Source organism: Esox lucius, chromosome 10 (genome assembly GCF_011004845.1).
Source record: "Esox lucius isolate fEsoLuc1 chromosome 10, fEsoLuc1.pri, whole genome shotgun sequence".
Taxonomy (NCBI): Eukaryota; Metazoa; Chordata; class Actinopteri; order Esociformes; family Esocidae; genus Esox; species Esox lucius.
In genome coordinates, this window is record NC_047578.1 from 226,001 (window position 1) to 298,089 (window position 72,089).

At 41.7% G+C, this 72,089-nt stretch overlaps 4 protein-coding genes across 13 annotated transcripts in view; 1 reads left to right on the plus strand and 3 right to left on the minus strand.

Moving 5' to 3' along the window:
• The window catches only part of rnmt (RNA (guanine-7-) methyltransferase), a 16,675-nt gene extending 15,559 nt beyond the window's left edge, over positions 1 to 1,116 (minus strand). The window contains exons 1-3 of one of the 6 annotated variants that reach the window (XM_010904448.4): positions 978 to 1,116; positions 314 to 511; positions 71 to 197 (exon numbers count right to left, since the gene is read on the minus strand). In XM_010904448.4, coding sequence (XP_010902750.2) covers positions 71 to 197; positions 314 to 490 — 304 coding nt within the window. In that variant the 5' untranslated portion in view covers positions 491 to 511; positions 978 to 1,116. Of the gene's footprint in view, positions 1 to 70; positions 198 to 313; positions 512 to 788 lie in introns of all 6 variants that reach the window. The other 5 variants (XM_010904444.4, XM_010904445.4, XM_010904447.3 and 2 more) reach the window with 5 other exon arrangements.
• fam210aa (family with sequence similarity 210 member Aa) lies at positions 459 to 6,493 on the plus strand. Of its 2 annotated transcripts, none has more exons than XM_020050433.2 (4): positions 459 to 535; positions 3,911 to 4,258; positions 5,453 to 5,564; positions 5,777 to 6,493. In XM_020050433.2, the coding sequence occupies exons 2-4, from the start codon at positions 3,936 to 3,938 to the stop codon at positions 6,074 to 6,076; spliced, it is 735 nt and encodes a 244-aa protein (XP_019905992.1). In that variant the 5' UTR covers positions 459 to 535; positions 3,911 to 3,935; the 3' UTR covers positions 6,077 to 6,493. The 2 variants fall into 2 exon arrangements, with proteins under 2 accessions (XP_019905992.1, XP_010902752.1); XM_010904450.3 differs by lacking the exon at positions 459 to 535 and adding an exon at positions 2,787 to 2,910.
• An 11,319-nt stretch (positions 6,494 to 17,812) lies between these two features.
• Positions 17,813 to 57,957, minus strand: ldlrad4a (low density lipoprotein receptor class A domain containing 4a). Of its 2 annotated transcripts, none has more exons than XM_013135424.4 (4): positions 57,556 to 57,957; positions 28,443 to 28,609; positions 20,939 to 20,992; positions 17,813 to 20,812 (listed from the first exon to the last, which is right to left on the minus strand). In XM_013135424.4, exons 1-4 carry the CDS (start codon positions 57,653 to 57,655, stop codon positions 20,198 to 20,200), a joined length of 936 nt encoding a protein of 311 aa, XP_012990878.1. In that variant the 5' UTR covers positions 57,656 to 57,957; the 3' UTR covers positions 17,813 to 20,197. The 2 variants fall into 2 exon arrangements, with proteins under 2 accessions (XP_012990878.1, XP_010902754.1); XM_010904452.5 differs by lacking the exon at positions 57,556 to 57,957 and adding an exon at positions 34,892 to 35,076.
• A 10,548-nt stretch (positions 57,958 to 68,505) lies between these two features.
• Positions 68,506 to 72,089, minus strand: part of seh1l (SEH1-like (S. cerevisiae)) — an 11,930-nt gene continuing 8,346 nt past the window's right edge. For 2 of the 3 annotated variants that reach the window (XM_029122740.2, XM_029122739.2), the window contains exons 8-10: positions 71,885 to 72,042; positions 71,504 to 71,621; positions 68,506 to 71,164 (exon numbers count right to left, since the gene is read on the minus strand). In XM_029122740.2, coding sequence (XP_028978573.2) covers positions 71,149 to 71,164; positions 71,504 to 71,621; positions 71,885 to 72,042 — 292 coding nt within the window. In that variant the 3' untranslated portion in view covers positions 68,506 to 71,148. Of the gene's footprint in view, positions 71,165 to 71,482; positions 71,622 to 71,884; positions 72,043 to 72,089 lie in introns of all 3 variants that reach the window. The other variant, XM_029122741.2, reaches the window with a different exon arrangement.

Here is a 72,089-nt window from a genome sequence, read left to right on the forward strand (position 1 = left end):
AAACATTATCATTGCTCTGAGGGATCCACTGCAGCTATCAGATACGTATTTATGTAGATTAAAATCCCACCTATTAGAACACTTTTCAGCCAGTTGTTGAAGTTTCTCATGTAGAATATTCTGCTTTGACTTCTGGCTGCGAGGCCTGTCTCCTGGAGACTGTTGTAGTGAGTGGCCACCTTTTCTCCGTGACCACGCTGTTACATAGAAGGAAGAGGTGATGGGAGGTTTTATGAATTACTATAAATGTCATTATCATTACGCAAAGTTTGATTTGTATACATTTCTCATTTATACTCCATCCATTCCATACCAGTTTCTTGGATGGAGAACAGTCTTCCTCCTCCTCATGCTTCCTTTTAGTGGTAGCCTTCTGTCCTACACTGCTAGAGCCACCCTCTCTGGCTCCTTCTCTGAATTCCCTAGATGGCAGTTGTCCATTCCCCCCCTCTGCCTCGGACAGATCCACAACCTGGTCAATCTCGGCCATCTCTGCTGTTTAGTAATTCACCTTTTCAAAAGAAAAACAATTAACGTGAGTACATTTAATGTATATAATCAAAAGCAGTATTATAAACTTAAGCAGCAGATTTCTGAGTGTGAAATGTATTGTTTTAACTGGGTTTCAAGACAGTTACTGTAGCAAGCTAATCGTTAAAGCGATTTGAGCCTTTTCTCTCATGAGACGGGGAAATGCTGGGGAAAAAGTTTTCCGTGTGCTTAGTTAGTAGCTATAAAGTAAACCTAAATATTTCACATTGCACGTTCCTGGCCATGGTTTAGCTTACATGTACTACCTCATTAAGTTGCATAGCTATCACATGGACAAACGAAACGCACACATCATACAAGTTAGCATACAGTTAGCTAGCACGGTGGAACGCTTCAATGGAAATTGTTTCGGATGGTGACAATCGTATGTATAGACCAAACTACACTGCAGACTAATGAACAGCATTAACTATATAAACATTCACATAACAACAGACGTCCCACCGACGAACTGGTTCCCACTTTTCTTCTTGTACTTTTTTCCCCCTTCTGCTTCTTCTTCCATAATATTATGTCGGCGTAAAGTCGTTTTATTGTACATGCCGCCACCTACTGTACCGGAATATTTAGTGTTTTACCAACCAGGCGTAGTCGAGCAAACACAACCCCTTATGTCGATTTTCGGCCTTTAAATCTGAAAATATCCCTGCTGGAAATTCTACACTGTTCCGACACTAAAGAAGATCTAAATATTTCCAAATGATGTGCTAAGAGACCAATATGCAATATTGTTCTAGCCCAGCAATGACACCTCACTGACGGTCTACGAAAGTAATTTAATGAGTTTAATCATTGCAGGACAACAGGTTTTGTAATTTGTCTGAAATGCAGGTTAATCATACGTCTTCTGCACACTTAATTCAATAACTAGATAACAATTAACATTTCACAAAAATAAAATACCTTGAGTTTTATCATTTTTATTATATTCCAATTCAATAAAATGAAAAAGCTGTGAGCAACATTAACTGTTCATTGTTAATAGCATAACTGACGAGACAAATTATATACATTTATGTAACATTTCCTACCTTAGTACAACTTGCTTGGCAAAAAACAAAACTTAACATTGAATAGATCATGCAGTGTGTTTTTATGGTATTTCTAACAATTTTCAGTCTGCCTTTTCAGAACCAGTGAACTATTGGCACCAAGTTATAGATGCAGCATTAATGTGCTTGTCTTTAAAACACCAAACTTTCTGAAATTTAACCACCTTAATTTACTGTAGTTGCCCTCTATCATCATGTCCTGTAACCCTTCTAGGCTCTACCACCTTCCAGGATTTTATTTATTCACCAAATAGCTGGAACTGTTAAAAAATCCAAACAATAGAGTGTTTCACAGCTTTGCTTGAACATAAAAAATGCTCCTAATTCAGAACTTGCTGTTTTTCTCCATCAGAAAAACAGCATATATTCTTTATTACATCATATCTGCTGATCTTCCCGGCTGTGGTCCACCCCTCTGCATTCTACAAATTCTGGCCTTTTAGCCAATCCTGTAAACATCATTAAAGTACAAAAAATATTTTAGCCTGGTTTTGTGAACATACTACTGGAATTAGCTCTGAATAATAACTTCAATGTAAATTTTACAAGTTAATACTAACTTATCATTCAGCACTGAACAGATAAAAGGAGGTCTTCAACACAAAGTAAATATAGCTTTTAATCATATGGAGGCTGATTAGATTGAAAACAATACAAATAAAGTGACATTTCAGAAGTAAATTCTAGGCTACCTTATAATGCTGAATTTGATGTTTCTAATGTGTTAATTCCGGTTAATCTCTAGCAGAAGACACCTCCCATGTTGGGTTCCATTAGAGAGCCCAGTTTGGCTAATTAAGTAAAATGAGTTGTGCCTGTATTGAAATTTAACAGACATTGGAATGGAATGTCTGCCATACATGTAGAGATGCAGATTTAAGAATAATTAGAAGTGGTCTCTTAATTTATTGATTGATTGATTTTTAGAATTTGCATAAACATGACAACATAGATTCACAAAATCAGGCAATAGAACAAGAGCTAGGTACCACGTCAAAAAAAAAACAACATACACAATAAGTAGATTAAAATGAATAAATAGCATATTATAATATTTTATAGAGGTGATACTTATTAATTATTTTTAGAGAGTCAATTAAAACGAGAACTCGATTGTGGAGGGGATAAACCTTGGGGCAGTTTTGACAAATTTACATTTTCGTCTACACTACATTCCCACGACTCCTGGGGATTACATGACGTAATATTTATGCGACATTGTAGGATATTCAGCTGAATGACAGAAGGGACATACATGTAAACTTTAACTGGCCTTAAATTACGAAATACCATGTCGGATTGTCAAGTACGTTCCTTTGAATATATTATACATTTGGATTACATTTTGTGTCGTTATTTACTTTGTCCGATGTATATAGCGTTAAAATAACAACTATCCGTCTAACGATAACTGACTAACTAGCAATGGTGTTTGTGTTATGTTTCTAACGTTAAACACTGACCAACTAATTTGAAAATGCTTAACTATTCGTAATCTTATTTCACGACTAATTCATTTTTTACTTTTATCTTGTGTTGCAACCGGTGCACTTTAGTTAAATACCTAGCTAGCCGAGTGTGATGGTTGTGGACCTAACGCTTTTCATCAACTAGGTCAGCTGTACTGATCCGGTATTTAATTAGGGTAACTCCAGTACTGCAGTGATTGTAATATTGTATATTAGTGTGTTTTGCAGCAAATTTTACAGCAATTGCATTGGGACATCAATCATGTAGTGATTACTGCAATAATTTGTGATCACATTTCTATCCTTTCCGACATACGGACAGTGGCTCTTGGGAAACTCTACGATTACGGAATAGTTTTATAGCTGTAAGGGTACACTACGGATTTTAAAATGTCCATAGTCTGTAATGCAGTCTCTGCAGCGAGACGAAAGTCCATTATTAGGCGACCAGTCAACTGTCAATCAAATAATATCGAGCTGAATTAGCGCAGCCTACCTGCCAGCTTCCTTGGTGCGGACCACTCTCTTCTAAAAAAAAGTAGACTATGATTTATTTTTTACAATCAAATACATATTGCTACCATATTAACCAAACGGAATAAAATAAAACATAGCACATCAATCCACAAGGTTTATAGTTGTCAGGGAAACAATACTGAACATTCTATGCCTGAGCAGAAATCTTGTCTAAAAGGGTACAGCCACCTCAGATGCATGGCAGCTACTTCTGATTTGCCACTTTTTTAAATTGTCTAAAAGGTACAGTAACTGTAGCTGCGTTGTATGTCTGAAAAAGTCTCTAATAGTCTGTGTTTGGTTTGTGTTATTATGCTGAAGTGGGAGGACTAGAATCAGGAACAAGATGCAGCATCTGTTTAACCAGAGAACCCTGCGGCAGGCTGATGCCCTGCGCTCCATGCTCTTGGGTCCAAGCCTCAGCCCGCGCTGGGTCAGTACCTCAGGAGCATTGTGGACCGCAGCTCCACATAAGCCAACTGGTGAGGGCCAGAACCAGAGCCCGGCTGACCCAGGCCAGGGGGACCCTGCTGATATCCTGGGGGACCGGTCTGTTGGCCTGGTTCAGAGGTTCCGCAGGACCCTGAAGCAATACGGGAAGGTCATGATCCCTGTCCACCTGCTCACCTCCTCCATGTGGTTTGGAACCTTCTACTATGCTGCCATGAAGTAAGTTTAGAACTTCTACTGCACTGTTATGCAGTAAGTTTAGAACTTCTACTGCACTGTTATGCAGTAAGTTTAGAACTTCTACTGAATTGTTATGCAATAAGTTTAGAACTTCTACTGCACTGTTATGCAGTAAGTTTAGAAACTTCTACTCTACTGTTATGTAGTAAGTTTAGAATCTTCTACTCTACTGTTATGCAGTAAGTTTAGAAACTTCTACTCTACTGTTATGCAGTAAGTTTAGAAACTTCTACTCTACTGTTATGCAGTAAGTTTTGAAGCTTCTACTGAACTCCTATGCTGTTAGTTTAGAGCATTCTATGACACTTCCATGCAATACGATTAGAACATTCTATGCTGCCATGCAGAATGTTTAGAACCTTTCACTATACTAACATTCTGTAAGTTTAGAACCTTTCACTATACTAACATTCTGTAAGTGTAGAACCTTTCACTATACTAACATTCTGTAAGTGTAGTACCTTTCTCTATGCCAACATTCTGTCAGTTTTAAAACTTTTGCTTTGCTAACATTCTGTTAGTTTAGTACCTTTTACTATGCTAACAATCTATCTGCTTAGTGCCCTTTATTATGCCATTATGCCATGCAGCACATTTGGAATGTTTACACAGACAGCTTAATTCTGATCTTTTTGTCAATTAGAGTGCAACTTATCTGGTCAAAGTTTCAATAAATGATATCAAAATATGGCTGCCTTTGCAAAGCAAAGGCTTTTTGCATTAATATTCATTGGATTTCCTTCCCACCCTGTCCAGTCATCCTGAGACACTACCTGACAGAGACACTAATTATTTAGATGTACAGTATTCTGTTTAGTCTGATGTAGTAGTACAGTATTCTGTTTAGTCTGATGTAGTAGTACAGTATTCTGTTTAGTCTGATGTAGTAGTACAGTATTCTGTTTAGTCTGATGTAGTAGTACAGTATTCTGTTTAGTCTGATGTAGTAGTACAGTATTCTGTTTAGTCTCATTTAGCAGTACAGTCTTCTGGTTTGTCTCATTCTGAGCTACAGTATTCTGGCTTGTCTCATTTAGTAGTACAGTATTCTGATTAAACAAATTAATCAACAGTGATGAGTTTACTGCTTCATGCTCAGATTAAGATGATGTTCATTATTGTCTTTCCGGACAGACGTAGGCAATGAACCAAAGTCTTTATCCATACTTTAAGGGGTGTAAATGTGGTTCCGTTTCTGGAGTACGTTGGCTTCCCAGAGAAGCTTGTGAAGCTGCTGGAGAATTCCCAGAGTGGATATGCTCTGACTGCTTATGCCATGTACAAGGTATGGATGCACAGTATTTAATTTCACTATTGCATATTTGTTCTTTGGTTGATTGGCAATCGGTAGCAATTCTAGCAAGCATTTTTGTATTGAAAACAAAGCCATAAAATCAAACCTGCTATGAGCTAAGTCATCACAGTTTTTCACATTTTACTGACCTGGGTAACCGTAATCACCTAGGTAACCCTAATCAAATCATTTTGTATTATCAGATCGCCACCCCAGCCAGGTACACAGTGACATTAGGGGGAACTTCCCTGTCAATCAGGTACCTCCGTAAACACGGTCACATGGCCACCCCGCCTCCTGTCAAAGAGTACCTACAGGACAAGATGGAGGAGACCAGGGAACGCCTCTCTGAGAAGATGGAAGAAACAAAGGACAGGCTCTCTGAGAAGATGGAGGAGACCAGAGATCGTCTGTCAGGGAGGATGGGGGAAAACAAGGACAAGTTGGCAGAGAAACTGCAAGAGACCAAAGACAAAGTTTATTTTAGAAAGAAGAAGGAATAGAAAAGTTAACTTCTGGATTGGATTTAAAAGTACATGTATTGTATATGGTCATATTACATTTATTTAATATACTGTATATAGTAGGTTCATATTTGCACTCCCTTAAAGGAGATGGCTGGACACATTTCATGTCTCTGACCACTTTCCTGTAATGTTAAAACATGGCTCCCTCCACAGCTAATAGTTTGCTGCTGGCCTGTTGAAATAATGGCTACATTAGATTTAGAGATGAGGAAAAAAAATTATTATTAAGACATCATTATTTTTGATGGGCAATGTTTATGATGAAAGGTTAATTGTTGGTGATAATGGTTTGGCTCTGTGAGGTTCCACAAAAATTGAAAACCAAATTTTTTTCAAGGACCAATCAGATGCTCTGTTGTCATTACCTTTATTTAATAAAGAATGAAAACTGTTTAATGGGTATGCCTGTTTACATTATGCCACATCAAAAACAGGCAAACCTGTCCTTGAGCAAAACTTCCCGTAATGCTTTAAATTCAAGTATAGACAGTAGATTTTTTTTTAAAGTATAAATTAAAATAGAAGTGTTATTTGTGTACACTGAATGTGCAAGTTTATCATTGGTTATGGTTGTGGTAGAAAGACTTCATTTATTTTATTTTGCTTGTAATAAAACACTAAAATACTTGTGTTGTATGGATGTTACATTGTGAACAGAAGGTCTTTTATTTGGTCCTACCAAGCAGTCCCAGTAAGCTGGCAGGTGTGTTCATGTCATTTCTGTGTTGTGCTGTTGGGATGTCCAGCTATTTATGTTTTTGGTCATCAACTTCCATCAGGAACCAACATAATGATATTTTATCATTTTAAATATGGGATTTAGAAATGACCCGGCCCCGGATAAGCGCCCCGCCCCGGATAAGCGGAAGACGATGGATGGATGGATGGATTTAGAAATGGGATTATGTTTGTAATATCTATATTTTATAAAAAATGTAATGCCATGGTTTTTCATTCATTCCTCTTCTTCCGCTTCATCCGGGGCCAGGTCGCGGGGGGAGCAGTCTAAGCAGAGATGCCCAGACTTCCCTCTCCCCAGACACTTCCTCCAGCTCTTCCGGGGGGGACACCGAGGCGTTCCCATGCCAGCCGGGAGACATAGTCCCTCCAGCTTGTCCTAGGTCTTCCCCAGGGTCTCCTCCCGGTGGGACAGGACCGGAACACCTTCCCAGGAAGGCGTTCCGGAGGACCCAAAGCTCATGACCATAGGTGAGAGTAGGAACGTAGATTGACTGGTAAATCGAGAGCTTCGCCTTGCGGCTCAGCTCTTTCTTCACCACGACAGACCGATACATCAACTGCATTACTGCAGAAGCTGCACCGATCCGTCTGTCAATCTCCCGTTCCATCCTTCCCTCACTCGTGAACAAGACCCCTAGATACTTAAACACCTCCACTTGAGGCAGGCACTCTCCACCAACCTGCCTCGGATTTGGAGGTACTGATTTTCATCCCCACCGCTTCACACTCGGCTGCAAACCGTCCCAGTGCATGCTGAAGGTCCTGGTTTGAAGGGGCCAACACGACAACATCATCTGCAAAGAGCAGAGATGAAATTGTGTGGTCCCCAAACCTGACACCCTCCGGCCCCTGGCTGCGCCTAGAAATTCTGTCCATAAAAATTACGAACAGAAACGGTGACAAAGGGCAGCCCTGCCGGAGTCCAACATGCACTGGGAACATATCTGACTTACTGCCAGCAATGCGGACCAAGCTCCTGCTTCGGTTGTACAGGGACCTGACAGCCCTTAGCAAAGGACCCAGGACCCCATATTCCCCAAGCACCCTCCACAAGATGCCGCGAGGGACACAGTCGAATGCCTTCTCCAAATCCACAAAACACATGTGGATTGGTTGGGCAAACTCCCATGAACCCTCCAACACCCCGTAGAGGGTATAGAGCTGGTCCAGTGTTCCACGGCCCGGACAAAAACCACACTGTTCCTCCTGAATCCGAAGTTCTACTATCGGCCGTATTCTCCTCTCCAGAACCCTGGCATAGACTTTCCCGGGGAGGCTGAGAAGTGCGATCCCCCTATAGTTGGAACACACCCTCCGCTTCTTAAAAAGAGGGACCACCACCCTGGTCTGCCATCCCAAAGGCACTGTCCCCGACAACCACGCAATGTTGCACAGGCGTGTCAACCAAGACAGCCCCACAACATCCAGAGACTTGAGGTACTCAGGGCGGATCTCATCCACCCCCGGTGCCTTGCCACCGAGGAGTTTCTTGACCACCTCAGTGACTTCAGCCCGGGTGATGGACGAGTCCACCTCTGAGCCCTCATCCTCTGCTTCCTCAATGGAAGACGTGACGGCGGGATTGAGTTGATCCTCGAAGTACTCCTTCCACCGCCCGACGACATCCCCAGTTGAGGTCAACAGCTGCCCACCTCTACTGTAAACAGCGTTGGTAGGGCACTGTTTCCCTCTCCTGATGTGCCGGACGGTTTGCCAGAATCTCTTCGAGGCCAGCCGATAGTCCTTCTCCATGGCCTCACCGAACTCCTCCCAGGCCCGAGTTTTTGCCTCCACAACCACCCGGGCAGCAGTCCGCTTGGCCTGTCGGTACCCGTCAGCCGCCTCAGGAGTCCCACAAGCCAACCAGGCCTGATAGGACTCCTTCTTCAGCTTGAAGGCATCCCTTACTTCCGGTGTCCACCACCGGGTTCGGGGATTGCCGCCTCGACAGGCACCGGAGACCTTACGGCCACAGCTCCGAGCAGCCGCTTCGACAATGGCGGTGGAGAACATGGTCCACTCGGACTCAATATCTCCAGCCTCCCTCGAGATCCAGTCGAAGCTCTACCGGAGGTGGGAGTTAAAGATCTCTCTGACAGGAGACTCGGCCAGACGTTCCCAGCAGACCCTTACAGGCCTGCCGAGTCTGTCCAGCTTCCTCCCCCGCCATCGGATCCAACTCACCACCAGGTGGTGATCAGTTGACAGCTCTTCCCCTCTCTTCACCCGAGTGTCCAAGAAATACGGCCGCAGGTCAGATGAAACGACAACAAAGTCGATCATCGACCTGCGGCCTAGGGTGTCCTGGTGCCATGTGCACTGATGGACACCCTTATGCTTGAACATGTTGTTCGTTATGGACAAACTGTGACTAGCACAGAAGTCCAATAACTGAACACCACTCGGGTTCAGATCAGGGGGGCCGTTCCTCCCAATCACACCCCTCCAGGTGTCACTGTCGTTGCCCACGTATGCGTTGAAGTCCCCCAGAAGAACGATAGAGTCCCCAGTCAGAGCACTTTCCAGCACCCCTCCCAGATCAAAATCAATCAAAATGTATTTATAAAGCGCTTTTTACAACAGCAGTTGTCACAAAGTGCTTTACAGAGACACCCGGCCTTAAACCCCAAGGAGCAAACAACAGTAGTGTTGAATTTCAGTGGCTAGGAAAAACTCCCTAAGAAGGTCGAATTTTAGGAAGAAACCTAGAGAGGACCCAGGCTCAGAGGGGTGACCAGTCCTCTTCTGGCTGTGCCGGGTGAAATATTAAGAGTCCAATTGGAATAATAAATAAATTTCTCTTGGCTAAATCCAGAGTATATTTTGATTTTAGACTAGGTCAGAAGTATGACCAGGTGGACAAGGACAGGAACAGCAACGGTCCCCCCAAACCAGGTAATCCGCAGGTGTGGACCAGGACATCATCTCCTTCTAAAATTTAAAATTGGAGGAAACTGAGAAAAGTTAGTAGTACATCCCTCATGTCCCCCAGCACAATAATATAGCAGCGTAACACCTTGGAAACTGAGACGGGGGGGTCCGGTGACACTGTGGCCCTACCCGGGGGAGGCCCCGGACAGGGCCCAACAGGCAGGAAATCAATCCAACCACATTGCCAGGCATCAACCAAAGGGACACCCATCAACCGCAACCCCCCTGAATGAGGGCCGAGTATTGCTAGCAGCGTACAGCCCAACTGCACAAATGCGCAATAGAGAGTCAACAACAAGCCAGTGACTCTTCCCCCGAAGGGCATTGGAGGGAGGGCATCCCAGTGGTGACGAGAGCCCACCTGGCAAGACAGCAAGGGTGGACAGTATCAAGCCTACTGGTCACCTTCACGCCCCCGGGCCAGGCTACACCTAATTATAAACCGTGCTGTAGAGATGAGTTTTTAGTAGACACTTGAAAGTTTGCACTGAGTTTGCATTTCTAACCTTAATTGGCAGATCATTCCACAGGAGTGGAGCTCTATGAGAAAAGGCCCTGCCGCCAACTGTTTGTTTAGAAATTCTAGGTACAATTAAAAGGCCTGCATCTTGCGATCTAAGGTTACGTGTAGGTATGTATGGCTGGATCATGTCAGCAAGGTAAGTAGGAGCAAGTCCATGTATTGATTTATAGGTTAAGAGTAAAACCTTAAAATCAGCCCTAACCCTAACAGGCAGCCAATGTAAGGATGCCAGGACAGGAGTAATGTGTTCACATTTTTTTGTTCTAGTTAGGATTCTAGCAGCTGTGTGCAGCACTAATTGAAGTTTATTTATTCATTTGTCTGGATAACCAGAGAGAAGAGCATTGCAGTAATCTAATCTAGAAGTAACGAAAGCATGGATTAATTTTTCTGCATCAGTTTTGATAGAAAGTTTCTAATTTTTGCGATGTTTCGAAGATGAAAATAAGCAACTCTTGAGACATATTTTATATGTTCTTCAAAGGAGAGTTCAGGGTCAAGGGTAACGCCAAGGTTTTTTACAGTTTTTTGGGATACGACCATGCAGCCGTCGAGGTTCACAGTGAGATCTGCTAACAACGCTCTGTTTTTTGGGTCCTAAAAGGAGCATTTCTGTTTTATTTGAGTTTAAGAGCAAGAAATTCTCTGTCATCCACTTCCTAATATCTGAAACACATGCTTCCAAAATAGCTAATTTAGGGGCTTCTCCATGCTTCATTGAAATATATAACTGTGTGTCATCAGCATAACAGTGAAAGTTAATATTGTGATTTCGGATTACATCGCCCAGAGGGAGAATGTATAGTGAGAAAAGTAATGGGCCCAGAACCGAGCCTTGAGGAACTCCAAAGCATACCTTTGACTTGTCAGAGGATATGCCATCCACACTAACGAACTGATATCTTTCAGATAAATAAGATTTAAACCAGGCTAGAACATGTCCACGTAGCCCAATATGGGTTTCCAGTCTCTCTAAGAGAAGGGAGTGATCAATAGTGTCAAAAGCAGCACTAAGATCAAGAAGCAACAGGACGGATGCGGAACCTTTGTCTGAGGCCATTAGAAGGTCATTTGTTACCTTCACGAGTGCAGTCTCAGTACTATGATGGGATCTAAAACCAGACTGGAATATTTCATAAATGTTTTTTGTCTTTAGGAAGGCATTCAGTTGTTGGGAAACACATTTTTCTAAGATTTTTGAGAGGAACGGGAGGTTCGATATTGGCCTATAATTGTTTAATATGTCGGGATCTAGATTAGATTTTTTTTTAGAAGAGGCTTAATTTCCGCAATTTTTAGTGAGTTTGGTACGCATCCGGAGGAAAGGGAGCAATTTATTATGTTCAGCATTGGCTGACCTAGCACAGGAAATAACTCCTTAAGTAATTTTGTAGGAATCGGGTCTAGCTGAGAGTTTGTGGGTTTAGAACTCATTACAAATTTTGTAAATGTGTCGAGCGATACGGTATCAAAAAACTCAAGTGTCCCCATTGACACCTGATCAGGGAGGCTCCGGAAATTTTCCGGACAACCGAGATTTTTAGGACCATAACTATTTAAGGATTCAGTTATTTGTTTTCTAATGGTGACGATCTTTTCATCAAAGTAGTTCATGTATTCATTAAAACTAAAGTGAAGACCCACTTCACTTGCTAAGCTTTGCTTTTTTGTTAACTTTGCTAACCAAAATATATTTGCATGATGTGTTGTTTTATAAAGTAAATATTTTGGGATTAAATTACATTGTCCATATGCACAATCAGTTTAATCTTCTCAAGCAAATGCTCTACTTCAATGGCCAGTGGCATGCTGGGGAACTGTGCTCTTCACAGATGAATCCTGATTTGAGTTGTACCAGGCAGTAAACTCAGGAAAAACTTTAAAATCATTGTTTTAATATTTTTTCTTGTCCAATTGCTTAGTTGTCTACAAGTCATCTTAGCTCATAGCTATTATATTACATTGTAAAGCAATAAAATGCACTCCAAATTTACAAATCTGTCAGTAGGTGAATGGGCATTGTTGTCTAGATCAATCTACAGTGAGGGGAAAAAAGTATTTGATCCCCTACTTATTTTGTACATTTGCCCACTGACAAAGACATGATCAGTCTATAATTTTAATGGTAGATTTATTTGAACAGGAAGAGAGAGAATAACAAAATAATCCAGAAAAACACATCAAAAATGTTATAAATTGATATGCATTTTAATGTGTGAAATAAGTATATCTGCAAAACATGACTTAGTACATGTTGGCAATCACAGGGGTCAAATGTTTCTTGTAGTTGGCCACCAGGCTTGCACACATCTCAGGAGGGATTTTGTCCCTCTCCTTTTTGCAGATCTTCTCTAACTCATTAAGGGTTAGGTTAGGGTTGAAGCTAGGTGGAAGCATTATGGTGTGAGAATAATTTTCAACAGCAGGGTGGAAGCATCATGCTGTAAGAATGCTTCTCAACCAGAGGATGGAAGCATCATGCTGTGAGAATGCTTTTCATCATCAGGGTGGAAGCATCATGCTGTGAGAATGCTTCTCAACAGCAAGGTCGAAGCATTATGCTGTGAAAATGCTTTTCAACAGCAGGGTGGAAGCATCATGCTGTGAGAATGCTTTTCAACAGCAGGGTGGAAGCATCATGCTGTGAGAATGCTTTTCATCAGCAGGGTGGGCATCCTGTTAAAACTGAGAGCATAGATTATGCAAAAACAGAGAAGTAGTGCAAGAGAACCTGCCTATTAAAAACTTAAACTTGGGAAGAAATTCTTCTTTCGGCATAAGGTCAATGTCTATTTCATCCCACGAATAAGGTCAAAGTCCAAATCTCAAATCCATTGAGAACCTAAACAACCGGTAGCAAATCTGTCAAGTACAATTGGCTGAAAGGCTCGTATATACTTACCCTGAAATACTATCTAAGGTTATTTTTCATACAAATACTTCCCATCTTGCAATCAGTAATATTTTGAGCTTCAGAGTAAAAAATAAATAATGAAAGACCAAAATAAATGTACCATTTGTAATGCCGTAATATGAGAGAATTGGTACTGTAAATGTTACACATTTAATGTCATTTTAGTTGTAACAACTTACTGTATACCATAATAATGTGTAGTTTTGGTGGTGCTGAGTTAGCCAGATTACATTGATCAGAAGAACATAACAGATGGAGGCTGGGGTGGTCAGCGGTCGACTTCACTTCTAGTGTTATAAAGGTTCAGAGCTGACAAAGCATGATGGGATTGAATCCTGGCCCTAGCAACCCACAGCCCACAAACAATGCATTTATGTTTTTCAATTGACCATAGCCAGAGAGAAACAAGGAACATGTATGAATGACAGCATTGGCACTTAAAGCAAACATTATCTTATTTATAATAATTTATATATTTATATTTTTCTGTAAAGTATTGCAGTAACGAACCTCAGGCTAAACACCTATGACATCACATTTGTTTTAATAAAAAATGGCATTGTTTCATCTCGGTGGTTTCATCTAATTTCTGATTAACCCTAACCTTCCACTACATCCCTGATTAACACCAACCCACCACTACATCCCTGATTAACCCTAACCTTCCACTACATCCCTGATTAACACCAACCCACCACTACATCCCTGATTAACACTAACCTTCCACTACATCCCTGATTAACACCAACCCACCACTACATCCCTGATTAACACTAACCCACCACTACATCCCTGATTAACACTAACCTTCCACTACATCCCTGATTAACACTAACCTTCCACTACATCCCTGATTAACACTAACCTTCCACTACATCCCTGATTAACACCAACCCACCACTACATCCCTGATTAACACCAACCCACCACTACATCCCTGATTAACACTAACCTTCCACTACATCCCTGATTAACACTAACCCTCCACTACATCTCTGATTAACACTAACCCTCCACTACTTCTCTGATTAACACTAACCTTCCACTACATCCCTGATTAACACTAACCCTCCACCACATCTCTGATTAACACTAACCCTCCACCACATCTCTGATTAACACTAACCTTCCACTACATCCCTGATTAACACTAACCCTCCACTATATCACAAGTGAATGCTAACCCTCCACTACATCACAAAGCTCTTCACAGGATAAAACATAAAATAGTGACCAAGTGTTCCCTGTGGTACAGCAGGCCGGACTGAGTGTATGTGTACAGATGAGTTGTATGTATGAGTGTATAAATGTGTGTATGAGTGTATTAATATGAACATGTAAGTGTATATGTGTGTGAATGTTTAGTAAGGATGTGTGGGTGTATATAGACTGTGTGTACATGGGGAGTCTACACTCACCTAAAGGATTATTAGGAACACCTGTTCAATTTCTCATTAATGCAATTATCTAATCAACCAATCACATGGCAGTTGCTTCAATGCATTTAGGGGTGTGGTCCTGGTCAAGGCAATCTCCTGAACTCCAAACTGAATGTCAGAATGGGAAAGAAAGGTGATTCAAGCAATTTAGAGCGTGGCATGGTTGTTGGTGCCAGACAGGCCGGTCTGAGTATTTCACAATCTTCTCAGTCTAGGGTTTACAAAGAATGGTGTGAAAAGGGAAAAACATCCAGTATGCGGCAGTCCTGTGGGCGAAAATGCCTTGTTGATGCTAGAGGTCAGAGGAGAATGGGCCGACTGATTCAAGCTGATAGAAGAGCAAATTTGACTGAAATAACCACTCGTTACAACCGAGGTATGGAGCAAAGCCTTTGTGAAGCCACAACACGCACAACCTTGAGGCGGATGGGCTACAACAGCAGAAGACCCCACCAGGTACCACTCATCTCCACTACAAATAGGAAAAAGAGGCTACAATTGGAACGAGCTCACCAAAATTGGACAGTTGAAGACTGGAAGAATGTTGCCTGGTCTGATGAGTCTCGATTTCTGTTGAGACATTCAGATGGTACAGTCAGAATTTGGCGTAAACAGAATGAGAACATGGATCCGTCATGCCTTGTTACCACTGTGCAGGCTGTTGGTGGTGGTGTAATGGTGTGGGGGATGTTTTCTTGGCACACTTTAGGTCCCTTAGTGCCAATTGGGCATCGTTTAAATGCCACGGCCTACCTGAGCATTGTTTCTGAACATGTCCATCCCTTTATGACCACCATGTACCCATCCTCTGATGGCTACTTCCAGCAGGATAATGCACCATGTCACAAAGCTCGAATCATTTCAAATTGGTTTCTTGAACATGACAATGAGTTCACTGTACTGAAATGGCCCCCACAGTCACCAGATCTCAACCCAATAGAGCACCTTTGGGATGTGGTGGAACGGGAGCTTCGTGCCCTGGATGTGCATCCCACAAATCTCCATCAACTGCGAGATGCTATCCTATCACTATGGGCCAACATTTCTAAAGAATGCTTTCAGCACCTTGTTGAATCAATGCCACGTAGAATTTAGGCAGTTCTGAAGGCAAAAGGGGGTCAAACACAGTATTAGTATGGTGTTCCTAATAATCCTTTAGGTGAGTGTAGAACATCCCTCTAGTGTTATCACTGCAGTATTGAACATCCCTCTAGTATTATTACTGCAGTATAAAACATCCGTCTAATATTACCAGTGCAGTATAGAACATCCCTATAGTAGTATCACTGCAGTATAGAACATCCCTCTAGTGTTATCACTGCAGTATAGAACATCCCTCTAGTATTATTACTGCAGTATAGAACATCCCTCTAGTATTATCACTGCAGTATAGAACATCCCTCTAGTATTATTACTGCAGTATAGAACATCACTCTAGTGTTATCACTGCAGTATAGAACATCCCTCTAGTATTATTACTGCAGTATAGAACATCCCTCTAGTAGTATCACTGCAGTATAGAACATCCCTCTAGTAGTATCACTGCAGTATAGAACATCCCTCAAGTATTATCACTGCAGTATAGAACATCCCTCTAGTGTTATCACTGCAGTATAGAACATCCCTCTAGTATTATTACTGCAGTATAGAACATCCCTCTAGTATTATCACTGCAGTATAGAACATCCCTCTAGTATTATTACTGCAGTATAGAACATCACTCTAGTGTTATCACTGCAGTATAGAACATCCCTCTAGTATTATTACTGCAGTATAGAACATCCCTCTAGTAGTATCACTGCAGTATAGAACATCCCTCTAGTAGTATCACTGCAGTATAGAACATCCCTCAAGTATTATCACTGCAGTATAGAACATCCCTCTAATATTACCACTGCAGTATAAAACATCCCTCTAATATTACCAGTGCAGTATAGAACATCCCTCTAGTATAATCACTGTAGCGTAGAACATCCATCTAGTATTAGCACTGCAGTATAGAACATCCCTATAGTGTTATCACTGCAGTATAGAACATCCCTCTAGTGTTATCACTGCAGTATAGAACATCCCTCTAGTATTATTACTGCAGTATAGAACATCCCTCTAGTATTATCACTGCAGTATAGAACATCCCTCTAGTATTATTACTGCAGTATAGAACATCACTCTAGTGTTATCACTGCAGTATAGAACATCCCTCTAGTATTATTACTGCAGTATAGAACATCCCTCTAGTAGTATCACTGCAGTATAGAACATCCCTCTAGTAGTATCACTGCAGTATAGAACATCCCTCAAGTATTATCACTGCAGTATAGAACATCCCTCTAATATTACCACTGCAGTATAAAACATCCCTCTAATATTACCAGTGCAGTATAGAACATCCCTCTAGTATAATCACTGTAGCGTAGAACATCCATCTAGTATTAGCACTGCAGTATAGAACATCCCTATAGTGTTATCACTGCAGTATAGAACATCCCTCTAGTATTATCACTGCAGTATAGAACATCCCTCTAGTATTATCACTGCAGTATAGAACATCCCTCTAATAGTACCACTGCAGTATAAAACATCCCTCTAATATTACCAGTGCAGTATAGAAGATCCCTCTAGTATAATCACTGTAGTGTAGAACATCCATCTAGTATTAGCACTGCAGTATAGAACATCCCTATAGTGTTATCACTGCAGTATAGAACATCCCTCTAGTATTATCACTGCAGTATAGAACATCCATCTAGTAGTATCACTGCAGTATAGAACATCCCTCTAGTATTATCACTGCAGTATAGAACATCCCTCTAGTAGTATCACTGCAGTATAGAACATCCCTCTAGTATTATCACTGCAGTATAGAACATCCCTTTAAACAAAATATTATTGCTGTAGTATAAATTGTCCTTTTAACAAGAATATTAACACTGCAGTATAGAACATCCCTATAAACAGAATATTATCTATGCAGTATAGAACACCACTTAAAACAGAATATTACCACCCCGGTATAGAATGTCCCAATGCAGTTTAGAATTTCCCTCTAACCAGAAAACAGAATTTGATTCCTTGCTTAACAGATTTGCATTCATAGGAAAAAAACGTAAGTATATACTATGTAAATGTGACCATTATAATTAGTATTTTTTTATTTACTCTCCGATACAAAAAGTCAAAGCAGATTGTAGGCATTCACAAGAAAATGTATGCCTTCTTGCCATGTTAAATGTTCTGTTTAATATCATCATCATCTATACATCCATATTACAGTATTAACAATGTTTTGTTTAATATCATCATCATCTATACATCCATATTACAGTATTAACAATATGTTCTGTTGGGGGTTCTACCCATTGGGTAGAATATGTGCATAATATATTAGAGTTACACACTGGGCCAATAAACAGAGTGAAGCTGAAGACAGCACCATTATTAGAGGCACAACGAAGTGGGATGTAGAGTGCAAGTGGTTTCCTAGGCCTGCTCGACACATCCTCTGTAGGCCTGCTCGACACATCCCCTTGTAGGCCTGCTCGACACATCCCCTGTAGGCCTGCTCGACACATCTCCTGTAGGCCTGCTCGACATCATCTTTAGGCACCAAAATTGCTCACATAATTGTAACATGCAAACCTCCTATAAACTGATTTTTTTTAAATGTTATCCGTTCTACCTAAACTACAAGAGCAACAGGCAAAAAAATTAACATAAAAAAGAGCACAAACATCTTATATCTAAAGTCTAAATAAGGTCTTAGCAAAGACTAAGTCATATTGAAAGCCGACATACATGGGAGCATTTGACAGCAGCAGCAGTATTGAAGAACAGACTCACTCAAAGCTGCTCTCAGAATGAGTGACAGGATGGAGAAACGGTGGCTTAGATATTCTGGATACAAGCAAAGGCCTGTCGATCACCCTGGTCCTTTAAACTCTACTCACCCTGGTCCTTTAAACTCTACACACCCTGGTCCTTTAAACTCTACACACCCTGGTCCTTTAAACTCTACTAAATTGTTGGCCTGGGAGTTACGTAAATGAGAGTATGCAGCTGGCACTTACATGTGGCTTGGCCATTCATGGAAACAAAAAGAAAAATACCCTCCAATAGGTTTCACATCAAATAAATAAATAACAATAAATATTCTGATCTCTGATATAGTTTTATGTGTTCTGTCCAACAGGAAGCCCACAGATCAAGCTGCTCCTAAAAGTTTGGCTCCCAAACAATAACCAGGTTTTAAAACCTAAAACGAAAACCTTCAACTCTTACAACCATGGTGACAAATCTTTAGGTATCAGTGAAATGTTGATGTTTCTGTCCAAACTTCTAATCCTTTTTAATCCAGATGTCCCTGGTCCTCATTTCAGTTGGGCCAAAACCTCCAATTAGCTAATATGAACATAAAAAGTAAAACATTTAAGTAAAAAAGGAAAGAGTTGCTGTAATGTATTTGTGTAAAGAGCAATAAAAAATAAAAAAGGCGCACTTCAGAAGTCAAAAACATTAACTGAAATCTCTAATTCCAGGCTCTCTACTGAGGTTACTAGGTACTCATGATGCCTTGTCTGCCAGATAGACAGCCTGGGTACAATCAAACCTATGTATAGAACACACTGCATTTGTATCCAGCTTCATATCTGCTGTTGATTTCTGTATTTTCATGGAAACAAAGGACATCAAATTCAAGGGGATCATTCGGATGTACAGAAGACTACAAAGGTATCAACCATTGAGCATTCAATATCGCATGACTCTTTGCATTTTCATATCCATGACAACTGTAATAGACAGGAAATGTAAAGTGCTACTGAACAGGTTTAAAGCAATAGTAACCCAACGACTAGAGCACACTGAATTAACATAATTACCAAGGTGACATTAATCAGTGGCTTGTGAGTAAAGAAATAGAATTGGAGAATAGATATATAACTATAAGAGGATGAATATATTTAACTGCCAAGTGGCAGTTGGCTTCAGCAGATGCTGGGATGGAGCAGAGCTTTGGAAAATAACAGAAAAACCTTCTGTTATAATGGTTAAAGACCACATCACTCAGTCACACTCAGAGACAACAGAACAATGGAGAATAACTAGACTAGGAGAAGCATCCCCTGTTGTAAAACAATAAGTTAGTGCAACTTCAGGTTTCTGTTTTTTGTTATATCTCCTTGATTTAAGTGCTATGAATCATGGCACTCTGTTTTGGATTTGGATGGGTTTGAAGACTAAGAGGAAACAAAGTAGAAAATTAACAATAAAAGCCATAAGTCTGATCAGGAACCGTCTTTCCAACCACATCTTGTTATCGTAAATAAAGAAAAGCCTAAATAAACAAACATTTAATGAGCTAATGATCCTTTGAGTTAAAGCGATGCCCACAGCTCTAAAATACTGAAAAAAGTACATAGACTGTTTGTAAGCTCTGCTCCTCAGGTTGGTTCATATTGTGCATGGAGAGTGCTGAGAAGAAAGCCACTCCCTTTCAGCCCAGAGGGGCGGGTTTAATTTGGGATTACCCAGGTACAACACCCTCTCTATGATCAGACTGGTTTGACTCGTAGACCGTCTCGGTCCTTCTCTTTTTCCTTGACCTTATCACTGACATTGTCTTTGACCTCCTTGACCCCGCCAGAGCCAGAAGAGCCTGTGGTGCTTGTGCTTTTGTTGTAGCTATGCCTGTCTCTTTCTATGTCTGTCACAGTCCTGTCTTTGATCTGCTGGTCCAAGGACTCGTTATTACTGTACTGGTTCTGAAAAGCTGAGGATCCTGGGTAGTGACCCATAACCTCGCTGTACGTGGGGGGCGATCCATCCATGCGTCTCACAGCGCTGACGCCAGAGTTACTGCTGGGCGGGCGAGGAGCTCCTCCCTGAACGTAAACATCCATCAGGTCACTGTGGAAGATGGTTCGATTGGGGGGGGCTCGGATGGAGGCTCGGCTCAGCTCCAGCTGCTGTTCCGGGTCTCTCAGCTGGAGGGCGCAGGGGCCCTGGTAGGGAGGCAGCTCCTCCCCATCAGACAGGCAGATGGTGGGCGGCAGGTCGATGTCCTGCTGCAGGTAGGGGTAGGTGGGCTGGAAACGGCTGAAGCGCTCCCTTTGCATAAAGGATGGAGGGTTGAACCTCTCCTGGTTCAACCTGGGTCTATACATCACCTGGAGGGGGTGAGACAGAGTCACTGTGTCAAAGAAAATCAAATCACCATGCTGAGGAAACATTACAAATCTAATACCTATTTTCTTGGGCTGTAAATATAATAACGTGTCAAATGTTGAACTCACTTCGGGGGTTTCCTGCTCTGTCACCAAGCAGTCTGACGGCCACACACAGCCATCCTGAGGTAAGGAAAGAGAGGATATTATTAATGGGGAGAAGGAGCAAGAGACAAATAATCGTGAAGAGGGATGGAGAGATGATAGAGGGAGGGGAAAGGGAAAAGAGGGAGAGAGAGGTTGTTAATACTGAGCTCTGTCTGGCAGAAAGTGCTGACTAACAGGGATGAAGGAGGGAGACCCACTGTGTTTGTCAGCTGAGTGTGTTTCTGTCCAAAGGCCAGGAAAGGACCCCCCCCAACAGCCCAACAGTCTTCTTCTGTAATGGCCTCTTCTATAGGCCTAGTCAACAGATCACCACAGAGGAATGGATTTCCTCTGTATACACACTGCCCTCCATGATTACTGGCACCCATGCTAAAGGAAGGCTATAGAAAATAATGATTGGCTTCATTTTACATTCAAAATATGAGCTAAATCAACCCTTTTCACATAGCAAGGAATCAAAGAGTCCCAGGTCCTCCTTGTCAGCTCCCCACAGGTATTCATTGATTACTGCCCTTAGTGGAGATGGGTAGAATGTCTCATTTGATTTGCATGTTCTCTGACCTTGTTGTTAGATGAGTTAGAAAATCTAATGAAGAAAATATACCTGGCTGTGCCGGGTGAGATATTAAGAGTCCAATTGGAATAATAAATACATTTCTCTGGGCTAAATCCAGAGTCTATTTTATTTTAGACTAGGTCAGAAGTATGACCAGGTGGACAAGGACAGGGACAGCAACGGGCCCCCCAAACCAGGTAATCCGCAGGTGTGGACCAGGACCTCATCTCCTCCTAAAATTTTTAACTGGAGGAGACTGAGAAAAGTTAGTAGTACATCCCTCATGTCCCCCAGCACAATAATATAGCAGCGTAACACCTTGGAACTGAGACGGGGGGGTCCGGTGACACTGTGGCCCTACCCGGGGAAGGCCCCGGACAGGGCCCAACAGGCAGGAAATCAATCCAACCACATTGCCAGACATCAACCAAAGGGACACCCACCAACCGCAACCCCCCTGAATGAGGGCCGAGTATTGCTAGCAGCGTACAGCCCAACTGCACAAGTGCGCAATAGAGAGTCAACAACAAGCCAGTTACTCTTCCCCCGAAGGGCATTGGAGGGAGGGCATCCCAGTGGCGACGAGAGCCCACCTGGCAAGACAGCAAGGGTGGACAGTATTAAGCCTACTGGTCACCTTCACGCCCCTGGGCCAGGCTACACCTAATTATAAACTGTGCTGTAGAGATGAGTCTTTAGTAGACACTTGAAAGTTTGCACTGAGTTTGCATTTCTAACCTTAATTGGCAGATCATTCCACAATAGTGGAGCTCTATGAGAAAAGGCCCTGCCGCCAGCTGTTTGTTTAGAAATTCTAGGTACAATTAAAAGGCCTGCATCTTGCGATCGTAGGTTACGTGTAGGTATGTATGGCTGGATCATTTCAGCAAGGTAAGTAGGAGCAAGTCCATGTATTGATTTATAGGTTAAGAGTAAAACCTTAAAATCAGCCCTAACCCTAACAGGCAGCCAGTGTAAAGACGCCAGGACAGGAGTAATGTGTTCACATTTTTTTGTTCTAGTTAGGATTCTAGCAGCCGTGTGCAGCACTAATTAAAGTTTATTTATTAATTTGTCTGGATAACCAGAGAGAAGAGCATTGCAGTAATCTAGTCTAGAAGTAACGAAAGCATGGATTAATTTTTCTGCATCAGTTTTTGATAGAAAGTTTATTTTTGCAATGTCTCGAAGATGAAAATTAGCAACTCTTGAGACATATTTTATATTCAAGGGGCAATGTCTCCAAAAATATCCAAGGTTACATCTTGGGGTCAACAAGTCTACAAAACAATGATTAGACACCACCTACACTGCCATTCAAAAGTTTGGCATCACTTAGAAATGTCCTTTTTTTTTTTTTTTATGAAAACATATATACAATTATTTTCAATAGGAAATACAACAAAAGTAATAGGAAATACAATAACTCACTGGCAAAGTTAGAAATCAATTATAATTTCAATAATAATTGTGTCCTTCGAACTTTGCTATCATCAAAGAATCCTCCATTCGCAACAATTAAAGCCTTGCAGACCTTTAGCTTTCTAATTGTCAATTTGTTGAAGTAATCTGAAGAGATTTCACCCCATGCTTCCTGAAGCTCCTCCCACAAGTTGGATTAGCTTGATTGGCAGTTCTTACGTACCATATGGTCAAGCTGCTCCCACAACAGCTTAATAGGGTTGAGATCTGGTGACTGTGCTGACCACTCCATTATAGACAGAATACCAGCTGACTGCTTCTTCCCCAAATAGTTCTTACATAGTTTGGAGCTGTGCTTTAGGTCATTGTCCTGTTGTAGGAGGAAATTGGCTCCAATCAAGCGCCGTCCACAGGGTATGGCATGTCGTTGCAAAATGGTGTGACAGCCTTTCTTCTTCAAGATTTCCCAGTTTAACACCACCAAAGGACCCCCAGATCATCAAATTGCCTTCACCATGCTTGATAGATGACATCAAGCACTCCTCTAGCATCTTATCATTTGGTCTGCATCTCACTAATGTTCTTCTTTGTAATCAGAACACTTTAACACTTTTTTCCCAATCTTAATCCAATCTTTTGCCCATCTTAATCTTTTCTTTTCTTTGGCCAGTCTGAGATATAGCTTTTTCTTTGCAACTCTGCCTTGAAGGCCAGCATCTCAGAGTAGTCTCATCACTGTTGACGTTGAGACTGATGTTTTGCAGGTACTATTTAATGAAGCTACCAATTGAGGACCTGTGAGGTGTCTGTTTCTCAAACTAGACACTAATGTATTCGTCATCTGGCTCAGTTGTGCACCGGGGCCTCCAGCTCCTCTTTCTATTCTGGTTAGAGACAGTTTGCGTTGTAAGGTGAAGGCAGTAGTACAGAGCGTTGTACAAGATCTTCAGTTTCTTGGCAATTTCTCATATGAAACAGCCTTCATTTCTTAGAACAAGAACAGACTGATGAGTTTCAAAAGGAATATTATTTGTTTCTGGCCATTTTGAGCCTGTAATTGAACCCACAATTGCTGATGCTCCAGAAACTCAAATATTCTAAAGAAGGACAGTTTCATTGCTTCTTCAACTAGCACAGCAGTTTTCTGTGCTGTGCTAAAATAATTGCAAAAGGGTTTTGAATGATTAGCTTTTAAAATAACAAACTTGAATTAGCAAACACAATATGCCGTTGGAACACAGAACTGATGGTTGCTGATAATGGTCCTCTGTACGCCTATGTAGATATTCCATTAAACATAATCTGTTTCCAGCTACAATAGTCATTTCCAACATTATCAATGTCTACACTGTATTTCTGATCAATCTGATGTTATTTTAATGGACCACAAATTTGCTTTTCTTTCAAAAACAAGAACATTTCCAAGTGACTCCAAACTTTTAAATGGTAATGTACATGCCAACAATTTCTTTATATGAGTTGCCAGTGGAATTCATCTGATGTCACCAAACCACACCTATAAACGAATGGAATTTCCCAAATGTCATTGGAACTTTGATTGGAATCAGGTTTTATGGTCTGATGAGACTAACATTTTGGTTTTTGGTTTTTGGTTTTAGAAAGGTTTCTCTAAAGTCTTTGGTCAATACGATAAGCTAAAGTTAGCTAGCTTAGTTATGTGTCCAAGCAGACACTCCTTAATTCCATTTCCTGCTTGAAAATTGTGTTAGAACCCAGCTATTATTTGTGGTGTTCTCTGGAAAAGATAAAGGAAAAACTAACATGCATTGTGGGTTGTTTGACCAAACTTAATGCATTAGTGACTATTACTGGGATGTTTGAAGGGCATATTGAACCCTGTCGGCTATTCTGCTCTCTCAGCCCTCCTCTTTCACTTCTCTCACTCATCATTCTCTCCCTCGCTCCTCCTTCTTTCTCTCACTCCAATCTAAATCAAACGTCTTCTCTCATCCCCCTCTTAGTCCTCTCCCTCACTCCACCCACTCTTCAGTCTCCATTCTCCAGTGCACAGTGTACAGTGTACAGTGTACAGCCCATCTGCTGTTCACTGCACCCAGACAAACTCATTAATAAAGATGAATATGAAGGGGATAGACAGAGAAGTGATAGGATATCTCTTTCCCATTAGTCTAGACGATATTCAGTCAGGGGTGCTCACTGGGTGACTAATTGACTAGCTGACATGACAGTCTGACTGACTAGTTGGAAAGCTGATTGATTAGTTGGCTGGCTGACTGGCTGACTGATTGATTTGTTGACTGTCTCACGGGAGGTTTGACTGAGTGAGGTGTGTGGGGTGTAATACTATGTTGACCTGCATAATACCACACACACACACGCACACACACATTTGTTTTACTATACTTACATGCATTTCTTTAGGATCACAATGTCACATATAAATGTGGAATTCGTTTTCTCTATGCACTGCTAATAGGTGAATGACATAGATTGTTCTGCTCGATGAGGGAATGGATTACACACTACTAATACGTACAAATTACTTATTTTTAATGCTGTCAAACAATAAAAACCCACTGAATCTCACCTAAGCTGGTCAAGGTTTTGTCCTTTGATGTTTTGGCTAGAATGTGGTTAGAACAGGGTTCAGGTGAACCACTGAACATGTGATTTCCTGAAAGACGACTGGGATGCGGAACACTTGTACTAACGCACGTGTGGCCTACTAACGTGTTTTTAGGCTGTTGTTGTTAAACTAGTGCAGAGTAAACAGGATTCACGACATGAACTCTCCAATTATATATTTTAAAAATGCCTGGGTATCTCTGCTTGCAAACGCTGTAAAATGTACTACCGCAGACTGTGATTTACAAGTTAAAATAATTTTGTTACAGTTCTAGCAAAATAAGTGACAATACTCTGAGCGTCCGTATTTTACAAGTGTTACTAATGAGTTGTATGATTCCAAATATCAATTTCGTTACAATTATGCATATTTGTATACAACTACAAAAGTAATTCCAAGTCTGCAAATCTTTTTTACAAGTTTGCAAAACGTTTTTACAGTTACAAAAGTAATTCCAAGTTTGCAAAAAAATTATTACAAGCATGCAAAAGGTTTTTCCAACTACAAAAGTAATTCCAAGTGTGCAACGTAATTTACTACATAATTCATAGCTCTGAGGCTCAAAAATGAAAAAAGCATTAACAGCAATAACAAATAAACAGCATTAAGTGTTTAAAATTAATTGCATGTGTTAACGTGTTAGCTTTGACAGCCCTTCTTATTTTATATGCCAATGACATACAGTGGGGAGAACAAGTATTTGATACACTACCGATTTTGCAGGTTTTCCTACTTACAAAGCCTTTAGAGGTCTGTAATTTTTATCATAGGTACACTTCAACTGTGAGTGACGGAATCTAAAACAAAAAAACAGAAAATCACATTGTATAATTTTTAAATAATTAATTTGCATATTATTGCAAGACATATGTATTTGATCACCTACCAACCAGTAAGAATTCCGGCTCTCACAGACCAGTTAGTTTTTCTTTAAGAAGCCCTCCTGTTCTCCACTCATTACCTGTATTAACTGCACCTATTTGAACCCATTACCTCTATAAAAGACACCTGTCCAACCTCTCCACAATGGTCAAGACCAGAGAGCTGTGTAAGGACATCAGGGATAAAATTGTAGACCTGCACAAGGCTGGGATGGGCTACAGGACAATAGGCAAGCAGCTTGGTGAGAAGGCAACAACTGTTGGCGCAATTATTAGAAAATGGAAGAAGTTCAAGATGACGGTCAATCTCCCTCGGTCTGGGGCTTCATGCAAGATCTCGCCTTGTGGGGCATCAATGATCATGAGGAAGGTGAGGGATCAGCCCAGAACTACACGGCAGGACCTGATCAATGACCGGAAAAGAGCTGGGACCACAGTCTCAAAGAAAACCATAAGTAACACACTACGCCGTCATGGATTAAAATCCTGCAGCGCATGCATGGTCCCCCTGTTCAAGCCAGCACATGTCCAGGCCCGTCTGAAGTTTGCCAGTGACCATCTAGATGATCCAGAGGAGGAATGGGAGAAGGTCATGTGGTCTGATGAGACAAAAATAGTGCTTTTTGGTCTAAACTCCACTCGCCGTGTTTGGAGGAAGAACAAGGATGAGTACAACCCCAAGAACACCATCCCAACCGTGAAGCATGGAGGTGGAAACATCATTCTTTGGGGATGCTTTCTGCAAAGGGGACAGGATGACTGCACCGTATTGAGGGGAGGATGGATGGGGCCATGTATCACGAGATCTTGGCCAACAACCTCCTTCCCTCAGTAAGAGCACTGAAGATGGGTCGTGGCTGGGTCTTGCAGCATGACAACGACCCGAAACACACAGCCAGGGCAACTAAGGAGTGGCTCCGTAAGAAGCATCTCAAGGTCCTGGAATGGCCTAGTCAGTCCCCATACCTGAACCCAATAGAAAATCTTTTAGAGGGAGCTGAAAGTCTGTATTGCCCAGCGACAGCCCTGAAACTTGAAGGATCTAGAGAAGATCTGTATGGAGGAGTGGGCCAAAATCAAGAACTACAGGAAACGTATGATCTCTGTAATTGCAAACAAAGGTTTCTGTACCAAATATTGAGTTCTGCTTTTCTGATGTATAAAATACTTATGTCATGCAATGGAATGCAATGAAATGCAAATTAATTACTTAAAAATCATACAATGTGATTTTTTGGATTTTTGTTTTAGATTCCATCACTCACAGTTGAAGTGTACCTATAATAAAAATGTCAGACCTCTACATGCTGCGTAAGTGTGAAAACTTGCAAAATCGGAAGTGTATCAAATACTTGTTCTCCCCACTGTATGTTGACATGCAGATTACTTATTTTGTATGCAAAAATGCCAACATATGTTTTGTATAATCAACATATAAGGTTTAATATATTTCTCCGTATATCATTAGGTTTAAAAGGGATAGAATACAAATGTATAGCATTTAAACTAAGAATTATCAATCAATGTACTGAATGTCTATGTCCCACAGACTGATGACAGACATTTTAGGTAATCAAAATCCCCAAATTGTGATAGGATATCAAATTCAACCTCCACATTATTTCAATTGTGTGGGAAATATAAAATTAAATTAATATTTGATATGCAAATTATGTATTGCCTTACTATGCTTTTTTAAATATTTTTTTATAATTTATGGGATAGAGCATGATACCGCCTAGTGGTCATTCAACGCTGTTGCCAGTTAATAGCAAATGCAGAAAGCTGTGTAGTGTTTATTAGACTGGTAGGGTTAGTAGTTAGGGGTTAGAGTTAGTATTTAGGTGTTAGTAGTTATGGGTTTGTAGTTAGGGGTTAGTAGTTAGGGGTTAGTAGTTAGGGTTAATAGTTAGGGTTAATAGTTAGGGTTAATAGTTAGGGGGTTAGTAGACAGAGATTAGTATTTAGGGTAGGGTTTGTATCTGGCTGTGTACTCACCAGTTGTGTGTTGTTCTGGTCCTGTTGTCCATCCTGGGTGTGGCTGTTTGTCCGTCTGCTGAAGAAGGCCAGTGCCGACAGCTTGTAATGATTCAACAGACAAATGACCACCACCACCACCGTCATCACCACCATTATGACGGCTATCTGAACAAACTCCAGTTCAGCTGAAACAGAAAGAAACAACAGATGAAACACTCTCAAAAATGTCAAGTCATGTTTCAGTGTGACCAAAGTACATCAGGTTTGGTGTCACAGTTCATCTGTTGTTAATCTAGTATTACATTATAGTAATTTGCTAGTGTTGCAGTTTTACAATGTTATATAACGTTTATATACAACCCCGTTTACAAAAAAAGTGGGACCCTGCGTAAAATGCAAATAAAAACAGAATGTAATTATGTGCAAATCATTTAATCAATATATACTGAACAAAATTATAAACACAACACTTTTGTTTTTGTCCCCATTTATCATGAGCTGAACTCAAAAGATCTAAGACTTTCTCTATGTACACACAAGGCCTATTTCTCTCAAATATTGTTTACAAATTTGTCCAAATCTTTGTTAGTGAGCACTTCTCCTTTGCCGAGATAATCCATCCACCTCACAGGTGTGGCATATCAAGATGCTGATTAGACAGCATGATTATTGCACAGGCTAATTGCCTTAGGCTGGCCACAATAAAAGGACACTCTAAAATGCGCAGTTCCATCATACAGCACAATGCCACAGATATCTCAAGTTTTGAGGGAGTGTGCAATTGGCATGCTGACTGCAGGAATGTCCACCAGAGCTGTTGCCCTTGAATTTAATGTTAATTTCTCTACCATAAGCCGTCTCCAAAGGTGTTTCATTTCAGAATGCGCCAAATGTTTTCAGTGGGTGACAGGTCTGGACTACAGGCGGGCTAGTTTAGCACCCGGACTCTAACTGCAAAGTCATGCTGTTTTAATACATAATATAATAATTCAATAGAAAATAGTACAAAGACATGGTTGGGCCTGTTGGGCCCTGTCTGAGGCCTTCTGACCTGGATTAGGTTTTATAGACTCTGGACACAGGCCACCTGCATTGATTAATTATTACAACTTGTACTCTTAAAATGTTCACCCGGCACAGCCAGAAGAGGACTGGTCAACCCTTTGAGCCTGGTTCCTCTCTAGGTTTCCTAAATTGTGGCCCCTTTTAGGGAGTTTTTCCTAGCCACTGTGCTTCAACACTGTTCTTGCTTGCTCCTTGGGGTTTCAGTCTGGGTGTTTGTAAAAACACTTGGTAACAACTGCTGATGGATAAGAAGCCAGATGGTCCCTCTCCTCTTTAGCCTGGAGGACGTGGCGTCCATGATACTCTAAAATAATTTCAAATATTGATTTGTCAGACCACAGGATAGTTTTCCACTTCGCCCCCAGTCTATCTGAAATGTGCTTGGGCCCAGAGAAGGGGTTTCTCGATCTTGTTTATTTCTGGTTTATTCTTTGCATGGTAGCATTTTAACTTGCATTTGTGGGTGCAACGACGTACAGTATTCACAGACAGTAGTTTTTGGAAGGGTTTCTGAGCCCATGCAGTGATGTCCACTACAGAATTGTGTCTGTTTTTAATAAAGTGCCACCTGAGGGCCCAAAGATCACGGCCTTGTCCCTTGCGTACAGAGATTTCTTCGTATTCTCAGAATCTTTTAATTATATTATGTACCATTGATTATGAGATCGCCAAACTCTTTGCAATTTTATGTTGAGAAACGTTATTCTTAAAATTGTTGCACTATTTGCCTGTGCAGTCTTTTACAGAGTGGTGAAACCCTCCCCATCTTTACTTCTGAAAGACTCATCCTCTCTGGGATGCTCTTTTTATGCCCAATCATGTAACTGACCTGTTGCCAATCAACCTAATTAGTTATGAGATGTTCTACCATGTTTAGTTTTTTAGTATTACACAACTTTTTGTTTGTCTTTTGTTGCCTCTGTTCCAGCGTTTTTGAAATGCATTGCTGGCATCAAATTAAAAGTGGCCATATACTTTTCAAGAAACAATAACATTTCTCAGTTTCAGCATTTGATATGTTCTCTTTGTACTATTTTCTACTGAATATATGGTTTAAATGATTTGCAGATCATTGCATTATGTTTGTCTTTACATTTTACACTTATCTTTTTAGGAAACAGTTGTATTATATATTTATATAATGTTTATATTGTAGTATTAATGTAAGAAATCAGCCGTTCATATAATGCTGAAATAAAGATTGCGTACCCGGTCGTCAAGGGAGACAGTATTAAATTATTTATTGTAGCATTTAATAGTCTGTTGTTTCAAGATGTTACCGACTTGATGTCAAAGAAACTTCCAGTTGTCCTCTACTTCATAGACATCACAATCCAGAATACACAACGCAGTACCGTAAGCCCATTGGCTAATTACTGTTACGCTTTGACAGGACTTGACTTCTTTTATACGGATAAACGGATGTTCTGCTGTAATCTAAACATAACAAGCATACGTTCATGTAATTTCACATTGTAAACCAGGTGCTTTAAATCCTGAATGCTGATTGGTTGATAGCCATGGCATATGTAAGTAATAAAGCACAAGGGGTTTTGTGGTATATGGTCAATATAGGCACGAGGCATCAAGCACTTGGCCGTGGTATATTGGAAATACATCACAAAACCCTGAGTAGACTTATTGCTCTTATAAACCAGTCCATATTTATTAATCACAAGCACAACACTTTTCACGCCTCTAATTGCGTTGGTAACTAGTTAATAAGTGCATTAGGGCATATTTGGGGTTTGTGGTATATATTCAATATACTTTGTGATGCATCGTGACTAAGAAGAGCTCTTAGCAGTGGTATACAGGCCATCTAACACACCCCCCCAGGCCTTATTGCTCAATTACTTTCTAGTGTACTTTGTGTTTCAATGTCTATTTTGTGGATTTGTTGTAGTTAAAAGCTTTTTTAAATGTGTGTGATCCAATGCTTCCAATGTTCAGGTCAACAGAAATGTCCATTGACCTTTAAGGTACATAGAAGGATCAGTGTTGCAGTCAAATCATGATTGGGCAGGACTGGTGTGGTTATGATTCCTACCACCAGAGGGCAGCAGAGACAGCTGTCATTATCATCATCAACTTAACTAACCAGTTTGCTAAATGACTAAACTGTTAACAAAAATTTTTATCAACAGAATTCAACAACCAAACCAAATAGCAGTGATGTGATGTCATCAGTTGATCCTCTAAGGCAGTGGTTCTCAAACTGGGGGTACATATCCTTTCAATAGGGGGTACTTAAAAACACTCATGACACCATAGGCTTACTAGTGAAATTAACATGAGGGGTACTTCAGGGGTACTCCAAGTAGAGCAAAACACTATCAGCGGCAGAAATATCAACAACCCAGTGCACAACATGCCACGCCAGTCTGAAGTAAATCAACCTGGTCTAAACCTAATCCTAACCTTAACATCATTAACCTATCTTTTATGCTAACTTAACTCTCAAACCTAACCCTTAATGCCTAAACTTAACCCTCATTATAAACCTAATTCTAATGCTGAACCAAATTATGACGATAACCTGAAACATAATCCCAAGCCTAAAAACAAAATCTGTTTATTTGAAGACTGGCCAAATGTCCACACTTAAAAGGGGAATATCAACAAATATGTAAGATTTGTCAAAATTTATGAAGCGCTTGATTTTTAAGAGTTTGCATTTTTTTTTTTATATCCTGTAAAGACGAGACCCATTTGCTTTTGCCATAAGCCCACAAGTCATGTATGAGGAGATGTTAGATAAGGTTAACGTTAAAACCTAAAAACCGACTGATATTTATTTTTAAAAATCTATATGGCATGTACCACAATCAGGTTTCAGAATTTAGTGTTTTCGCTTTGACAAGTAGATTAAGTAGATTTTTTTAAGTTCTATGAAATCACATTCATGAGGGAGGACAATGTAACCAGATGACGATGGTTCACACTAGCTAGAATAGATATTCTAGATATTCATTCTTATTCCCCTTTAAATTGTGTAAAACTCAAACTGGTCCTCAGTTTGATAGCAATTTGAGTGCACACACACAAATGCACATTGTAATCATCCAGGCCTTGCTCATCGTTGCCCACGGCGACAGACAGACGGAGATGGTGAGCAAGGAAAAGAGGTGGGTGTTTTTATGGTAGGAAAGAGAAAACAGTTAGTCTGTACAAAAATGATAGTCTGTATAAAGACGACAGCTAGTAAGCATGAAGAGAAAACAAGTAGTCTGCATGAAGAGGTCAGTTAGTCAGCATGAAGAGAAAACAGGTAGTCTGCATGAAGAGGTCAGTTAGTCAGCATGAAGAGAAAACAGGTAGTCTGCATGAAGAGAACAGTTAGTCAACATGAAGAAAAACAGTCAGCATGAAGAGGACATTAAGTCAGCATGAAGAGGACAGTAAGTCAGCATGAAGAGGACAGTTAGTCAGCATGAAGAGAAAACAGGTAGTCTGCATGAAGAGGACAGTAAGTCAGCATGAAGAGGACAGTTAGTCAGCATGAAGAGAAAACAGGTAGTCTGCATGAAGAGAACAGTTAGTCAACATGAAGAAAAACAGTCAGCATGAAGAGGACATTAAGTCAGCATGAAGAGGACAGTAAGTCAGCATGAAGAGGACAGTTAGTCAGCATGAAGAGAAAACAGTTAGTCAGCATGAAGAGGACAGTTAGTCAGCATGAAGAGAAAACAGTTAGTCAGCATGAAGAGGACAGTTAGTCAGCATGAAGAGAAAACAGTTAGTCAGCATGAAGAGAAAACAATTAGTCAGCGTGAAGAGGACAGTTAGTCAGCGTGAAGAGGACAGTTAGTCAGCATGAAGAGGACAGTTAGTCAGCGTGAAGAGGACAGTTAGTCAAATGTGAAGAGGACAGTTAGTCAGCATGAAGAGAAAACAGGTAGTCTGCATGAAGAGGACAGTTAGTCATCCTGAAGAAGACAGTAAGTCAGCGTGAAGAGGACAGTTAGTCAGCCTGAAGAAGACAGTAAGTCAGCGTGAAGAGGACAGTAAGTCAGCATGAAGAGATAACAGGTAGTCTGCATGAAGAGGACAGTTAGTCAGCCTGAAGAGGACAGTTAGTCAGCATGAAGAGAAAACAGGTAGTCTGCATGAAGAGGACAGTTAGTCAGCATGAAGAGGACAGTAAGTCAGCGTGAAGAGGACAGTAAGTCAGCATGAAGAGAAAACAATTAGTCAGTGTGAAGAGGACAGTTAGTCTGCGTGAAGAGGACAGTTAGTCAGCATGAAGAGAAAACAGGTAGTCTGCATGAAGAGGACAGTTAGTCTGCGTGAAGAGGACAGTTAGTCAGCGTGAAGAGGACAGTTAGTCAGCGTGAAGAGGACAGTTAGTCAGCGTGAAGATAAAACAGGTAATCTGCATGAAGAGGACAGTTAGTCTGTGTGAAGAGGACAGTTAGTCAGCATGAAGATAAAACAGGTAGTCTGCATGAAAAGGAAAGCTGGTCTGTTTTAAGAGAACAATTAGTCTGCATAAAGAGGACAGTTAGTCTGTGATGTAACTCAGTGGATAGAGTGAGGGACCAGAACTACCAGGCAGTCGTGCTGCACAGCAACAGACGGAGAGGGAGAAAGAAACAGAGCTGGGTGTTTTTATGGCTGGAAAGCGAGGAGAGTTAGTCTCTTTGAACAGGACAGGAAGTTTGTATGAAGAGTTAAGCTTGTCTGTAATAAGAGGACAGTTAGTCTCTTTGAACAAGACAGGAAGTATGTATGAAGAGTTAAGCTTGTCTGTAATAAGAGGACAGTTAGTCTCTTTGAACAGGACAGGAAGTATGTATGAAGAGTTAAGCTTGTATGTAATAAGAGGACAGTTAGTTTACAGGAAGAGGACAGGAAGTCTGATGTGACCCAGCAGAGGAACCAAAACTACCAGACTGCCTCAATCAAATGACATACCAGCCTGCCTCGATCAAATTACCTACCAGACTGCCTCAATCAATCAGCTGACCTACCAGACTGCCTCAATCAATCAGCTGACCTACCAGACTACCTCAATCAATCAGCTGACCTACCAGACTACCTCAATCAATCAGCTGACCTACCAGACTGCCTCAATCAATCAGCTGACCTACCAGAATGCAGAATGTTTCTATTAATTAACCAAACAGACTGTTTCTATCAGTTAACCTACCAGACTACCTGATGGTGTGTTGTTAAAGAGGAAAGTGAATTGTTTCTCTCTCTCACATACAGTCAGCCAGGATGTGCAGTAAATGCTTGTGGTTTCCTCTGGGCAAGTGGAGCCAAATGATGAGCGAGAATGAGAAGCACTGCTCCACCCTGTTCATATTGGAAACAGTAGAACTCTCTAGAGGAGAAGAGAGGCTGACGTGGCTTGGTTTTTTAAATATTTCCGACTGTTGTTTCAGCGCCAGACTGACCTTGTTTAGAAAAGTATGCACAGTCGAAAACCCACACGGCTCCTCCCCCCTCCTTTCTTCAATCCCACTGGAGAGGGGCAGCAGAAGAATTGGGAAAACATAAAATACAACAGCTTTTCCATTCACATCAGCAACAGAATGACACAAGCCAAGATAGCGTTTATGACATTCTAGCTTCACAGTACCTACTAGCCTTAAAAACTAAGTATGCAAACTACTCAAGCAGCTAATGTTAGGCAAACTATCCAACTAGCTAACATTTGGTAAACTATTCAACTAGCTAACGTTTGGTAAACTATTCAACTAGCTAAAGTTAAGCAAGCAAATGTTCACCCAACTGCAAAAGTTTTTACAAATTATGGAAAACACTTAAAATATACAACAATACACAAGCACGTGCAGACTTTTAAATATTTTATTTCCTCGTCCATCATGTAATTGTCTAATACACTGTGTCATAATATTATTTAATATACATTGTCCTGTCATGTATCTATAAATCTATTTAATAATGGTCGGCCTACTTAATGTTTTGTTCAAAGGGACGCAGCCACTTTGAACCTTGTTGTCATGATTCAGGTTAAAGCAAACGTCTGTCTTTTAAAGAAATATTTCGTTGCTTGGCTGGTGTGTGTTTCTGTGTGAGCCTGTGTAAGACCCTGTTAGTTCTGTGAAGTAATTCAGACACACACATTCTGAAAGGGACTGCTGAGTGAACCTGGCGCAAGCTGTGTAGATCAGATCTATACTTCATGAAACCATTTCCTGTTTCCTCTCTCTGCCTTCAGAAAAGGAAGGGCAACAGCTGTTATCACAATCTCAGACAGGGAGAGGAGGGGGACAGAGGAAGGGAGGAAGAGAGGAGGGGTGAGGTAGGGGAGGAAGAGAGGAGGGGTGAGGTAGGGGAGGAAGAGAGGAGGGGTGAGGTAGGGGGGGGGATCACAATAGACAGTGCTGTAATGTTCATAAATATATAGGTCCTAAGAACAACCATCACCACACCAAGATTTCCAAGGTACCATAATGCTAGATTTATGTTTATACAAACTTTAACTTCAACTGATACATGTAGTGGGGGGCCTAGTGGTCAGTCCAGAACAGTAAAAGTCCCTGCAGTCTGAGGTCAGTCCAGAACAGTAAGAGTCCCTGCAGTCTGAAGTCAGTCCAGGACAGTAAGAGTCCCTGCAGTCGGAAGTCAGTCCAGGACAGTAAGAGTCCCTGCAGTCTGAAGTCAGTCCAGGACAGTAAGAGTCCCTGCAGTCTGAAGTCAGTCCAGGACAGTAAGAGACCCTGCAGTCTGAAGTCAGCCCAGAACAGTAAGTCCCTGCAGTCTGAAGTCAGTCCAGAACATTGAGTCCCTGCAGTCTGAGGGCATAGTTCATAGTCCTTTTTGATTTGCCTATTGCATTCTCTATAGCAAAATGATTTTATACACACCCACACACACTCAAAGAACGTTTTTGGGACCAAAATGCAGAGTCCCTGAGACAAACAAATATGTCTGCCCACATTCTTGCTGACTCCCACTAGCTTGCTGTCCCTCAGAAAAATGTTTTTAAAATATTTTAATGAATATTCTCTATCTGGTCTACAAAGCCTTTAATGGCATTGGTACTTTCTACCTGTACGATCTATTCTCCCCCATGACCCTCCACTTACCTTGGAGTCAAGCCAGGCACAACTGCTTTATTAACCAAGAATCTGACTGCAAACGATGGGGGTTTTAAAGCAGGCCTTCAGACACATCAATTATCAACTGACCAACTCCTCCTAACTTCTCATTTAATGGTTAAAATACACAGTCATGTGAAAAAGTAACTACAACCCTGTACTTTTGCACCTGCATGTTAGGGTCAGGAAGGAAGTAGCTTCTGCTAAGAAACTATCATCAAGACACAAATTGTGTTTGCCAGACCGCATCTAGGAAAACCAAAACTGCTGGAACAATGTGCTCTAGACAGATCAGCCAAAGGTTGAGTTGTTTGACCTCAATGCCAGACGCCACGTTTGGCAAAAACAAAATACTGCCTTTGATCAGCAGAACCTCACCACATCCGTCAAGCACAGAGTTAACCATGAATTCCATATTGTTGAGAAGAAAGCCAAGCCATTTGTGAAAAAGATTAACCAAACATGGATCTGGCAACAGGACATTGATCCAAAACACAAGCAAAACTACTACAGAATAGCAAAATAAAGTACTATTTATTGAAGTGGACAGTGATGCAACAAAGACATCTAAGATGACACAGTTGAATTAGGATTGTTAAGAAGAGTGGGCAAAAATTCCTCCCAGTCGATGTAAGAAACTGATAGACATTTATAAGAAACGTCTACAGTAAGTTATTTCAGCCAAAGGATTCAACAGCAGCTATTAAAGTACATTTGGAAATGCAATTCTGCTGATTAATTAAAGGGTTCTCTCTGGTCTCTGGTCCATAATGTTACATCTCTAGTCTCTGGTCCATAATGTTACATCTCTAGTCTCTGGTCCATAATGTTACATTTCTAGTCTCTGGTCCATAATTTTACATCTCTGATCTCGGGTTCATATTGTTACATCTCTAATCTCTAGTCTCTAATCCATAATGTTACATCTCTAGTCTCTGGTTCATAATGTTACATCTCTAGTCTCTAATCCATAATGTTACATCTCTAGTCTCTGGTTCATAATGTTACATCTCTAGTCTCTAATCCATAATGTTACATCTCTAGTCTCTGGTTCATAATGTTACATCTCTAGTCTCTAATCCATAATGTTACATCTCTGGTCTCTGGTTCATAATGTTACATCTCTAGTCTCCGGTCCATAATGTTAAATCTCTGGTCTCTGGTTCATAATGTTACATCTCTGGTCTCTGGTTCATAATGTTACATCTCTGGCCTCTGGTTCATAATGTTACATCTCTAGTCTCTAATGTTACATCTCTGGTTTATGGTTCATAATGTTTCATTTCTGGTCTCTGGTCTCTTGTTCATAATGTTAAATCTCTAGTCTCAGGTACATAATGTTGAGAAGGCAGATGGATTGAGATTGAGTCGTTTTCACGAACTGCATTGTGGGATTGTTGAGATTGCGGATTGTTGATGTGCTGTACGCTGCTTGCTAAGTATCATTAAAATGCCTTATCACTGTAAATGTTGTAGCTACAACACGGAGGAGAACTATCGTCTTCAGTTAAAGATAGCAGAGTTAGAGGCTCAGCTTCTGACGCAAATGTCAGGCAAGGATTATGCTAGTGTAGAAATAGAAAAAACTGTGTCAGTGCCACCAGGAAGAAACTATAGTTTTGTTAGCCCCCCGGCACAGCTCCTGCAGCTGGGCAAGAACTTTCTCTTGGTCACTGGGAAGAAATGCCGTCGACCAGTTAAACCTGAATCGTTGGAGGGGAATGATCGGCAGGCATTTTCTACCGGTGGCCTTGAAAAACTGAAAACTTTTGTCATTGGCGATTCCATTACCCACAGTATTAGACTAAAGAATCAGCCGGCGATCGTACATTGTTTACCGGGGGGCAGAGCCACCGACGTAGCCGCAAATCTGGGGTTGGTGCTAGCGAAGTCTAAAACTGGCAAGTATAGAGAGTACAGAGATATTGTTATCCACGTTGGCACCAACGATGTTAGGATGAAACAGTCAGAGGTTACGAAGCAGAACATAGCATCAGCGTGTAAATTAGCTAGAAAGATGTGTCGGCATCGAGTAATTGTCTCTGGCCCCCTCCCAGCTAGGGGTGGTGACGAGCTCTACAGCAGACTTGCGCAACTCAATCGCTTGCTGAAAATTTAGTTCTGCCCGTCGCAGGAGGTAGAGTTTGTAGATAACTGGCCTTCTTTTTGGGACTCTCCCAGAAATAGGGCCAGGCCTGATCTGCTGAGGAGCGATGGACTCCATCCTAGCTGGAGTGGTGCTCTTCTTTTATCTAGGAACATTGACAGGAGTCTCACTCCTATAGCCTTAACATGAGAGGGTGCAGGTCAGTGGAGTCTGTCGATAGCATAGCCAGAGAAGTTAGTACAGCTTTACCTATTGCCACTGTGACTTGTTCCAGGCTGAGAAAAGTTAAACAACGTAGTGCTAACAAAAGCAACCTTATTAAGATAAAGCCTTCCTCCGCCTCGGTCACAAATAAAACTAAAAATGACTGTATCACCTCGCATCTCAAAATGGGACTCCTAAATGTTAGATCCCTTACTCCAAAGGCAGTTGCTGTAAATTAATTAATTTCTGACCATAAACTAGATGTTATTGGTTTATGTGAAACGTGGCTAAAGCCTAATGAATTCACTGCCTTAAATGAGGCCTCTCCTTCTGGTTATACTAGTGATCATATGCCTCGTCCATCCCGAAAAGGAGTGGGTGTCGCTTATATTTATGAAAGTAAATATACATTTACTCTCAAACATATCACTGAGTTTCATTCTTTTGAAGTATTACTAATGAAAGTTAACCAGGCCGATAAATCGTTTTACATAGCAACTATTTATAGGCCCCCCCGGGCCATACACAATGTTCCTCACTGAGTTTCCAGAATTCTTGTCTAACCTTGTAGTCATGGCAGATAGTATTCACATTTTTGGTGATTTCAATATTCATATGGAAAAGTCCAATGATCCTCTTCAAAAAGCCTTTGAAGCCATAATTGACTCAATGGGTTTTATCCAACATGTCTCAGGTCCAACACACTGCCACAATCACACCTTAGATTTAGTCCTGTCACGAGAAATAGATATTGTAGATCTAATAATTTCCCCCCAAAATCCTGGATTATCGGATCACTGTTTTATTACATTTACCGTTAAAAAAAGAAATCCACTTGCTCTGCAAACAATGAGTTTCAAAAGCTGTACTATAAATTCTCAGACTACAAATAAATTCCTTGATATTCTTACAAGTTCGGTCATTAACGACAGAGTAAATAAATCTGGTAACGATCAAATCGAGGATCTAAACTCAACACTGCGAAATACATTAGACACAGTTGCACCACTAAAAACTAAAGAAATACGCAACAAGAAACTTGCTCCCTGGTACACAGACAATACTAGAGCACCTAAGCAAGCCTCCAGAAAATTGGAGCGAAAGTGGCCTGGATAGACAGTACACTACAATACCGAAAGTCACTCACGTCTGCTCGATCAGCTTATTTCTCCAACCTGATTGAGGTGAACAAAAACAATCCAAAATGTCTCTTTGATACAGTTGTAAAGTTAACAAAAAGCAAAGCTTAGAAGTGGGTCTTCACTTTAGTTGTAATGAATACATGAACTACTTTGATGAAAAGATCATCACCATTAGAAAACAAATAACTGACTCAAATAGTTATGGTCCTCAAAATCTCAGTTGTCCTAAAAATGTATCGTATCGCTCGACACATTTACTAAATTTGTAATGAGTTCTAAACCCACAAACTCTCAGCTAGACCCGATTCCAACAGAATTACTTAAGGAGCTATTTTCTGTGCTAGGTCAGCCAATGCTGAACATAATAAATTGCTCCCTTTCCTCCGGATTTGTACCAAACTCACTAAAAATAGCGGAAATTGAGACTCTGGATCCCGACACATTAAACAATTATAGGCCAATATCAAACCTCCCGTACCTCTCAAAAATCTTAGAAAAATGTGTTTCCCAACAACTGAATGCCTTCCTAAAGACAAATAACATTTATGAAATACTCCAGTCCGGTTTCAGATCCCATCATAGTACTGAGACTGCACTCGTGAAGGTAACTAATGACCTTCTAATGGCCTCGGGACAAAGGTTCCACATCCGTCCTGTTGCTTCTTGATCTTAGTGCTGCTTTTGACACTATTGATCACTCCCTTCTCTTAGAGAGACTGGAAACCCATATTGGGCTACGTGGACATGTTCTAGCCTGGTTTAAATCTTATTTATCTGAAAGACATCAGTTTGTTAGTGTGGATGGCATATCCTCTGACAAGTCAAAGGTATGCTTTGGTGTTCCTCAAGGCTTGGGTTCTGGGCCCATTATTGTTCTCACTATATATGCTCCCTCTGGGCGATGTAATCCGAAATCACAATGTAAACTTTCACTGTTACGCTGATGACATACAGTTATACACTCACCTAAAGGATTATTAGGAACACCATACTAATACTGTTTGACCCCCTTTCGCCTTCCGAACGGCCTTAATTCTATGTGGCATTGATTCAACAAGGTGCTGAAAGCATTCTTTAGAAATGTTGTCCCATATTGATAGGATAGCATCTTGCAGTTGATGGAGATTTGTGGGATGCACATCCAGGGCACGAAGCTCCCGTTCCACCACATCCCAAAGATGCTCTATTGGATTGAGATCTGGTGACTGTGGGGGCCATTTCAGTACAGTGAACTCATTGTCATGTTCAAGAAACCAATTTGAAATGATTCGAGCTTTGTGACATGGTGCATTATCCTGCTGGAAGTAGCCATCAGAGGATGGGTACATGGTGGTAATAAAGGGATGGACATGGTCAGAAACAATTCTCAGGTAGGCCGTGGCATTTAAACGATGCCCAATTGGCACTAAGGGGCCTAAAGTGTGCCAAGAAAACATCCCCCACACCATTACACCACCACCACCAGCCTGCACAGTGGTAACAAGGCATGATGGATCCATGTTCTCATTCTGTTTACACCAAATTCTGACTCTACCATCTGAATGTCTCAACAGAAATCGAGACTCAGACCAGGCAACATTCTTCCAGTCTTCAACTGTCCAATTTTGGTGAGCTCGTGCAAACTGTAGCCTCTTTTTCCTATATGTAGTGGAGATGAGTGGTACCCGGTGGGGTCTTCTGCTGTTGTAGCCCATCCGCCTCAAGGTTGTGCATGTTGTGGCTTCACAAAGGCTTTGCTGCATACCTCGGTTGTAACAAGTGGTTATTTCAGTCAAAGTTGCTCTTCTATCAGCTTGAATCAGTCGGCCCATTCTCCTCTGACCTCTAGCATCAACAAGGCAATTTCGCCCACAGGACTGCCGCATACTGGATGTTTTTCCCTTTTCACACCATTCTTTGTAAACCCTAGAAATGGGTGTGGGTGAAAATCTGAGCAGATTGTGTAACTGAGCAGATTGTGAAATACTCAGACCGGCCCGTCTGGCACCAACAATCAAAATTGCTTAAATCACCTTTCCCATTCTGACATTCAGTTTGGAGTTCAGGAGATTGTCTTGACCAGGACCAGCAACTGCCATGTGATCGGTTGATTAGATAATTGCATTAATGAGAAATTGAACAGGTGTTCCTAATAATCCTTTAGGTGAGTGTATATTTCAATGAAGCATGGAGAAGCCCCTAAATTAGCTACTTTGGAATCATGCGTTTCAGATATTAGGAAGTGGATGACAGAGAATTTCTTGCTCTTAAACTCAAGGGAAACAGAAATGCTCGTTTTAGGACCCAAGAAACAAATAGCGTTGTTAGCAGATCTCACTGTGACAGCTGCATGGTCGTATCCCAAAAAACTGTAAAAAACCTTGGCGTTACCCTTGACCCTGACCTCTCCTTTGAAGAACACATCAAATATGTCTCAAGAGTTGCTTATTTTCATCTTTCGAAACATTGCAAAAATTAGAAACTTTCTATCAAAAACTGATGCAGAAAAATTAATCCATGCTTTTGTTACTTCTAGACTAGATTACTGCAATGCTCTTCTCTCTGGTTATCCAGACAAATTAATAAATAAACTTCAATTAGTGCTGCACATAGCTGCTAGAATCCTAACTAGAACAAAAAGATTTGAACACATTACTCCTGTCCTAGCGTCCTTACACTGGCTGCCTGTGAGGGTTAGGGCTGATTTTAAGGTTTTACTCTTAACCTATAAATCAATACATGGACTTGCTCCTACTTACCTTGCTGAAATGATCCAGCCATACATACCTACACGTAACCTATGATCGCAAGATGCAGGCCTTTTAATTGTACCTAGAATTTCTAAACAAACAGCTGGCGGCAGGGCCTTTTCTCATAGAGCTCCACTATTGTGGAATGATCTGCCAATTAAGGTTAGAAATGCAAACTCATTGCAAACTTTCAAGTGTCTACTAAAAACTCATCTCTACAGCACGGTTTATAATTAGGTGTAGCCTGGCCCGGGGGCGTGAAGGTGACCAGTAGGCTTGATACTGTCCACCCTTGCTGTCTTGCCAGGTGGGCTCTTGTCGCCACTGGGATGCCCTCCTTCCAATGCCTTTCGGGAGAAGAGTCACTGGCTTGTTGTTGTCTCTCTGTTGCGCTCTTGTGCAATTGGGCTGTACGCTGCTGGCAATACTCTGCCCTCTTTCAGGGGGGTTGCGGTTGGTGGGTGTCCCTTTGGTTGATGCCTGGCAATGTGGGTGGATTGATTTCCTGCCTGTTGGGCCCTGTCCGGGGCCTCCCCCGGGTAGGGCCACAGTGTCACCGGACCCCCCCGTCTCAGTTCCAAGGTGTTACGCTGCTTTATTATTGTGCTGGGGGATATGAGGAATGCACTTTCTAACTTTTCTCAGTCTCCTCCAGTTTTAAATTTTAGGAGGAGATGAAGGCCTGGTCCACACCTGCGGAGTACCTGGTTTGGGGGGCCCGTTGCTGTCCCTGTCCTTGTCCACCTGGTCATACTTTTGACCTAGACTAGAATCAAATAGACTCTGGATTTAGCCCAGAGAAATGTATTTATTATTCTAATTGGACTCTTAATATCTCACCCGGCACAGCCAGAAGAGGACTGGTCACCCCTCTGAGCCTGGGTCCTCTATAGGTTTCTTCCTAAAATTCAGCCTTCTTAGGGAGTTTTTCCTAGCCACTGAAATCCAACACTACTGTTGTTTGCTCCTTGGGGTTTAAGGCTCTGTTAAGCACTTTGTGACAACTGCTGTTGTAAAAAGGGGCTTTATAAATAAATGTCATTGATTGATAATGTTACATCTCTGGCCTCTGGTCCATAATTTTACATCTCTGGTCTCTGGTCCACAATGTTAGGTCTCTGGTCTCTGGTCCATAATGTTAAGTCTCTGGTCCATAATGTTAGGTCTCTGGTCTCTGGTCCATAATGTTAGGTCTCTGGTCTCTGGTCCATAATGTTAGGTCTCTGGTCCATAATGTTAGGTCTCTGGTCTCTGGTCCATAATGTTACATCTCTGGTCTCTGGTCCATAATGTTAGGTCTCTGGTCTCTGGTCCATAATGTTACATCTCTGGTCTCTGGTCCATAATGTTAGGTCTCTGGTCTCTGGTCCATAATGTTAGGTATCTGGTCCATAAAGTTACCTGAGCTGAGCTGAACTACTGACCCGGATGACTGACCGGGATGACTGACCAAGACTACCATTCAGGACCATGTCACAAAGCAGGATCGATGACAGACAGAGAGACACACAGTTAACTCCTCCACCAGGAAGACAGCTTCAGAAAAACCCAACATAATTTCCTCCTGCACACACCCACCTGGTGGGCATCTCCAGACAGCGAGATGAGAGACATTCATGAGGAAATTACTGTGCATTCTGGGACAGATGGACAGACCAGGACCATTCCATTTCACAAGATTTCCAGCCACAAATCTAGTTTCTCAATTTCATCAATATTGATAGTGAGTTGTAACCTTTATAACCCTGACCCCACATAACATCACCCCAACTGACAAGGAATGCTAGCATTAAAGCATACAAACCAGGAAATAACAGTAGGAAATAAAATTTTACCACTTTTTTCATAATGTTGAATTCAGAGCATCACAAAGTATCAATGTCTGTCCAGCGATTTGCTATTATATTGTGATATGCATTGAGGAAGCATTTCAAAATAGAAAAACCAAGGCTTGCACTGTAATTAGCTGTTAGGGGATGGAAAAGGCAGACTGAAAATATAACTGGGCATGACAGTGTTCAATCATCAGCATGGTTATATGTTCTTTTGACATTTATCTGATATCTGCTTTATATTTGAAAATACAGGAGAAATAATGTAAAACCCGATTCCAAAAAAGTTGGGACACTGTACAAATTGTGAGTAAAAAAGGAATGGAACAATTTACAAATCTCATAAACTTATATTTAATTCACAATAGAATATAGATAACATATCGAATGTTGAAAGTGAGACATTTTGTAATGTCATGCCAAATATTGGCTCATTTTGGATTTCATGAGAGCTACACATTCCAAAAAAGTTGGGACAGGTAGCAATAAGAGGCCGGAAAATTTAAATGTACAGATAAGGAAGAGCTGGTGGACCAATTTGCAACTTATTATGTCAACTGGCAACATGATTGTGTATAAAAAGAGCCTCTCAGCGTGACAGTGTCTCTCAGAAGTCAAGATGGGCAGAGGATCACCAATTCCCCCAATGCTGCGGCGAAAAATAGTGGCGCAATATCAGAAAGGAGTTTCTCAGAGAAAAACTGCAAAGAGTTTGAAGTTATCATTATCATCTACAATGCATAATATCATCCAAAGATTCAGAGAATCTGGAAAAATCTCTGTGCGTAAGGGTCAAGGCCGGAAAACCATACTGGATGCCCGTGATCTTCGGGCCCTCAGACGGCACTGCATCACATACAGGAATGATACTGTAATGGAAATCACAACATGGGCTCAGGAATATTTCCAGAAAACATTGTCGGTGAACACAATCCACCGTGCCATTCGCCGTTGCCGGCTAAAACTCTATAGGTCAAAAAAGAAGCCATATCTAAACAGGATCCAGAAGTGCAGGCGTTTTCTCTGAACCAAGGATAATTTAAAGTGTTCTGTGGTCAGACAAATCAAAATTTGAAGTTTTGGAAAACTGGGACGCCATGTCATCCGGACTAAAGAGGACAAGGACAATCAATCAAGTTTATTTATAAAGCCCTTTTTACAACAGCAGTTGTCACAAAGTGCTTTCAGAGACACCCGGCCTTAAACCCCAAGGAGCAAACAACAGTAGTGTTGAATTTCAGTGGCTAGGAAAAACTCCCTAAGAAGGTCGAATTTTAGGAAGAAACCTAAGACAACCCTAGTTGTTATCAGCGCTCAGTTCAGAAGCCTGCATCTCTGATGGTATGGGGTTGCATGAGTGCGTGTGGCATGGGCAGCCTACACATCTGGAAAGGCACCATCAATGGTGACAGTTATATCCAAGTTCTAGAACAACATATGCTCCCATCCAGACGTCGTCTCTTTCAGGGAAGACCTTGCATTTTCCAACATGACAATGCCAGACCACATACTGCATCAATTACAATGTCATGGCTGCATAGAAGAAGGATCCGGATACTTAAATGGCCAGCCTGCAGTCCAGATCTTTCACCCATAGAAAACATTTGGCGCATCATAAAGAGGAAGGTGCGACAAAGAAGACCTAAGACAGTTGAGCAACTAGAAGCCTGTATTAGACAAGAATGGGACAACATTCCTATTCATAAACTTGAGCAACTTGTCTTCTCAGTCCCCAGATGTTTGCAGTCTGTTATAAAAAGAACAGGGTATGCCACACAGTGGTAAACATGGCCTTGTCCCAACTTTTATGAGATGTGTTGATGCCATGAAATTTAAAATCAACTTATTTTTCCCTTAGAGTGATACATTTTCTCATTTTCTGTTTAAAAATTTGATGTGTCATCTATGTTGTATTCTGAATAAAATATTGAAATTTGAAACTTCCACATTATTGCATTCTGTTTTTATTCACAATTGTACAGTGTCCCAACTTTTTTGGAATCGGGTTGGTAATATATTATAATATACTATGATATAATACAATAAAACACTACTTGTCCTCTAGACACTGCACTCCTAGTCTGGCTAACTTAAAGGCTTAAATGAATTGAGACTGGCAAAAAGAAAAGACAAAAAGCCTTGCCTATCTTACAGCCAGCTGAGACAGGGTCACAGAACAATCCCCTGACCTTTCACCCCGAGGGGGAGGGGAGTGGACTGCGGAGCTACAGACAGTGAAAGAGTCACTCTGGTGTTTTCATGATTTACTGCTGGGCTGTTGTGTCTAGTGTCTGGAATGGAGTCTGGTATCTTTGTCTCCTAATGTCTCTCTATGTCTCATTCCTACTCTCTCTCTTTTCTTCTGTATCTCTCTTTCTGTCTCTCTGCCTCCTTCTGTCACTCTCTCTACTCACTCTCTTTCTTTTTCCCACTCTCTTTGCCTCTCCCTCTCCTTCTGTCTCTCATTTTGTATCACTGTCTCCTGTTTCTCTGTCCTTCCTTCTCTCTATATCCTCTCTCTCTTTCTGTCTCTGTCTCCCTCTGTCTCTCTCTCTCCTTCTGTCTTTTTCTCTTCTCTCTCATTCAGTATCTCTGTCTCCTGTCTCTCTCCTTCTGTATCTCATCTCTCTATCTGTCTCTATGTATCCTTCTGTCTCTCTCTCATTTTTCTTTCTGTCTCTCTGTCTCTCTCCTGTCTTTTTCTATTCTCGCTCATTCTTTATCTCTGTCTCCTTCTGTCTCTCTCTCTTTCTGTCTCTGTCTCCTTTTGTCCCTCCGTCTCTCTCCTTTCTCTCCTGTTTCTCTCTCACTCTCTCTGTCTCACCTGTCTCTCTCCTTCTGTCTCTCTCTCTCACTCTCTCTGTCTCACCTGTCTCTCTCTCTCATTCTGTAACTCTGTCTCCTTGTGTCTCTCTCTGTCTCACCTGTCTCTCTCTCTCATTCTGTATCTCTGTCTCCTTCTGTCTCTCTCCGTCTCACCTGTCTCTCTCATTCTGTATCTCTGTCTCCTTCTGTCTATCTATCTCTCCTTCTGTCTCTCTCTCCTTCTCCTTTGGTCTTTCTCTCCTTCTCTCTCTCTTTTTCATCTATCTAACTAAATAGGCTCCTCCCACTCTCTCATCGACTACCAAAACAACACAACATGACCGTGTATATGGTCTGATTAATAAAGACTATCTGGAAACAGATGGACAGGCTACTAATGTGAAGTTGTAGTTGATCTAGAGAGATGGAAAGAGTAGAGATATTATCTCAATAAATTAGCAAGGGAACATAAAACATCTGCAGTCCCCTGACCCTGGCTACTGGACTGGTCTGTTGTTTGCAGATAATCTGGTGCTTCTGTCTAGAGCATGACCACATTATCGGTTGGCCAATATAATTGTCTGAAATATTTGTATCAGTCTTTATCCACCAATAAAAAACATTATTATTATTATTGCCAAAGCTTTGCGTAAAAATTTAAACAGTTCATCTCTATTTAGTTATCTGTCAAAGGCTTCAAAACACTTGATCATTCTGTTTTGTTGGACAAACTGACCTCACTGGGCTGTAGACATGTACCTTTGGTATCAGAGTTAAACTGACCTCACTGGGCTGTAGACATGTACCTTTGGTATCAGAGTTAAACTGACCTCACTGGGCTGTAGACATGTACCTTTGGTATCAGAGTTAAACTGACCTCACTGGGCTGTAGACATGTACCTTTGGTATCAGAGTTAAACTGACCTCACCGGGCTGGGATGTATTATTACAGATTATTTTGAATCTAAAGGTGTTCCACAAGGTTTGATTTTGTATTGTAGAATTTTTTACCTTGGCACCAGCCTAAGATCTGGTAATTAATTTTGTATTAGTTGAATATCAGACTGTAGGATTGTAAATACTTGTCCAAGAGATGGAGCTGTAGTATATTGTGTCATCAGCATAAAATGAATATGAAAGTTTTTCACAGGGTTGAAGTTATCATTTATATACAGAGTGAACTAAACTACCACTTATCTTTTTTATTACTTACTTACTTACATTTCTTCTTGTATATTATTTTTATTCTATTTTTATTTTTTAAAATATTTTTGTATTTCTTATGCCTGCACTGTTGAAGAAATCTTCGGAAACCAGATATTTCTTTGCCAATATCACTGTTGTTAATGTGTAATGACAAATAAACTTGAACTTGATAGCACTACACTTGCTTGTTCTGTTATACAAAATGTACCTACCAATAGATAGCTTGGGATTTGGCTAGATGATCAACTCTCTTTTAAAACACATATTGCTATGTTCAAGATGTGTTTTTATATAGAAAAGAATAATGTACGTAATCTCAGGACCGAATGGAAATTGTTCAGGTCACTTTTATGTCAGTACTTGAAAATGGTATTGTGCTGCATAAACCTGCATCAGTATGGAAACCTTGACATCCAGACCGGTCATTGGATAATGCTTTCATACAAATCCAAACTGCAAAAACTTCCACATTATCTTACCTCAGAAATACATCTGAAAACTTGCAGTTATCAAACGTGCTCTCAAGACTGGCTAGTCCTTGAGATATCAGACTCAGAATTAGGAGGAACTGCTTTTTGCTATTATGCACCACACTCATGGAATGCCTTGCAAAATAGCCTTATGTTTGATGTTCTGGTGTCCATAAATAAATGTTTGTTTGATAAATGAGCGCTTTATTGTTCATTGTGATTGCTTTTCTTAATGTATGTGTATTATATTTTAAATGTTATATTTCCACATTTTATTATTTATTTAGCAAGTTCGCTAGCATGCTACTTGTGTGTTAATTTGCTGAACAGCTTGAACTGGCGGCAAAGTGGACACCTGTCCTTAATTTAAAAGTAACAACATCAATCTCTATGTCTGTTATGTTGGTGGAATTATTTAGTGAGTTTCTAAAATATGCAATCATCAAAAAGCTTTCCCAGATCTATCATTCAGACAATGTGCTTGCATTTCTAATGAGACAATGTTAGTTGCTAGTGCTAGTTAGCTAAACAATAACATGTAAATAAAAATTCCCTCAAACTTTTTATAAATCACCAGAGCATGCCATTTGCTGAAAGATATGGCATGCTCTGGTGTGGTGTAACATATCCTCATGTTGATGTAAACCAGGTTGATTTTAGATGCAGTATAACATTAGCTAGCTAGCTAAGATTGAAGGGTCTGCCAAATTCTCCTAGAACACAAGTATTTAATGACATATAAACCTATAAATCTCTGTCACAGTGACAAAACACAATCATAATGAACAGTTTAACATTATGAAATATATAATAATGAACAGCTTAGCATAATAACAGATACTTAGACCATTTGGTAAATACAAATAGACATCATGATGTAGGTTGGAAATATGTGAACAGAGCACTGTCATGTTTACTTTGAGATTCAGACCTTTTTGGAGGAGTAAATTGTGTATGTAATACCCATTTTCATATTTAAGAAATATTTCTATTAATCATTTGGAGCTTTTCAATCCACCAACAATAAAACTTACCATTGGCAGATATTATCAGTAATGGCAGCAATCCAAAATTCTTATCAGTATCAGACATAGAAATCCAATATTGATCTATTTCTGTCCCCAAACAAGGAGGACCTAAACCAAGAAAGGCCTACAGTAACACCTGGATCATCTGCACAGTTGACTGATATATTTGGACTAACCTGTACTATACCAGTCAGTATCGTCCTTCAAAAGCCTAATACACCATGGACTAGCTGGTACTATACCATTCAGTACTATCCTTCCCACCCAAAACCACCCGGGACTAGCCGGTACTATACCAGTCAGTACTATCCTTCACACCCTAATACACCGTGGACTAGCTGGTAATTTACCGGTCAGTACTATCCTTCACACCCTAGTACACCATGGACAAGCCAGTACTATACCGGTCAGTACTATCCTTCCCACCCTAAACAACCCTGGACAGGCTGGTACTATTCCGATCAGTACTATGATTCCCACCATGGACAAGCCGGTACTATTACCAGTCAGTACTATCATTCCCCCACTAAACCACCCTGGACTAACCTGTTCTATACCAGTCAGTACTATCATTCCCCCACTAAACCACCCTGAACTAACCTGTACTATACCAGTCAGTACTATCATTCCCCCACTAAACCACCCTGGACTAACCTGTACTATACCAGTCAGTACTATCATTCCCCCACTAAACCACCCTGGACTAACCTGTACTATACCAGTCAGTACTATCCTTCACACCTTAAACCACCCTGGACTAGCCAGTGCTATGCCAGTCTCGTCAGTACGGGAAGACGATGAGGATACAAGTCTTCTTGTTGTTTAGAGGCAGACTTCCACAGAGTCCATTTAAATAGAACACCCACCTGAAGGAAAGTGGTTCTCAAATGTTTCATAACAAAGCCATCATTTATCGAAAGATAAATCTGGATAAAAGCCTCCTTAGCCTGCTGGTCTAGGAGCTCTGTAAACAAACCCAAACAGATCTCATAGAGACACAGGAAACAAACAATCAGAAACAACCAAATCACAAGAAATCAAAAAAGAAACATTTGACATACTTAACAATTAACAAAAAAGCTAATTGGAATGCTACCTGACCTGACCACTATTACTTGCCCATAATTAAGAAAAACCTTGACTATGTACAGACTCAGTGAATATGGCCTTGCTATTGACATTGGCAGACCAGGTTCTTGAGAGAAGACACTTCCAAAATGTGGAAATGGAGCTGCACTCCAAACCTTCTGTCAAATGTCTGACCAGATTAGAGCCACATAGTTTCCTGGTCATTCTTATTCTTTTTGCTAAATTTTTTAATATTGTATATAACATTCAAAATACCATTAAACATTGAAACGTTTGTGTTACTTATTATTATTCATTTATTATAGATTTCACTTTGGTCATTTATTATAGCTTTCTTTTTTTCACCTGCTTTGGCAATGTAACAGAGAGACAGAGACATGTATTGGTTTATTTAAGAACAATGTATATTGTATACACTGATCTTTTAGCAATATTTACACAATGTTTTTCCGGCCAATAAAGCAATTGAAATTGAGACAGAGAGAGAGACAGAAAGAGACCAAGAGAGAGACAAAGACAACAAGAGACTGAGAGACAACGAGAGAGACAGAGAGAGAGACAGAGAGAGAGAGACAGAGACAGACAGAGAGCTGTCACAGTCACTCAGTCATATGAATGTACTGCAGCCAGTAGAGGAAGGACCAGACACAAAGCAGCCAAGCAGTCAGACAGACCCCCCCCAACCCCCTCTGACCTCCAGACACTAGACTAGGGCCCTATTTACACTACCATATATTTTCCAAAATGAGAAAATAGAGATTATTCACATTACTTAAGAGAGAATAAAATGCTACATTGATTTATTTAATTGGCATAATCATTTCCATAGGATTTGAATGTCCCCCTGGCAGGTTGGGGACGTAGCACACAGGATTGTGGGGGTCATTTGAGGCATGTTCACAGCACAGAAGCTTAATGCAGTTTTGACACAATTGTATTCACACTTGCAAACCTACGAGGGGACCTATCAAAAATGTGGTGCCACTATCTCGAAAAGGTGTGCTATTGATATCTGGATGTTTACACAACAAAATAATCTCGTCGCTACATTTTCAGAGACATTTCGAAGAGGACTCAAAGCGCTACGACTCGAGCCATCGATATCTGTTTAAACGTACATATATCGATAGCTTGAGACGCCACCTTCCAACATAGAATAAAATAAGATAAATGTGCTTTCTCTTGTAGTGTAAAAAGGCTCTAGCAGAACCCCCCACCCTGACAACAAATCTGCCCAGTGGGTCCCAGGGGGCTCTGTAGAAGACTGGAGAGATGGAGGGGGGGGTTATGAGTGTGGGGGCTGACAGAGACACAATAGGACCATGGCCAATGTCAAGGCTGGGTGAGTGCAGAGAGCTGGACCTCAGCTGGTGCTGTTTCAAGGCCAGGGGACACAATGCCAAGGATGACACTGTACAACACTTACCTACCCATAACCTACCCCTAACCTACCCCCAAACTAACCCAAACCCACCCCTAACCTACCCCCAACTTAACCCAGACCTTACCCCTAACCTACCCACAACCTACCTCCAACATACCCCCAACCTATCCCTAATCAATCCCTAACCTACCCCTTAATCTACCCCCTAAACTAACCCCAACCTAACCCTACCCCTAACCTATCCCTAACCTATCCCTAACCTACCCCCAACCTATCCCTAACCTACCCCTAACCTACCCCTAACCTCATCCCCAATACACCAAGGCTGCCAGCTAGGCATAATGCTTACTGAAGGGGAAGAATATAGCAGGCAGTGTGGAACGCTAGGAGAACAGAGCTACAATAAGACCGGACCTACAATAAGATAAGACTTACAATTTGACCAGACCTACAATAAGACCAGACCTATAATAAGACCAGAGCTACAATAAGACCAGACCTATAATAAGACCAGCACTACAATAAGACCAGACCTATAATAAGACCAGACCTATAATAAGACCAGACCTATAATAAGACCAGAGCTACAATAAGGCCTGACCTATAATAAGACCAGACCTATAATAAGACCAGCACTACAATAAGACCAGACCTATAATAAGACCAGACCTATAATAAGACCAGCACTACAATAAGACCAGACCTATAATAAGACCAGAGCTACAATAAGACCAGACCTATAATAAGACCAGCACTACAATAAGACCAGACCTATAATAAGACCAGCACTACAATAAGACCAGACCTATAATAAGACCAGACCTATAATAAGACCAGAGCTACAATAAGGCCTGACCTATAATAAGACCAGAGCTACAATAAGTCCTGACCTGGCTCAACCTGGTCTTTCCCAGAATGGGCTGCTGCCAATATGGGACCACGTACTGACAAGGATGCATTTTTTCAATCTTGTGTTACCAACAGATTGTTAGACCAAAGCCTGTCAAAACACCATAAAAACACATCAACCTATTATAAACAAATAAAATACAACAACACAAATACTACACAATGTCCCAAAGTTGCAGGAAATGGATAGTGGAAATAGATTATACAAACAATATATCATATAAAATATATGAAATATATACGATTATGCATTTTGCTGTAGAAAAGAGACTACTTTGGACTGCTACTCTATTAATAGCACCTTCCTCTCTTTAGTGGCAAATACGATAAGAACTCCTGGCTGCTGTAGCACCAGGCTTCAGGCCTAGCAAAACCCTAACTTTATCTAATACTATCTTATTAACACACACATGCACACACATGATAAGTAACACCTCAGCCACAACTTTCAGGCTGTTAACACATATTTTACCAACTAAGAACAACAACCCATTCAGAGTTGCATTCATCTACAACCTCTGGGTGTAGCCTAATGCTGTGCAGATATTTGGAATAATTTAGCAAAAATATAGATATTAATTAAAAAAATAAAATAATAATCTTTCTCCAACACATACCAAGAAACAAAAGAAAAGACAAAGCATATAGGCAGTAATATAGGCAGTAAAGTTACTGTGTTAATCATGCAAAAATATTTCATATACTGTTGTTAGAATATGAAAATGTATTGGATTAATACAAAAGCCTAATATGTAAAAATATGTTTCACCCAGGAATACAACAGGCGTGACACATGTAAGGGTTGCGGTGAAGTTTGTAGCTAAAAATAATGGCAAATTAAGTTTCTAATAGATGTTGGAATAACCAACGTATCAACAGACGATATCTACCAGCAGCCTAACCCTAACCCTAACCCTAACAGACGATATCTACCAGCAGCCTAACCCTAACCCTAACAGACGATATCTACCAGCAGCCTAACCCTAACCCTAACAGACGATATCTACCAGCAGCCTAACCCTAACCCTAACAGACGATATCTACCAGCAGCCTAACCCTAACCCTAACAGACGATATCTACCAGCAGCCTAACCCTAACCCTAACAGACGATATCTACCAGCAGCCTAACCCTAACCCTAACAGACGATATCTACCAGCAGCCTAACCCTAACCCTAACAGACGATATCTACCAGCAGCCTAACCCTAACCCTAACAGACGATATCTACCAGCAGCCTAACCCTAACCCTAACAGACGATATCTACCAGCAGCCTAACCCTAACCCTAACAGACGATATCTACCAGCAGCCTAACCCTAACCCTAACAGACGATATCTACCAGCAGCCTAACCCTAACCCTAACAGACGATATCTACCAGCAGCCTAACCCTAACCCTAACAGACGATATCTACCAGCAGCCTAACCCTAACCCTAACAGACGATATCTACCAGCAGCCTAACCCTAACCCTAACCCTTTCACAGGTGGAATTAATCTTGTGCTTTAGACAACTCATATTAGTATGTGTCCTCGATATGAGCTTGATCTAAAACGAATGTGCTGTAAAATAACTATAGCAACTAATGTCATTACAGGCTTTTCCCCTAGCTGTACTTGACAGCTGGGAGCAAAGTCTCACTTCTAGAACTCATTTACATTTTAGAATATATTTAGGTAATTTTTCACAAATATAGGGCCAGTGCGCACACACAACAAAACAGGATGCTTGTATCAGTCCTGTTCCATACACATAAAGTGTAGCAGGGTGTTAGTGTGAAATGGTACAGCATTTTCCACATATTCCAACTCCCACTGAGACACCTTCAGAGAGTGAGGTCACAACTCCCCTTGAGACAACCTCAGAGAGTGAGGTCACAACTCCACCTGAGACAACCTCAGAGAGTGAGGTCACAACTCCCACTGAGACACCCTCAGAGAGTGAGGTCACAACTCCCCTTGAGACAACCTCAGAGAGTGAGGTCACAACTCCACCTGAGACAACCTCAGAGAGTGAGGTCACAACTCCCACTGAGACACCCTCAGAGAGTGAGGTCACAACTCCCCTTGAGACAACCTCAGAGAGTGAGGTCACAACTCCCCTTGAGACAACCTCAGAGAGTGAGGTCACAACTCCCCTTGAGACAACCTCAGAGAGTGAGGTCACAACTCCCCTTGAGACAACCTCAGAGAGTGAGGTCACAACTCCCCTTGAGACAACCTCAGAGAGTGAGGTCACAACTCCACCTGAAACAACCTCAGAAAGTGAGGTCACAACTCCCACTGAGACACCTTCAGAGAGTGAGGTCACAACTCCCCTTGAGACAACCTCAGAGAGTGAGGTCACAACTCCCCCTGAGACAACCTCAGAGAGTGAGGTTACAACTCCCCCTGAGACAACCTCAGAGACTGAGGTCACAACTCCCACTGAGACACCTTCAGAGAGTGAGGTCACAACTCCCCTTGAGACAACCTCAGAGAGTGAGGTCACAACTTCCCCCTGAGACAACCTCAGAGAGTGAGGTCACAACTCACTGAGACACCCTCAGAGAGTGAGGTTACAACTCCACCTGAAACAACCTGAGAAAGTGAGGTCACAACTCCCACTGAGACACCTTCAGAGAGTGAGGTCACAACTCCCCTTGAGACAACCTCAGAGAGTGAGGTCACAACTCCCCCTGAGACACCCTCAGAGAGTGAGGTCACAACTCCCCTCGAGACACCTTCAGAGAGTGAGGTCACAACTCCCACTGAGACACCTTCAGAGAGTGAGGTCACAACTCCCCTCGAGACACCTTCAGAGAGTGAGGTCACAACTCCCCTCGAGACACCTTCAGAGAGTGAGGTCACAACTCCCCTCGAGACACCTTCAGAGAGTGAGGTCACAACTCCCCTTGAGACAACCTCAGAGAGTGAGGTCACAACTCCCCCTGAGACAACCTCAGAGAGTGAGGTCACAACTCCCCCTGAGACAACCTCAGAGAGTGAGGTCACAACTCCCCCTGAGACACCCTCAGAGAGTGAGGTCACAACTCCCCCTGAGACAACCTCAGAGAGTGAGGTCACAATTAAAGATCAACCACACACAACACCATGCAAGTAGGGTAGCAGTGAGAGATCATTATTACATAGCCCTTGTCCACCATGTGATCGAGCCTTCAAACCCCTCACAGCGCCTCTAGATGCTTGAAGGCTAGACGGTTTCTGGCGGTCTGCACGCGGAGGGAAGAGGGGGAAACCACCTCCTGTCTGCCATGAATACGGTCTGTCAGACAACACCATATATTCCACCTCTATAACGGGATGTATGATATTCAAACGACAGAGAAATATCTAAGGCCTATTCCAGTCTGCGCTGTTAGCTGTAGCTTAGCCAGACAGGAAGAGCCGAACGGACAAGGTTAACTCCCCAAAAATCTGTCCAGAATAAACTAATTCGGTTTATATAAACTTCCACTGGCCTACTCTCGTCGCCGGACGGGACAGTGCCTATCATTCTTAAGGGCTGATACATCAGGATCTCATCGTTATATTAAATATCTTCGGCATGGCATCTACTGTACGTCTAACAAACTATGAGGCAGTTTGATTGTGGTAGTACGCCAAGTTAGCGGAGACTGCAGGAGTTTTAGCGAATGTCTGCGCAGCTCCTTCAGAAACAGCCGCAATTTGACGTGGACGCATAGCTTCGAGATATGTTTCACTGAGAAACAAGCAAAAATGTGCAAGTTTAAACCAGACATAAACATGGACCATATTTGAACTTCAACTATATCATAAATAGAAAATTGAAGACCAGAATCATTCAGACCTAGAAAATAGCAGCCTAACCCAATGCACCACACTTAACGGCTGCGTTTTCTAGAACTCCGATGGGCAAAATTATCCCAAAAAGCCCATCGAAAAAAGAGCCGCATTTCAGCAAGTAGCTTCAATACGCTAATGCTTGACCAGAAGACTATGACAGTGTAGCTGTTTTACGTGAAATCCAAGCTCTCTATATGAGGTTGTAAGAAATGCGCAAATGTCTTAGCTACATTCTAAACCAGCAGTGCAGTGTAATAAAATGCGTAGATAGCTAGTTACTTACATATATCCATCCCCTGTGACTGGGATCCAGTGCAGTTGCAGGAGCAAATGACATTTGAGTTCGAGTTGATGGAGCTGCCCTGTACCGTTATGTTTTGCATGGGGCTCGGGAGTACCGGGACGCCGGGGAAGAGCCGCCGGCAGCGGCCGTATACAGGGCGGACAACTTGTACAGCAGCTCCCGCTGTCAGAGTCGGCCTCTACCGTGACATATTTCTCACGCCATTCCAACCTAGACCCGATGTATACAGTGTTTTATGCTATGGGGAATAGACACCCCGCATTTTGACGAGATTTTCAGCGCTTCTTTCGTATTCATTCAAAATAATGGCTGTGCTACGTGCTTCTGATGTGGGCAGGCTTACACCCCACCCCTCCTCTCTCCGCTTTCCAAAAGGGGAGCGGTTCAAGCGAGGCAGCCAGACATGGGGGGGTGGGGAGTGTGGTGGGGTGCGGGTGGAAGGAAGCCAGACGGGCTCGTAGCGGGGCGGCGGTGGAGGAGGGAGACTGCTGGTGACAATGGCGGGGGAGGGGGGGGGGTCTAGCCAGTGGGAGTGTGGGCGTTTAGAATTCCACACACTCATTAGTGGCAACGGGGACCAATCAAGTCTCGGTATTGAGGAGGCTATCCTTGGGCTGACCCCACAGTCGAGCAGTAGATACTCGGCAGATGTGTCGGGTAGGACTAGAATCCACTACCAAACTGTCTGCCTATAAATAACCTAGCAGGCCGTTGGAGAGATAAGGAGTTCAAATGAGAAGGTGGACTACAGTGAACATGTGTGGACTACAGCGGGACAGGAAATCCAGGAGCTAGGAGAATCACAGGCACAGGATTCTGTTGATTTAACCCACAGGTTGAATGTAGATTCACTGGAAACATCAATAGTAGCTTGGTATAGTGCCTAGGGGACAAAATGCTGTAGTGCTCCAGAGCTGCCCCTACCCCAAGAGCAAGAGGGGTGTAAAGGGGAACAGAGAGAAGAGTCCAGTGCAAAACCTCAGATAAATCAAGCAATGCTGAATTGGGCCTTTAACCACTAACCATCAAAATACAGAACAGTTCACACCCACATAAAGGAAAGCAACTCTCAAACCTTCCATATCTAAGCTCTCATTTACAGTGATACACCTGGAGAGTTTAGAGTTTATTAAGAGCATTTTTACACTGTATCTTTATCAACATAAATGAGACTTGTTACCAGATTTGCGTCAGAGATATAATATTTTTTTTAATAAGGTAAACAGGTGGAAATATTAATTGTCATAAACCATCTTTTCTGTAATGTAGCACACTTCTCAGAGGATCTCGATCAAGGTGTGTTGGAGTGGAATGAGTAGTGACAGAGGAAATCTGGTTCTGAAACTCCTTTCAGCTCCATAAACAGAACCAGGATTTTTTTTTATTGGGAAGCAAATAAAACATATAATTGGCACTAAATAATTCTACAATGACCACCAACACTTGTTCAACAGAGAGCCATGTTAGTTATCAGGTAAATTACATTGTTAGTGAGCTATACGCCTTCCAAGTCAGTTTTCTGTCCAAAGAGCTGCGAGTGCATATGTTTCACAGCGCAGCAAGAGTAACATGCTGCTATTATGAATCTTAATGTGCTTTTACATTTCTTGTTAGTTATTTAAATGACATTCTGTAAAACGACCTTAGTGTACCCACAGAGCCAGCTGGTTGTGAGTTTTCTGTGGGGTCTGGTTGGATTTGTGAACAGAGCCCCAGAAGAACGCAGTCCCTACACAGCAAGGAAAACAAAAATAAAACTATTTGATACTAGAAGGATTAAACTAAAAAATAAAGCATATCTATAGGAAAATTAATAGGAAATATAGTCCCTGACAAGGTTAGATTATAATTTTTTATTTAAATAATTGTGTCCTTTGCTTTGGTCCAAAAATCATCAATTTGTAGCAAATCCTCCCTACTTACATTTGGCATTCTAGTTGTCAGTTTGTTCAGGTAATGTGAAGAGATTTCAACCAATATTTCCTGAAGAACCTCCCACAAGTTAGATTGGTTTGATGAGCACGTCTTATGTACCATACGGTCAAGCTGCTCCCACAACAGCTCAATAAGGTTGAGATGAGGTGACTGTGTTGGCCACTCAATTAGAGACACAATACCAGCTGGCAGTTTTTTTCCTAAATAGTTCTTGTATAGTTTGCAGCTGTGCTTTGGCCCATTGTCCTGTTGTAGGAGGTCTTTGGCTTCAGTCAAACTACCTTCTTCAAGATCCCTTTTACCCTGTACAAATCTCCCACATTACCAAAACCAAAGCAACCCCAGACCATCACATTGCCTCCACCATGCTTGACTGATGGCGTCAAGCACTACACTCCAGCATATTTTAGTTGGGTCTGCATCTCACAAATGTTCTTTAATTAAGAGTTAATGTTGCTGCACACTAGAACCAAACTTAAAACATCTGATTTCCTGTATACTGAACATACTGTACACTGAATACACAGTACACTGAATACACAGTACACTGAACATACTGTACACTGAATAACCTGTATACTGAATAATCTGTATACTGAACATACTGTACACTGAATACACAGTACACTGAATACACAGTACACTGAACCTACTGTACACTGAATAATCTGTACACTGAATACACAGTACACTGAATACACAGTACACTGAACTAAACAGTGATGTTTTGTACTAATATATATATATTTTTTCTATCAATTCAACTGCTTTATTTACAGGTACAACATTGCTTAAGTATTGTCAAAGCATTAAAGCACAAAATATACATTGTTCTAAAACAAACCAATACATTTTGTGAGTTAATGACAAATATTAACAAAGAAAATTCATAGTAGAAATAAGAAAAATAGAATGATGGCTGTTTATACCAATACAAATAAATATATTTGATTGAATAATCAGGTAAGATAACAATAAATAATCATAATTTCAGCAATCTACAAAAACTATCACTTCCAATTCCCAATCTAACTGCTAAAACTATTATATTAACTATTATACTCACTATTTTACTTATTAGTATACTATTATACTCATGGTAATACTATTATACTCACTTTTATACTCACTATTATACTATTACACTATTATACTCACTATTATACTATTATACTCACTTTTATATTTACAATTATACTATTATACTCACTATTATACTATTACACTCACTATTATACCATTATACTCACTTTTATAATCACTATTATACTATTACACTCACTATTACACTATTGTACTCACTATTATACTATTACACTATTGTACTCACTATTATACTATTATACTCACTATTACACTCACTATTTTACTCACTATTATAATATTATACTCATTATTATACTCACTATTATACTATTACACTCAGTATAATATTAACTATTTTACAACCTATTATGCTATTATAATTATCTAATGGATGATAGTGATTATAATGGTTATTTCTCTAATCTTTTCTCCTCTTTTCCTGCCCCTCCCTTCACCTTTCTCATCTCTTTCTCCTCTCCCTCCTCTCTCTTTTCTCCCCATTTCTCATTTGTGCTTCATTCTCTTACTTCTCCTCTCGGTCTCTTTGCTCTCACCGTCTCTCTCCTTTCTCCTCTCTGTATCCTTCCTTTCTCCTATGTCTTTTTTCCTCTTTCAGATAGGTTGAGGGGGACAGAGAACTACTCTCTGACAGTCGTCTGTATTGATGGTTTTCTCTGGATGCTGTTTTCTGGTCTCTGATCAGAGGAGGGGTTGGAGTTGTCTAGGGAGGACCATAGTCCCCAGGCACACTCAGACACATGCCGTCTAGACGCTATTCATGATCTGTCTGTCTGAGTGTCTGACTGGGTTGCAGAGATGCAACCTCCATTATAATTTATTATTTCTCTGAATCTGTCCCTCCATTACACCCCCCTTCTCTCTCTGTCATTTTCAGTCTACCCCCCCATCATTTTTTTGTCTACCCCCCCAACTTCTTGCAGTCTTGAAAAATTAAATCACTGTCATTACACACACACACACACACACACACACACACACACACACACACACACACACACACACACACACACACACACACACACAGGGGTCAAATACAACAGCCATCCAGACAGCCATCCGCAAGCAAGACAAACAGCAACATATTTTAAGGACCAGTTCCAGATCGATTCTACTGGCTATTTTTCAGTACAGAAATAAGAACTAAAACAAGGGAAGAAGATAACTAAAATAAAATATGTGAATTATTCAAATTCTTTGAGGACAAGGTGGGTAGAAAGAGTGAGAGAATGAAGCAGAGTTAGAGACAGTTAGAGATGGAGAAATAGGGGGTCAAAGTTCTAGTCAGGACTCCTAAAAGTTCAACAGAAGTTCAGTCTGTGAGCCACTAGGCTAGACAATCAGTCAGCCAGTTAACAACTCATAAATTAATCAGCCAAAAACATACACACCCAAATCATAAAAATACACACTGCTGTGGGAGATGACGCACAATAAACACACAACAAAATCACTAAAACGCACATTGCTGTGAGAGACAACATGGACCAACCTGACCTCTCTTCATCCCTCTCCCTACTCATCCCTCCCCCTACTCCCTCTCCTCACCCCCCCTACTTATCCCTCCCCCTACTCCCACTCCTCATCCTTTCAATTGGTGCAGTTGAGACCTAACAACCAGGTGCAGGGAGTGCCTAACTTATTACTGACCTAATTAATCAATCAAGTACAAATTGAAAGCAAAAACCTGCAGCCACGTGGGTGTGGAACCAGTTTGTCATCTGTGGAATCAGTTTGTCACCTGTCAATTGAAAGCTGTCCATTCTTTTCTCACCTCTACCAGAAAGCAGAGAAAGGCATAAAGAGACTGAAAATATAGATAAGTAAAGTACAGAAAATAATAAAAACTGTTGGTAGATCACTTTATATGGTTTCAGAGCTAAATTCTTATAGCCATTAGTTTGAATTATTTTGGTTCATGTAATTTTATTAATTTAAAGGGTGGTTAAAGAAAGGATGATATCCATCATTGGTGTTGAATTTAAAATAGAATTTCCCAACATAGAAAAAAACATTTAAAACAAAAATAATTTTCTTCATAGGTGCTCTCTAGTTACATAATCATCCCATTGCAAATGCTAAAGATATGTAATAATTCACTTCCGCCTCCAGCCTTGAGTCAGCTGCGGCTAAAGGAAATGGACTATTGGCTGCTAGTGGCTGAGTCTTGCCACCAGGTGGCACCGCACTCTTATTTTATCTCAAGTTAAGGCTTTTTTTGTCAAATGCACTGAACAACACAGCGTCATCCTGAACAATGAAATTCGTGTGACATGGCACCCGACAACTACGTAGTGAGAGTAAAAAAATACAAAAATAAAGACTATATAAGCGATAGTATAGCTAGACAGAAAATAATAATAAAATAAAGCAACAATATACATACTGTACACTTGCAGCAGTTTCAAAAAATTAAAGTACTGTAAACTAGCAGGTTCTAGGTAGTATTTGATAGAGCAGCAATCTGGATAGTACTACTAAAAATGTAGATATGGCAAGTCCATCCATCTTCTTCCGCTTATCCGGGGCCGGGTCGCGGGGGCAGCAGTCTAAGCAGAGATGCCCAGACTTCCCTCTCCTTAGACACTTCCTCTAGCTCTTCCGGGGGGACACCGAGGCGTTCCCAGGCCAGCCGGGAGACATAGTCCCTCCAGCGTGTCCTAGGTCTTCCCTGGGGTCTCCTCCCGGTGGGACGGGCCCGGAACAACTTCCCGGGAAGGCGTTCCGGAGGCATCCGGAACAGATGCCCAAGCCACCTCAGCTGACCCCTCTCGATGTGGAGGAGCAGCGGCTCTACTCTGTGCTCCTCCCGGGTAACCAAGCTTCTCACCCTATCTCTAAGGGATCTCCCAGCCACCCTGCTGAGAAATCTCATTTCGGCCGCCTGTATCCGGGATCTTGTCCTTTCGGTCATGACCCAAAGCTCATGACCATAGGTGAGAGTAGGAACATAGATTGACCGGTGTATCGAGAGCTTAGCCTTGCGGCTCAGCTCTTTCTTCACCATGACAGACCAATACATCGACCGTATTACTGCAGAAGCTGCACCGATCCGTCTGTCAATCTCCCGTTCCATCCTTCCCTCACTCGTGAACAAGACCCCTAGATACTTAAACTCCTCCACTTGAGGCAAGAACTCTCCACCAACCTGAAGTGGGCAAGCCACCCTTTTCCGACTGAGGACCATGGCCTCAGATTTGGAGATATTGATTTTCATCCCAACCGCTTCACACTCGTCTGCAAACCGTCCCAGTGCATGCTGAAGGTCCTGGTTTGAAGGGGCCAACACAACAACATCATCCGCAAAGAGCAGAGACGGAATCGTGTGGTCCCCAAACCAGACACCCTCCGGCCCCTGGCTGCGCCTAGAAATTCTGTCCATAAAAATTACGAACAGAACCGGCGACAAAGTGCAGCCCTGCCGGAGTCTAACATGCACTGGGAACAAGTCTGACTTACTGCCGGCAATGCGAACCAAGCTCCTGCTTCGATCGTACAGGGACCTGACAGCCCTTAGCAAAGGACCCAGGACCCCATACTTCCGAAGCACCCTCCACAGGATGCCGCGAGGGACACAGTCGAATGCCTTCTCCAAATCCACAAAACACATGTGGATTGGTTGGGCAAACTCCCATGAACCCTCCAGCACCCTGTAGAGGGTATAGAGCTGGTCCAGTGTTCCACGGCCTGGACGAAAACCACACTGTTCCTCCTGAATCCGAGGTTCTACTATCGGCCGTATTCTCCTCTCTAGTACCCTGGCATAGACTTTCCCGGGGAGGCTGAGAAGTGCGATCCCCCTGTAGTTGGAACACACCCTCCGGTCCCCCTTCTTAAAAAGAGGGACCACCACCCCGGTCTGCCATCCCAGAGGCCCTGTCCCCGACCACCACGTGATGCTGCAGAGGCGTGTCAACCAAGACAGCCCCACAACATCCAGAGACTTGAGGTACTCAGGGCGGATCTCATCCACCCCCAGTGCCTTGCCACCGAGGAGTTTTTTGACTACCTCAGTGACTTCAGCCCGGGTGATGGACGAGTCCACCTCTGAGCCCTCAGCCTCTGCTTCCTCAATGGAAGACGTGACGGCGGGATGGAGGAGATCCTTGAAGTACTCCTTCCACTGCCCGACGACATCCCCAGGTGAGGTCAACAGCTGCCCACCTCCACTGTAAACAGTGTTGGTAGGGCACTGTTTCCCTCTCCTGATGTACCGGACGGTTTGCCAGAATCTCTTCGAGGCCAGCCAATAGTCCTTCTCCATGGCCTCACCGAACTCCTCCCAGGCCCGAGTTTTTGCCTCCACAACCACCCGGGCTGCAGTCTGCTTGGCCTGCCGGTACCCGTCAGCTGCCTCAGGAGTCCCACAAGCCAACCAGACCTGATAGGACTCCTTCTTCAGCTTGACGGCATCCCTTACTTCCGGTGTCCACCACCGGTTCCGGAGACCTTACGGCCACAGCTTTGAGCGGCCACTTCGACAATGGAGAACATGGTCCACTCGGATTCAATATCTCCAGCGTCCCTCGGGATCCAGTCAAAGCTCTGCCGGAGGTGGGAGTTAAAGATCTCTCTGACAGGAGACTCGGCCAGACGTTCCCAGCAGACCCTTACAGTACGCTTGGATCTGCCGAGTCTGTCCAGTTTCCTCCCCCGCCATCGGATCCAACTCACCACCAGGTGGTGATCAGTTGACAGCTCCGCCCCTCTCTTCACCCGAGTGTCCAAGACATATGGCCGCAGGTCAGATGAAACGACAACAAAGTCGATCATCGACCTGCGGCCTAGGGTGTCCTGGTGCCACGTGCACTGATGGACACCCTTATGCTTGAACATGGTGTTCGTTATGGACAAACTGTGACTAGCACAGAACTCCAATAACTGAACACCGCTCTGGTTCAGATCAGGGGGGCCGTTCCTCCCAATCACACCCCTCCAGGTGTCACTGTCGTTGCCCACGTGGGCTTTGAAGTCCCCCAGTAGAACGATGGAGTCCCCAGTCGGAGCACTTTCCAGAGACTCCAAGAAGGTCGGGTACTCTGCACTGCCGTTCGGCCCGTAGGCACAAACAACTGTGAGAGACCTATCCCCGACCCATAGGCGCAGGGATACGACCCTCTCATTCACCGGGGTAAACTCCAACACATGAGCTGGGGAGCTGTAAGCAAACCCACACCAGCCCGCCGCCTCTCACCATGGGCAACTCCAGAGTGGTGAAGAGTCCATCCTCTCTCAAGGAGTGTGGTTCCAGAGCCCAAGCCGTGCATAGAGGTGATCCCGACTATCTCTAGTCGGAACCTCTCAACCTCACGCACGATCTCAGGCTCCTTCCCCGCCAGCGAGGTGACATTCCACGTCCCTAGAACTAGTTTCTGTGTCCAGGGATCGGGTTGTCGAGGCCCCCGTCTTCGACTGCCGCCCGATCCTCTACGCAGCGACCCCTTATGGTCCCTCCTGAAGGTGGTGAGCCCACGGGAAGGCGGCCCCACGTCGCTCCTTCGGGCTGAGCCCGACTGGACCCCGTGGGGAAAGGCCCGGCCACCAGGCGCTCACATACAAGCCTCAACCCCGGGCCTGGCTCCAGGGTGGGGCCCGGCTGTATAGCCTCTAACAACATAGCTCCTAGGGTCACTCGGGTACTCAAACCCCTCCACCACATTAAGGTGGCAGTTCATGGAGGAGTGGTGAATGGTGGCATAGCACACTACAACTATGTAATGAGAATTAAGAAAAGATTTACACACTGCAAAAAATTATAGCAAGAGGATAAAGCAATAATATACATAACACTGTACATAACACTACATAGCAGCAGTTTAAAAAAAGCACTGTAAACAAGCAGCAGTATTGGTAGTAGTATTTAATATTGTAGATATGGCAAGTATGACAGTAATATAAAAAATATATATGTTAAGCTAGCATACATTTTTAAAGAGTTGGATGGGGAGTATGACCAGAATGGTAGAAGTATTATAGATACATGAGTGTAATACGCTGATGAATGATACATGCAAAGGAATATTCTAATTCATTAAAAGTACCTGAAAGGACATTAGAGCATCTGGAATGTTCATGTGTGTTTAGTATGATTATGGGTCAGTGTTACTGGTTGAGAAGCTTTATGGCTTGAGGGAAAAAACAGTTTTTGAGTCTGGAAGTCAAAAGACTGTGGAGCACCGGACACCAAACCTAAAAAAGATAATGAGCTCTGAAGTGGAGATGAAAGTGAACAGCAACCGAGTTGTCATATTCAGTAGCATCAGTAGTGGATATAAAACAACAACAAATAAAATGCATGTGTTTCCATTGCTCATTCAGCGTTCTATTCTATTGTACTTTCAATCCTATATGAAACTATAGAATTGAAGAAAACAACTAATTATTTGGAACAAACATGTCAGCGCTCAAAAGTGTGCTCTTGGGTGTGTGTAGATTCTGTTCTTACCTAAGAATAAATACAAAATAAGAAAACATTAGTGAATGTCACAATATTTGTAGAAACTGCATAAGCGGGTTTTTAGAAGAAACCTCTTAAGAACTGTGAATGAGGCCCATTGAGAAGAGCTGCTTGATTCTGTTTTTGCATGAGGCACATAAAATCTATGGGTATAAGTATGTAGATACCCCTACTAATTATTGAGTTCAGGTGTTTCAGCCACACCCATTGCTCACAGGTGCATAAAATCCAGCTCCACAGACAAACATTGGCAGTACAATGGGCCACACTGAAGAGCTCAGTGACTTTAAATGTGGTACTGTCACTAGATGCCACAAGTCAGTTTGTGAAACTGACCCTACTAGATCTACCTTGGTCAACTGTAAGTGTTATAATTGTGAAGTGGATGTGTCTAGGAGACAAAACAGCCCAGACAGACTGTTTCAGGGTTTGGGCTAGGCCCCTTACTTCCAGTGAAGGGTCATCTTGATGCTACATGACACAAAGACATCAGCGCCTGACCTCACAAATGCTCTTTTGGCTGAATGGGCCCAAATTCCCACTGTGACACTGTTCTGGGAAGGCTTTGTGGAAAGAGTGGTGTCTGTTACAGCTGCAAAGGGGGGGGGGGGGGGGGCAACTCCATAATAATGCCCATGCTTTATGGAATGGAACGTCCAGCAAGCTCATATAGGTGTGATGGTCGAGTGTCCACATACCTCTGGCCATATGGTGTTTCTCCTGGTGGCACTGCCTTGGGGGCATTACCCTGCTGCTCCTGTTTCAACTTTGTGCCTTAGAAGAGTGGCGGCCGTTATCTCGTAGAGTTGAGGCTGTTATTTCGGACGAATGGCAGCTGTTATTTCAGAAGAGACTCACAGTTTCTTCTGCAGACTGATATGATGGGCAGTCTCTGTTGGACCAGCATGTTCTGGTCAGGACCATCAATATGACAGCAGTGGCTTATGCTGACAGGAAACAAATGACCCAGTCCGTTTCCCTTACGGATCTGAACCCACACTGGACAGGATAAGCTTTGGAGGGTCTGTCACTGCTTCTAATTGCTCTCTACTGGCCCAGGAGGCATTGGTTTGTTGTAGGGATCTATTGTCTCAAGTCTTCAGCCCAGTCTGTGAGGATCCTCCACTGAATGTCATTGAGACAATACAGACACCTAACACCCCCCTCTTTGAGGGCTTTCTATCTGCATAAAGCTTTCAAGTCCTAGTTTCAAGATAGGGAGGATCCTCCCATCCAAAGATCTGCTGCTGACATCCAGCTCTTATGCAAGAGCTCAGTGAGCAGTGACTCAAGAAGTCTACAACATTTGAGAAGTCTACATTATTTAAATCTGTCCTGGACACATTCTGTGCTTCGTTCCTTGAGCATCTGGACCTGAGAAGGGGAGATATCTGGAAAACATTTAATGGAATCAACAGGGCTTCTCCACCGTGTTCACAGAATTGGTTCTTTAATTGGATAAAACACCATAAAACTGCTAACAGAGACAGACAGACAGACACCTTCAACAAAAAGACAATCACTGGCAGAATATCTTTAAGCCAGCAGGTCATACATTAATATTGTCATTTTATTTATGGTTGATTCACCAAATATCCCAATATGGATTTTTGTCTGGCTTTGTGTTCATGTGTTGAGTGCCTATAATAGTATGATTGTGTGCTAGACAGGCACTGCATTAAAGGAGCTTCCACATGCTCCTTCTCCAACAACGGTGTTGCTGAAGTGTCAGCTTGCAGCCAATCAATAGCCAGCCTTTCTCTCTAGCTCTCACACTGTCTAGACGCCGGGTGACTGACTGCTCCTATGGAAGACAGAGGTCTCAAATAATAATGATGCATCAGGATGGAGAACAAAGATACAGCTCTGAGTTAGAAAATATGTACTAGATATTATATACTTTAGTGAAACCAAACCTGTCTTGATCGAATGGCAAAAACTGAATACTACTTACACACATTATCTGATTGTGAGGTGAATCCTAACAAATTCTAGAAAGCAGTAAAAAGCCTGAAAAACAGTTCCTCCTTATTTCCAAAATAAATTGTTGTGGACTCTGGGCTCATTACTGACCGGAATGCAATTGTTGATGCCCTCCATCACCTCTGCAATTCAGCAGGCTGTCTTTAAAAGAACAGCCATCACCACCCAAAACATAAATGAAAAAGGAACGGTTGGTAGACATGTATTTGTGTAGGGCTAAAATAACATTTTAGAAACATCTAAAGTGAAGGAGTCTGAATACTTTCAGACATGGACGTCACTAGAGATGTATGGATGGGGGTGGCTAAGCTATTAGGGGCATGCTCCCTCAGAGATTCTTTTTAATGGCCCCAAAACGTCTTGGCATCATGCATTTTCAGAGTACAATATGGCTATTTGGTCAAGTTGGCAGTCTGGTTATAATATAACACTACCAATTTGCTCACAATAGGCACATATCAACCAATGCTACTTTCTCCTCTCAGATAAATTGCAGGTCCTAAGTATGTTATTCAAGTACACAGACTACAGCCCAAAAATGGCAGTATTTAATAAAGACTTCACTGAGAGAGAAGACATATGCAGCAGATTACACCATAGACAGTTTTATAGTTAACCCACTGTCAATTTCACCCCACTCTCAATTATGTCCCAAAATAAACACTGAAATTCAAACAAATAAAACATCTTAAGAGGAATATTTTCCACGCAGGTAAAATAAAACAAATAGTTTGTTTTCAAACACTTAATACAATAATAGTATTACTAAATTAATTAACTACAACATACTAATGACATCCACAAACACAGTCAGCAAAGACTCTAATTTGCAAACTCAAAGCTCTCTTAGCTGCTCCCCATATATTCTTGCACCTTTACTAAAGTATAATTTCACCCATATTATTGCTTCTCTTTTGCCGATTTGGTGGGTGGGAGAATCAAAGTGTACCTTCAATTTATAAAGGGGAATCAGAGCATACTTTCTATTTATAAAGGGGAATCAAAGCATACCTTCTATTTTTAAAGGGGAATCAGAGCGTACCTTCTATTTTTAAAGGGGAATCAGAGCGTACCTTCTATTTTTAAAGGGGAATCAGAGCGTACCTTCTATTTTTAAAGGGGGCACATTGGTCAATGACCCTGTTGTGGCTTGGAGGCCTAAATATTTACAAATGTCAGATTAATTTTGCTTGACAGCGATAGGCAACAGTCAATCAAAAAAGGCATGTCCTCTTTTCCCATCACACTTGATTCGGCTTTGTGGCGCAATTGCTAAATGTGCACATTGACAATCAGAATATGTTAAAGTGCAGGTTCACATCCCTTTACATTGGAACAGCATGTCAGCAAACACAGCTCCTGACGTCAATTACCAAATGCTACTTTCATTTTAAAATGATAATTGGCAGATTCCATCAAATCAGTAGTGATTTCAAAATGGAAAGGTGCATTGGAGTTCCAATTTAAATTTTTCCATCACAAGATTAGCAAACAGTAGCTGCCTGGAAATGAAAAATAAAGATGACGTGAAAAAGATGATTCTAACTTTTGAGAATTGTGGTATTTATTTATTCAGGTTAGTTAGTTAGTCAGGCAAAATCTTTGATTGGTTAAACACTGGAGGAATGAAGGAAACTTTTAGCAGTTGTTAAATGACTAAAAAGAAATGACTGTGCCTTGATTTGAATTTGATATTTTTTGCTAGGACATACAAACACAGTATGTTGAAAAGAGTATTTTAGAACAAATAGCAAAGAAACCGTTGGCAACAGTACCTGCAAAAGGAGGTAGTCTTGACAGAACAATTGGTGTGAGTTTCCATTGGTCCATAAAGTGTTTGATCCCAATAAGTGCCTCTGTATAAATTCTACAGGAGCCATCGTTCCCTGGAGTAACAGTCAATGTTTTCATACATACACAGTCCCACTTTAGAACTCAAAAACTACTAGAAATCTAAAACCTTGTCTAGCACAAAGTTAAGTTAAAAGGGTTCTTTGGTGTTGTTGGGCAGTTGGTCTGTAGGGGGAGAGTAGTGCTGTTTCTATGGATGTTCATGCAGTGGCTAGCAACACGCTACCTCCATTAGCTAGACATCAGCTGAGCTTTCTTCTGTAAAAGGAAACAAGCAGAGCAAACCAATCACAGATCAATACACAAGCAGAAAAAAACAAAAAAACAATCACAGGTCAGTATACAAGCAGAACAAGCTAATCCTGATCAGAATACAAAAAATGAAAAAAAAAAAGATCAGGCAGACAGTTTAGTTTATCAACACAAAAACAGCAGTAATGCAGATTACACAAATGAACTGAAACAATTGATCTAAAGCTGTGATCATCCACAGAAATGATAACTACAGGGCTCTGGGTGAATTCAGTGTTACATACTAGAGCAAAATGTTTTGCATAAAAAATGTAATTAACTTTCTTAGACTAATTCAGCTAAAACCTTTCAGCAGAGGAGGCTGTCAGCAGGGATTGCTGGGAGACCACATCATGACTACAGTTCACTGGGATACCATCTCCTCTCAGAATGGCAGTACATTTCCAGTTATCCATGTAGTTGGCTGGCAGAGAGAGGGAGACATCAAATTGTGGTAGATACTAATTATAGATCAGGTGTAAATTATGTGAGACCAGAGTACCACCAACAAATCCTTTAAGAAAATGTCTTGACCTTTCCAGAGCCAGACACAGGCACTTTAGTATAAAGACTACAGTATTATACCTTTCCAGAGCCAGACACAGGCACTTTAGTATAAAGACTACAGTATTATACCTTTCCAGAGCCAGACACAGGCACTTTAGTATAAAGACTACAGTATTATACCTTTCCAGAGGCGGACACAGCCATCATCTCCTGAGGAGGCCAGCAGAGTGCTGGTGATGTTCCAGGAGACTCGCCACACTTGGGAGTTGTGGTTGTCAAACTGGGCTAGGACCTGTATCTCCAGCTTGGTGGGGGTTGAAGAGTGTGTAGCATCTCTCCTGAAGACATAAACCAGCAGGCTCAGGTCAAAGGTTGGAGAAAGGGT

Coding starts and splice junctions, on each gene's coding strand:
- fam210aa (XM_020050433.2), top strand. CDS start 3,936: ATGCAGCATCTGTTTAACCAGAGAACCCTGCGGCAGGCTGATGCCCTG. Junction 4,259..5,452: donor TTCTACTATGCTGCCATGAA/GTAAGTTTAGAA, acceptor CCATACTTTAAG/GGGTGTAAATGTGGTTCCGT. Junction 5,565..5,776: donor CTGCTTATGCCATGTACAAG/GTATGGATGCAC, acceptor TTGTATTATCAG/ATCGCCACCCCAGCCAGGTA.
- ldlrad4a (XM_013135424.4), bottom strand. CDS start 57,655: ATGCAAAACATAACGGTACAGGGCAGCTCCATCAACTCGAACTCAAAT. Junction 28,610..57,555: donor GTCACAGGGGATGGATATAT/GTAAGTAACTAG, acceptor TTTCTGTTTCAG/CTGAACTGGAGTTTGTTCAG. Junction 20,993..28,442: donor ACCAGAACAACACACAACTG/GTGAGTACACAG, acceptor TCCTTACCTCAG/GATGGCTGTGTGTGGCCGTC.